The sequence below is a fragment of the Eurosta solidaginis genome, chromosome 3 (genome assembly GCF_040869045.1).
Source record: "Eurosta solidaginis isolate ZX-2024a chromosome 3, ASM4086904v1, whole genome shotgun sequence".
Lineage (NCBI taxonomy): Eukaryota > Metazoa > Arthropoda > Insecta > Diptera > Tephritidae > Eurosta > Eurosta solidaginis.
In genome coordinates, this window is record NC_090321.1 from 81243578 (window position 1) to 81315666 (window position 72089).

Here is a 72089-nt window from a genome sequence, read left to right on the forward strand (position 1 = left end):
TGAGCCATGTCCGTCCGTCCGTCCGTCCGTCTGTCCGTTAACACGATAACTTGAGTAAATTTTGAGGTATCTTGATGAAATTTGGTAAGTAGATTCCTGGGCACTCATCTCACATCGCTATTTAAAACGAACGATATCGGACTATAACCACGCCCATTTTTTCGATATCGAAAATTTCGAAAAACCGAAAAAATGCGATAATTCATTGCCAAAGGCGGATAAAGCGATGAAGCTTGGTAGATGGGTTGACGTTATAACGCAGAATAGAAAATTAGTAAGATTTTGGACAATGGGCGTGGCACCGCCCACTTTTACAAGAAGGTAATTTAAAAGTTTTGCAAGCTGTAATTTGGCAGTCGTTGAAGATATCAAGATGAAATTTGCCAGGAACGTTACTACTATTACTATATATGCGCAAAACAAAAATTAGCAAAATTGGATGAAGAACACGCCCACTTTTTAAAAAAAAATTTGTTTAAAATAGAAATTTTAACAAAAAATTTAATATCTTTACTCTATATAGGTAACTTATGTCAAAATTCAACTCCAGTAATGATATGATGCAACAAAATACAAAAATAAAAGAAAATTTCAAAATGGGCGTGGCTCCGCCCATTTTCATTTAGTTTGTCTAGAATACTTTTAATGCCATAAGTCGAACAAAAATTTACCAATCCTTCTTAAATTTGGTAGGGGCATAGATTCTATGACGGTAACTGTTTTCTGTGAAAATGGGCGAAATCGGTGGAAGCCACGCCCAGTTTTTATACACAGTCCAACGTCTGGCCTTCCGCTCGGCCGTTAACACAATAACTTGAGCAAAAACAGATGTATATTCACTAAACTTAGTCCACGTACTTATCTGAACTCACTTTATCTTGGTATAAAAAATGGCCGAAATCCGATCATAACCACGCCCACTTTATCGATATCGAAAATTACGAAAAATGAAAAAAATGCCATAATTCTATACCAAATACGAAAAAAGGCATGAAACATGGTAATTGGATTGGTTTATTGACGCAAAATATAATTTTGGAAAAAACTTTGTAAAACGGGTGTGACACCTACCATATTAAGTAGAAGAAAATGAAAAAGTTCTACAAGGCGAAATCAACATCCCTTGGAATCTTGGCAGGACTACTGTTAGTGGTATTGCATATATAAATAAATTAGCAGTACCCGACAGATGATTTTCTGGATCACCTGGTCCACATTTTGGTTGATATCGCGAAAGCGCCTTCACATATACACCTAAGGGCCACTCGCTTTTAAAACCTTCATTAATACCTTTAATTTGATATCCATATGGTACAAACACATTCTAGAGTCACCCCTTGCCCACCCTAATGGCGATATCTCGAAAAGGCGTCCACCTATAGACATAATGCCCACTCCCTCTTAAAATGCTCAGTAACACCTTTCCTTTGATACCCATATCGTACAAACATTCTAGAGTTACCCCTGGCCCACCCTAATGGCGATATCTCGAAAAGGTGTCCACCTATAGACCTAGTGCCCACTCCCTCTTAAAATGCTCAGTAACACCTTTCGTTTGATACCCATATCGTACAAACATTCTAGAGTCACCCCTGGCCCATAATGGCGATATCTCAAAAAGGCGTCCACCTATAGACCTAATGCCCACTCCCTCTTAAAATGCTCAGTAACACTTTTCGTTTGATACCCATATCGTACAAACATTCTAGAGTCACCCCTGGCCCACCCTAATGGCGATATCTCGAAAAGGCGTCCACCTATAGACCTAATGCCCACTCCCTCCTAACATGCTCAGTAACACCTTTCGTTTGATACCCATATCGTACAAACATTCTAGAGTCACCCCTGGCCCACCCTAATGGCGATATCTCGAAAAGGTGTCCACCTATAGACCTAATGCCCACTCCCTCTTAAAATGCTCAGTAACACCTTTCGTTTGATACCCATATCGTACAAACATTCTAGAGTCACCCCTGGCCCACCCTAATGGCGATATCTCGAAAAGGCGTCCACCTATAGACTTAATGCCCACTCCCTCTTAAAATGCTCAGTAACACCTTTCGTTTGATACCCATATCGTACAAACACATTCTAGAGTCACCCCTGGCTCACCCTAATGGCGATATCTGGAAAAGGCGTCCAGCTATAGAACTAAGGATTACCCCTTTTAAAATACTCATTACCACCTTTCATTTGATACCCATATCGTACAAACACATTCTAGAGTCACCCCTGTCCCACCCTAATTGCGATATCTCGAAAAGCCGTCCACCTATAGACCTAATGCCTACTCCCTCTTAAAATGCTCAGTAACACCTTTCATTTGATACCCATATCGTACAAACACATTCTAGAGTCACCCCTGCCCACCCTAATGGCGATATCTCGAAAAGGCGTCCACCTATAGACCTAATGCCCACTCCCTCTTAAAATGCTCAGTAACACCTTTCATTTGATACCCATATCATACAAACACATTCTAGAGTCACCCCTGGCCCACCCTAATGGCGATATTTCGAAAAGGCGTCCACCTATAGACCTAATGCCCACACCCTTTTAAAATGCTCAGAAACACCTTTCGTTTGATACCCATATCGTACAAACATTCTAGAGTCACCCCTGGCTCACCCTAATGGCGACATCTCGAAAAGGCGTCCACCTATAGACCTAATGCCCACTCCCTCTTAAAATGCTGAGTAACACCTTTCATTTGATTCCCATATCGTACAAACACATTCTAGAGTCACCCCTGGTCCACCTTTATGGCGGTATCTCGAAACGGCTTCCACCTATGGAACTAAGGATCACTCCCTTTGAAAATACTCATTAACACCTTTCATTTGATACCCATATCGTACAAACATATTCTAGAGTCACCCCTGGACACCCTTTATGGCGATTTCTCTAAAAGGCGTCCACCGATAGACCTAAGGCCCACTCCCTCTTAAAATGCTCATTACCACCTTTCATTTGATACCCATATCGTACAAACAAATTCTAGAGTCAGCCCTGGTCCACCTTTATGGCGATATCCCTAAATGGCGTCCATCCATAGAACTATGGCCTACTCTCTCTTAAAATACTCTTTAATACCTTCCATTTGATACACATGTCATACAACCACATTCCAGGGTTACCCTAGGTTCATTTTCCTAAATGGTGATTTTCCTTACTTTGTCTCCATAGCTCTCAACTGAGTATTTAATGTTCGGTTACACCCGAACTTAGCCTTCCTTACTTGCTTATACTCAGTTGAGCAGAGCTTACAGAGTATATTAACTTTGATTGGATAACGGTTGGTTGTACAGGTATAAAGGAATCGAGATAGATATAGACTTCCATATATCAAAATCATCAGTATCGAAAAAAAATTCGATTGAGCCATGTCCGTCCGTCCGTCCGTCTGTCCGTTAACACGATAACTTGAGTAAATTTTGAGGTATCTTGTTGAAATTTGGTATGTAGGTTCCTGGGCACGCATCTCAGATCGCTATTTAAAATGAACGATATCGGACAATAACCACGCCCACTTTTTCTATATCGAAAATTTCGAAAAATCGAAAAAGTGCGATAATTCATTATCAAATATGGATTAAGCGATGAAACTTGGTAGGTGAGTTGAACTTATGACGCAGATAGAAAAATGGTAAAATTTTTGACAATGGGCGTGGCACCGCCCACTTTTAAAAGAAGGTAATTTAGAAGTTTTGCAAGCTGTAATTTGGCAGTCGTTGAAGATATATTGATGAAATTTGGCAGGAGCGTTACTCTTAATACTATATGTCTGCTTAATAAAAATTAGCAAAATCGGAGAACGACCACGCCCACTTTTAAAATTTTTTTTTTTTAAATTCAAATTTTAAAAGAAAAGTTAATATCTTTACAGTATATATGTAAATTATGTCAACATTCAACTCCAGTAATGATATGGTGCAACAAAATACAAAAATAAAAGAAAATTTCAAAACGGGCGTGGTTCCGCCCTTTTTCATTTAATTTGTCTAGGATACATTTAATGCCATAAATCGAACAAAAATTTACCAATCCTTGTGAAATTGGGTAGAGGCTTAGATTCTAGGACGATAACTATTTCCTGTGAAAAAGGGCGAAATCGGTTGAAGCCACGCCCAGTTTTTATACACAGTCGACCGTCTGTCCTTCCGCTCGGCCGTTAACACGATAATTTGAGCAAAAATCGATATATCTTTACTAAACTCAGTTCACGTACTTATCTGAACTCACTTTGTATTAGTATAAAAATTGGCCGAAATCCGACTATGACCACGCCCACTTTTTCGATATCGAAAATTACGAAAAATGAAAAAAATGCCATAATTATATACCAAATACGAAAAAAGGGATGAAACATGGTAATTGTATTGGTCTGTTGACGCAAAATATAACTTTAGAAAAAAACTTGGTAAAATGGGTGTGACACCTACCATATTAAGTAGAAGAAAATGAAAAAGTTTTGCAGGGCGAAATCAAAAGCCCTTAGAATCTTGGAAGGAATACTGTTCGTGGTATTACATATATAAATAAATTAGCGGTACCCGACAGATGATGTTCTGGATCACCCTGGTCCACATTTTGGTCGATATCGCGAAAATGCCTTTACATATACAACTAAGGGACACTTCCTTTTAAAACCCTCATTAATACCTTTAATTTGATACCCATATCGTACAAACACATTCTAGAGTCACCCCTGGTCCACGTTTATGGCGATATCTCGAAAAGGCGTCCACCTATAGAACTAAGGCCCACTCCCTTTTAAAATACTCAATAACACCTTTCATTTGGTACCCACATCGTACAAACAAATTCTAGAGTCACCCCTGGTCCACGTTTATGGCGATATCTCGAAAAGGCATCCACCTATAGAACTAAGGCCCACTCCCTTTGAAAATACTCATTAACGCCTTTCATTTGATAACCATATAGTACAAACAAATTCTAGAGTCACCCCTGGTCCACGTTTATGGCGATATCTCAAAAAGGCGTCCACACATAGAACTAAGGCCCACTCCTTTTTAAAATACTCATTAACACCTTTCATTTGATACCCATATCGTACAAACAAATTCTAGAGTCGCCCCTGGTCCACCTTTATGGCGATATTTCGAAATGGCGTCCACCTATATAACTGAGGCCCACGTCGTTTTAAGATACTCATTAACACCTTTTATTTGATACCCATATTGTACAAACGCATTCTAGAGTCAACCCTGGTCTACTTTTATAACGATATTCCGAAAATGCGTCCACCTATAGAATTAAGGTCCACTCCCTTTTAAAATACTCATTAACACCTTTCTTTTGATACCCATATCGTACAAAATAAATTCTAGAGTCACCCCTGGTCCACCTTTATGGCGATATCTCGAAAAGGCGTCCACCTATAGAACTTAGGCCCACGCCCTTTTAAAATACTCATTAACACATTTCATTTGATACCCATATCGTACAAACAAATTCTAAAGTCAGGCCTGGTCCACCTTTATGGCGATATCCCTAAATGGCGTCCATCTATAGAACTATGGCCCACTTCCTCTTAAAATACTCTTTAATACCTTCCATTTGATACACATGTCATACAAACACATTCCAGGTTTACCCTAGGTTCTTTTTACAACATGGTGATTTTCCCTTACTTTGTCTCCACAGCTCTCAACTGAGTATGTAATGTTCGGTTACACCCGAACTTAGCCTTCCTTACTTGTTATTATTTTCTTTAATTTAAATTATAGTTTTGTATTTCATTTTTCAGAATTCAGAATTTTATATTATCTTTATTATTATTATTATTATTTTTTTTCTTTTAATAATTGGGTCGAATCTGTTTATTTTGAATTCAAATCTTAGTTGTAATTTTTAACTTTTTTGTTTTTTTGCTTTTTTGAATTTTAATTTAAATTCAAAAATCTTTTTCTATTCATTTTTATCATTTGTAATCTTTTTATTTAATTATTTGGTAGGATTTTTTTTTCATTTCTTATAAATCCAAGTTTTAATCTTTGCTTTGAATTTTAATTTAATTTCGAAAGTTTTGTTTGCTTTTGTTTGCGGTAACTTTGTTCTGATTATTGGGTTGAATTTTTTTATTAGAATTAATTGAGTTCGGAATTCCCCGATTTTGTTTGACTGGCTGTGTGTGTGTGACATAGAGTGAGTTTGTTGCGTGAGTCTGAGTTCATGAATGACGAGGAAAACAGGGAGGAAAGAGTACTAGGTGGTTTGGGACTGTTTGCTAGAGACATGCCGTTTACACGTGCTTTTACGCGTGCCCTTGAAAATCAGGTGGTTGGCTCACTGTTCAACCAAATAGATACAGGGATTGAACACATGGTAGATTTCCTTCCCACGTACTATTTCAACCGGTGTACAACCAGGATCTTTAGCTCGCTAGAAGAGGAGGCCGTGCGCGAAGTTAGTGTGTCCAGGGTTAGCCGGGTAATCGCGGATCAAGCCGAAGCCAGTCTGAGTTTCTCCCACAAGCTCGACGGAATCCTCGCTGAGATGTCCGCCAACGAACAGGGTGGATCACAGGGGGCGTTGATCCTTTGGAGCAGCAGGCACCGGGAGCCGCGGCAGCTAAGGTTGCGACGGCAGCGGGGAGCACAAAGACCACTAGGACTGACACCGAGTTACTGACACGTCTTATGGCAATGATAGAACAGCAAGGGGAGTTTATGGCCCAGTGGAATAATGAGCGATAAAAACTTGTGTAGTCAACCTCAGCGGCCGTGTCGCCGACATGGAAATCTCGGCAGCTCAAGGATTGGATCATCGCTCCAATCAAGCGTCCACTCCGAAGAACAGGGGGCCAGGTAGAAATGGAGCAGCAATGCAGGCCAACGGAGGAGAGCCATGAAACGACGGAGGACCCCAAAGCGCACAACAGCCACAACGTTGGAAGAAAATGGACTTAGAGAAGTGGCATATAAAGTTTGACGGGACGGACAAGGGGATTTCGACCGAGAGCTTCCTGTTAGGATAGAGAAGATGAGGGAACAACATCAAATCTCTCATCATCAACTGTTTACCGATTTCCACTGCCTCGTGTCAGGAGCGGCTTTGAAATGGTACTGGCAGGTGTTGGAGTATCATGCCGAAGATCCGAACTTCGGGTATCTTGATCTGAAGGCAGAACCGCAGAGACCGACTGCGAGGTGATTCGGCAAATCATGGAGCGTAAACAGTTGGCGAATGAGGGATTTGATGAATTTTGTGGGGACGTGCACAATTTGACGTTTAGGCTGAGGAAACGAATACCCGAAAAGGGACTGGTTGGGATAATTAAGGGGAATCTCAAACCATACCTGGCTAACCTGACCTTCTCTTCAAAAATGGACACGCTAGCGGAGCTGAAAGCTGAATGTAGGCGAGCTGAAAAGGTTATTAAAGAGAATAAGAGTAGGTACAAAGGGGGTGTAGGTGAGCTGGTCAACCCCGACGTTACGTTCCCAGAGGAAGGGGGTAGTGCCTAACCACTGGAAGCAATAAGGGGCGCTGTAAAGTAATCGGAGTCAGCACAGTGCCCAAGGCTTCGCGCAAGCTGCGCTGAAGGGGGTGGGTAGACTCCCCCTGACTCTGAACGGGCCTTCTTTCCTTTTTCCACTTCCTACTTTCCCTCTATTTATGTATTCTCCTCTAGGCATGAACCACTTTTTTGTTTAGATAACTGCGGGTAAGGCAGGTGTGCAAAATCCCACCCCATTCGACGAGCTAGCAGGGGCTTGCAACCACGCCACATACCACCTCCGACTCACCACCAAAAGTCAGTTATCATAATATTTGTTTTATTTTATTTATTTTTTTTTTTGTTTAAAATTAAATATTTCTCATACAACTATGTTAGGGTGATTTTTAAATTTTCTGGAATTTGATTTTTGAAATTTTCTGCTCCTTCAGAAGACCTATCGAAAAATATACAAATGTGTATACCTTAAAATTATAATTTGGCCGTAAAAGCGGCGCGAACATATCAACTTGCCTGTTTTTATGATAGATGCTATTTATGCTTGCTAAAACAACGCTGAGAAACTGTAGCACCTCACTTCATATTTTCACCGTCAACAAAAGCTAGGTCAGATGTATTTGATAAAGCTAAACGTTGGATTTCGTGATGGGTGGACCCACAGTAGATCTCCATAAAGACAGTATGTTATATTTTGCTTCCATTTTTTAGACCCGGTGCATAGAAGCATGGACTTCGTAAAGTGGACAGACCTGTGTCTTTCTAAGTACAGCATGAAAACATAGCGGTCCGAGTGGTCCATTGCATATTGCTCGCCTAAGGACCATAAAGACATTTAGCATCTTATTCTGATTCCAATACCTATTTGACTGCTCCGGAATTTCTCCATTGGCATATTTGTTCGAAATTGTATAGTTGATAACTCCTTCATCCTAAAAAAAACTGATATAGATTAGGCAAAAGCACCACAAAAAATAAAATTAAGAGCTTCTTACAGTAATGGCAGCTCAAAGGATGAATGCAGATGAGAAATTTGACCAAATATGTAGAAGAATTTGGCAATCGAGTAGAACAAACAGATTAGAAACTTCAAGAACAAACACCACGAGACAATCATAATACTATCAAGAATATTTTAAGTTTTTAATGTACATACTTGCAGTGGCTTCGCTCTCAGCTCTCAGTGGTATTATATTCGGTGTTCATATTCAGAATAATAATGTTTACTTAATCTGCAGAGGCAGGTAGGTTGAACTGGCCGGTCTATGAGGACCTCACATAGACTGATTGAGTCCGTAGTGTTACCAGAAGTTTGTTTTAACGACCAAACTGAAAAACTCTATCAAAAACCAGGACCTATGTTATAAAATAACTCCATCCTCTTGGCAAAGTGCAGGGTACGAGCACAGAACGTGGTCGATCGTTTCCTCCTCTATCTCGTACTTCCTACATCTGCTATCATTGACCAAGCCTAGTTTAAAGGCATGTGACACCAGAAGGCAGTGTCCAGTCAGACTACCCGTCATGAGTCTACAGTCCTCTCTTTTTAATGATAGGAGCAACTGTGTTAGTCTAAGGTTGTAAGACCTACACATAATCTTCAACACTTTACAGCCCCGCGCTTGAACCCACACCTTTCCCGCTTGGTCGATCATGTGCACCTCTCGACTTCGCTTAATCTCGCCCAATCTAATTGGGACATCTACGGAGCAAGCTTCAAGGGATGCGCCCTTTTTAGCTAGTTCGTCCGCTTTTTCATTCCCATCTATTCCCATATGCCCTGGGACCCAATATAGATGTATGCTTCTCCCTGTCCCGATTCTCTCCAGAGACTTCTTATACTCTAACACATATTTAGATGCTGTACTATGCGAGATGATTGCCTTAATTGCTGCTTGACTGTCAATATAAAAGTTAACACGGTTGCAGCTTAAGCTATTCTCTTCCAGTGTTTCTACTGCTTTAGTTACGGCTAATATTTCCGCTTGGAAAACGCTACAGTAATCCGGCAGCCTGCAGGATCTGCTTATTTCCGGATCAGCGCAGTATACCGCAGACCCTACTCCTTCCACTACTTTGGAAACCTCGGTGTACACTTGTATCGCCTCGTCCGCCATTTGCGCACCCTTGCGCCAACCGTCCACCTCTATTGTGGCCTTAAGATCTCCCTCGAAGCGCAGATAGGGAATCATGTAGTCTGTTCGTCTTGTGATTGATGCAGCTATACTACTATCGCCATATGGTCGGCGCTCGAGCTGCCCCGAAGCACCGAGCCTGGTTGCGGTCGTTAACGCTTTGTTCTTTGCTACCAGATCTACAGGTGAGATGTGCAAAATGGCATACAGTGCAGCCGTCGGGGTTGTTTTCAGGGCTCCCGTAATGCTAATCATCGATAGTCTGCATACTCCCTCTAATTTTTTGAGGTATGTTGTTTTTTGTTTTGCTTTCCACCAAACAAGAACTCCATAGTATAGAATAGGGCTTACATTCGCTGTAAAAACCCAATGATAAAGAGAGGGCGATAGGCCCCACGTACACCTCAGCATTCTTTTGCATGCATAGATTGCCGTTGAGGCCTTCTTGACGCTCTCCTCCACGTTGAGCTTCCATGACAGCTTACTGTCTAGGATGATTCCTAAATATTTTGTGCAAGGTTTCTCCTGTAAGGTCACTCCTCCTAACTTAGGCCTGGTCCAATTTGGGACCTTGTACCTCTTTGTAAACAAGACCATATCCGTCTTCTCCGCATTGACTTTCAAACCGACATTTGATGTCCAGGTGTGAATATCCCGAAGCGCCCGATCCATCAAAGAACTAATCGTTGGAAGGCACTTTCCACTTATGACAATTTCAACATCATCTGCGTAAGCCGTAAGTTTTACGGGTCCCTCATCGAATTGCCTGAGCAGTTGGTTGATGACCAGCGTCCACAGCAGAGGTGATAGCACCCCTCCCTGCGGCGTGTCCCTGTCCGCTGATTTCTTGGCCTCGTACAATCCACCTTGTGATGTAATCTTTCTGCAATTTAAAATGCAGCCGATCCATCTGATTAAGGCAGGATGTACTTTAATGTAATTAAGACCATCCATAATCGCCCATTTTGCAACATTATTCTGTAGAGGCATACGATAAAAATATGCTGAATTCACTAGAATAAGTTTTTCTGCAGGACCACAACTTCAAGACAGGAATGTACATGAAAACAACCTTTTTGCTCAATTACATTTTTACCCCAGAATTTTTCAAGTTTTAACAACGCCACTGACCATAACGCGAGAAGTAACTTTTCAAAACTCTCAACTTAGAGTAGATGGCGTGACTTGTTGGCAACCTGAGGTGAATGAATGACTTTTTTCCGTCATTTCTTGAATATTGTTGATGTTTTTATTATCACATTGAGGCAATCCTACCAATAAAACAAAGTCCTAAAATAAAACATATACAAACTTGCTTCCTTCTAAACGCACAATTACATTTATGACGCCAACACTAACGGTAATAATAGCATTAAACACCCACATACATAAATATGGCAAGTCGTTGTGGTCTCACAATATTTCCCTCAACTGAACCCCACACCACTATATCACCCTTAACTTGACCTCTGAACTTCATTATAGCCGTCGACTGGTTGGCTGCTCATTAATATTTTGTGATTGCTGTAGAATATTCAATGGTTAATATTACTGTTAATAATGAGGAATTACATACCGGCGCTCATCTGGTTTAGTGAGTGAGCTTTCTATCCTCACTGCAAGTCATGTACTTTACTCGTACTACATCAAAAAGGCACATCATCAGAATATGACAGCACGCCCAAGAGACGAACCATGTTTTGGCTTGATATATCGATAATCACCAGTTCTTAGCAAGCGATGACGAAAGTAATGCGAAATATTGTAAGTATGTGTAGTATGTAGTAATGAAAGTTAACAGCAAATATAACAGTATCATAATGGGCATTGTTGGGTTTTGTGCTTGTGGTGCTACAATTCTCACATAGGTATAAACGCAATACGGGTTGAAAAGATCGTGTCATGTGTCATCTTGAATTGCATTTCTGATAACGGGTTTTGCGTTCTCATTCGAACTGCCTGGACAACTTTTTGTTCTAGATGTAAAGGAAACTCGCGGGCAGAAAGGCGTCATGATATCACAAAAGCGAGAAGAATTTTTCTTTCTAGGAATATGTGCTACCGCTCAACAATCTGCTATCAGTGGCTATTGAAACACACTTTTTTAGGCTGAAACAGCGGAAGACAAGGTGTTCAGGGATTCGGAGTCAGCAGAGACTTCATAACTACCGATCAATTCAATATCTTAAGAATGTCCAACATTTACTCAAACAGCTAAGAGCCATTTGGTGGGCCGAGCTTAACTACGGTGCGGTTGTAAGAAATCTTGAATATCTAAGGGTGCTTTCGATCGATCTTTTCTTAACTTTATATTATGTTTCCACCAAACCACGAACTTCAAGTTTGACAGTTTCACAGGGCTTCTAATACTTGTCTCAAAAAATCGGGAGAGGTATCGAAAGGCGCGTTTTAACCGCGGTATCAATAATCTGAAAGGAAAAATTCAAAGTTTAATTTCTGTCAAAGGGTATTTAGTATGAAAGTGTTTAAAAACTAGGAGTTTGTGTCTGGTGGAAGCGAAGTACTATGAAAAACCATATAGTTCTAGGATATATTGCCATTGCCGGCAGCTCTAATGCGAATTTTCTTACCCCACGCCAAAGGTTCACACGGCTAGAAATTTGTGCCTGGATTTTGATTCATTCGTCGGTTTACATAATTTTTTATAATTTATTTAAGCGATATGTCAGCCTTTCAACCAGTTGCCGTCTTTTGTTGTACTTTACCGGTACAATAATTTTACAGCCTTAACAACTCCATTATGTACTAAATATTCACGTTTTTGGTATTTTAAAAACTTTTATAAATAATCGAATATAAGTAATCGAAATATATTGGGAAGAAAAAAAACCTTTTAAATAAAAAAAGTGGGCGTGGTTATAATACGAACTCACCAATTTGAGTGCCAAGAAACCCAAATAAATAACCATTTCAATCAGGAATCTAAAAAGTTACTCAAGTTGTAACTCACATACAAATGGGCGGCCATGGTCTACTGCACTTCTCTTTTACGCTGACAAATTTGGTTTACGGAATTTTATACTATTTATCGAGAACAGTAATATAATGTGGACGAAATTACTTAAATACTAGATTTGTAGAAAATTTATTATAAAAATCGAAAGTTTCTTCGGAACAATTTTTAAAAGCGAACGAAAAATTTCCAAATGATGAAAATCTTTAAACAAAACCATTGGCTTGAATTTTCAGACCAAAAGTTATAGAAATGTGATCTATCTATATTTGACTTTTTTGTTACGCATAAAATAATGATAGAGGTAAAACATACATGAGTAACTGAACTAAAACTGGCCAAAAATTTTGCCGGAAAATTAGAAGAACCCATATCTTGTCCAATACCGCAACATAAGAGAAGTGGTTTTGCTGCGTTTGTCGGAAAATTACATATTGTGACGAATTTTGGGGAATTACTTATTATTTTGCACCTTTTGCTATAGCTCGAATCGTTGAGCTGTCGAATAAATAACTCAAATATTCAGTATAGCAATATCTCTTTATTTACAACTTTGTTTTAGTAGTACTTCACAATTACAATACTCGCGTACTTCACTAATAGTGTGTTTAAATCCAACTTAACACTTATTCCTCAGCTTGCGTTGCTTTTGTACTAGCGGATACCACGATCACACAATTCTCGTGACGTCTAGACTTCTCGCGAACAGCTGCTTATGTAAGTCTCCTTTATGTATCTGATATTTACGTTTCTCTTCTAGTTATATTCGTGTGTGAGCAACAACTTCTTCTCTAAGCTGCCGACTACATATATGAATGTGAAATATTCTCTTTGCTGTAAGCTTAGCCGTTTACATGTATGTGTGGCTGCTTACTTTGCTGTTATTGTGCATTTATTTACCAGCAGCTTAATGATGTATAGAACTGCTAATATTCGCCATAATATTAAAAACGTCACACTCCTGTCAGTGTGCTTCGCGCAAAGGACGGATGCATCGAACGCGGTTTTCCGGGCTATGTCCGAACATCTGTCGATCCGGCTTCCATCTCACACATTAGCCCCCATCGCCACTATCTACGTAGTTAATGCCGCACGCTAGTACCTAGCACGCTAGCTAACCGAATACGAAAAATCTTTGCACTCAAGCGAAATACTCGAGTATGTTCCCGAAGTTTTACATGTATCGAAACAACACTATTAACTGTAAAAGTGGGGTCTTTGTGTTTTCAAGTATGTGCCAGAATATGCTAAATTATTTGAATAACACAAATGCTTAAATAGTGGTAAATGTTTTTGCAGCAGCAAGCTCGTAGATGGGCTTATGTCAGTAATTTATTGGACGCACTGAAAAGGGTTACGGTTATCCAGTTCGTATAAATTTGAATGGTTTGCTTATTTTTGCATATTTACATACGATAGGCATTTAAATTATTTATTAACTTTTGATATATGGCAATTCTAATATTTTTGCAAAACTGTGGCTCCAATAAGCAAGCATCGAACAAATAGAAATGGGAAGGGAATTAAATAATAATAATAATAATAAATCCCTATCATAAGCACTTAGCTAAATGACATCTACAGTTGATATGCAAATGATCTCAACTGCCCCAAGAGTGAATGCCGCCTTGTGTCACCGAAATTGTGAATTACCATTCTAAAAATCAATTTTGAACTTTAATTCTAAAACTTAAGCTTAAAGATGTAAACAAAATAATTAAAAAAAGAAATGTTGAAGTTAAACGGTTTTATTGAATCCAGTCAAGCTAAATAAAACATCGAAACACCGAAATGATCCCGACATATTTCTAAAATGGTCCCGCAAGTAGTCTTGATTTGATACGAAAACCACCCAGATATGGCCCAATTTTATGCCGAAAATAGTTTTGAAACGATCTCGAAATATGTACACTCGAAAAAAAATGTTTTATAACTGAAGAAAAAATTATTAAAAATGGAAATAAAAAGAAGATGAAAAGTACTTCCTTTATATAAATGGACCTGAAGAGGCGAAAAGTGCTTATAGGTGGAAAAGGTGAAAAACATAAAAAAATAAAAAAAGAAAAATAAATGTAAGGCGCGATAACCTCCGAAGAGATCTAAGGCCGATCTTCTCTTCCAATTTGCGTCGTGTTCTTCTTGATTTTGCCTAAAAATTGGCCGGACGGGACCTACATGTTTTATGCCGACTCCGAACGGCATCTGCAAGGCAGATGAGTCTTCACTGAGAGCCTTTCATGGCAGAAATACTCTCGGAGCGCTTGCCAAACACTGCCGAGGACCTCGCTTAGAAAAATTGTCTTCGAATTGAAAAACCTTATTTCTAAAATTACGATGTTGCTTTGCCCGGGGTGCGAACTCAGGGCATACGGTGTGGTAGGCGGAGCACGCTACCATTACGCCACGGTGGCCTCCAGAGGTGAAAAACATACTTTTATTAATTCAGAATGCATACAAATCTATTCCCATATGACCTGCCACCCAGTAGAGCGATTTGTAGAGTGTGCTTTTTCTCCGTCGAGATAGGACTTTACTTTGCAATTGCCTACTTAGTCCAAAGTAATTTTATTGGCAGGAGTTATTCCCCTTTTGATTCACAAGCTAATATTGCTTTTGCTGTTAAAGCTGGTGCAAGGCGCGAATGCGTTGAGTCTTTCTTAGATGAAAGCAAGTATTTCGTCATGTCCTCATTTACCGCAAGACCCACTTTTTTGGTTTTTAATCTAGTCCCGAGAAGACTGAACTCACAGCGCGTTTGTGCAGGCCAATAATATTGTAACGAATATTAGCAGCACTAAGGGATACCATCATCTCTAAGCCGATGCTAAGCAGTGACTTGTATGCACATCAATAATTCAATCATTATGTCTACACATATGTACGTACACGCATCGGAGAAACAACGCACAAACCCATGCAGATATCTTATCTTATAATTATACTAGCAGACCCGTCAGACGTTGTTCTGCCCTAAATTTGGTATATCTGCATACATTTTAATAAGCTTTTCCCGTCTAGCCCAGCCTCCCTCTTCACTTTTTCTTAATCCTTTTATTCTCTCCTCCCTCCGTCTTTTTCGGTTCATCTATCTCTATCTTCATCTCACTATATCTCTTTGTCATTCTACTTCCCTCTTTTCTCTTCTCTGAAATTTTTCCCATTTTTCTTCATCCCTTATTGCCAGTCCCAGAGGGTGGTATGTATTTTGTTCCAGACCCATTACGAGTCTCATTCCCAGTCCCAATCCGAGTCTCAGTCTCAGTCTCAGTCTCAGTCTCAGTCCCAGTCCTAGTTCTAATACCAGTCCCAGTCCGTCTATGGTCTACTTCCCGGAAAAAAGCATCGTAAATACTAATATATGTAAACTTATATACCAAATTTCAGGCAAATCGAATAGGACGTATGTAAATAGGTATGTGGGTATTATTAATTCATGTCTTTATTTCGCATACATATTTATCAGTTTTGCCAGGTTGATGCGACTAAATCGAATATCACAATGAAAATTACTTTAAAGCTCTCAGCAACAGTTTTCATGTGATATCCATATTACAGACATATTCTAGGGGTATCCGGGTCCAGGTTTTGGCCTTTATCTCGAGACCCTAGTCACCCAGGGGTATAAAGATTACTTTATACTAAAGCACTCATCAACAGCTTTCATTTGTTATCCATATTCTATAAACACATTCTAGGGGTACCCGCGTCCACGTTTTGGCCTATATCTCGAGACCCTAGTCACCCACGGGTACGAAAAATACCCCGTATCAAAGTACTCAGAAACAGCTTCCATTTGGTACCAAAATTGGACAAACATCTCCCAGGATTACCCAAGTCCACGTTTTGATCTCAAGACCCTAACCAGAACAGGATAAAGAGTATCCTATGTCTGTCTCCTGGTTCTAAGCTACCCCTCTACTAATTTTCAGCCAATTCTGTTCATCCCTTCTTGAGTTATAAATAGTGTAACCAACACCACTTTCTCTTATATATGTACATACATCATATTAGAAACTTCAAAAATAACAGCATTTCTCCAATATATAATGGATGTTATTATACATATAAACCTTCCTCTGCAGTCACTCTATCTACTAAAAAAAAGCGCATCAAAATCCGTTGCGTAGTTCTAAAGGTTTGAGCATTCAAAGGGACATAGGGACAGAAAAAGCGACTCTGTTTTATACTACGTAGTGATAGTGATACATGCAAAAATACCAAAAAATAAAACTTTTGTTTAAGAATTTTAAGGAAATGTTCAATATTTTTAACGAAAGAGAATTTTTCGAGAGATGTATGCATTCTTAACCATTTATTATTATTTGTGTATGTACCTACATATCTATGTCAAGCTGATATGAAAACACGTACATACCTATAACCCTACGGCCGAAGTTAAAAAACGCAGCGAATGCTATGTGTATATACGTATGTGTCACATCATGTCTCACTCAAAAGAAATTTGCTCGCACAGTTGACACACACCCACACGAATTTTTTGGTAAAAATGTTACTTTTGTTTAAACAATTTGGCTGATATAAGAAAGGAATCAAGTATTTTTTTTTCGATGCAGAACGAAGATAAATATTTCAAAGTTTTACTGAAAAGTAGAGTTTTTCAAATCCATCCTTCCGTTTATGAGTTATAGCTGTGTAAACAAAAATTTTATGATTTTTTACTACATTTTGGCAATTTGCCACGCCCCTATAATATATACCTTCAAATTATATTAACTGTACTATCTCACGTAGCTAAACTTTCAAATGCAAAAAATCGTTTTAAAATCGGATCATTCTGTGTGAAGTTATGTGCATACATAGCATTTAGCGTCTTTATTTTATACGATTTATAGATAGATTATAGATAGAAGATAGATAGATAGCAGTAACTAAGTAAATTCTGGAAGAGCCTAGATGTATGCAAACGAGAAATCACAGAGTATAAAAGGCCGCAACAGAAGAGGCGCGAGAATGAGTTTGATTTAAGACGCCATCTGGCGAGCAATAATAGTGTTATTGTGAAGAACTTTAATAAAGGCTATTTTGCATTATTGAATAGTGGAGTTATTTATTCAACTAGTTATTTAGTGATTCGAACTTAGCAGAAGGTTGCAAATAAGAGGATTTGCACTAAATTCGTTACAATATAAATATCATCAGCATACGCCAGTAATTTTATGCTATTATAATAGTTTATACCATCACGGTTGAGTTCTGCTGCCAGAACTATCTTCCCCAGTATTATGGTACAGGAACCGCACGAAAACGAGTCGCCTTGTCTGAGGATTCGTTTGATTTCGAAAGCCCCGGAGAGGTTCATCCCAATCCTTACGGAATTGGTAACGTCATTTGACGGAGCCTTACTAACTTTGTAGGAAACTTTAGTTTAGAAAAAGCAGCATACAAGAAGCTTTTTTGGTGAGTGATGAGTGCCAATTCTCCCTCATTGAGTCTTTTCTATGAACTAGCGCATCGTGAAAATAGAGCCGAAAGTAGATTTAGCAGGTCGGAAGCCGCACTGATAAGGTCCAGTCAGTTTGTTGACTATGGGCTTTTGTATTTGGGATATTACGCTAGATAGAAGCTTAAATGCGATATTAAGACGGCTGATTCCGCGATAATTGGTGTGGTTTGTGGTTTCACCTTTCTTGTGGGTTGGGCAAAAAACACTTAAGTTCCAATTTGGAGGCATACGCTCATCCGACTATATTTTGCATAGGAGTTGATCCCCGATCTTTACCAACTCTTCGCCCCGTGTTTCAACAGCACGGCAGGGATTACGTCATTACGTGACGTCTTGTAATTTCTAAGCCTGGATTAGGCCATTCTCACTTCGTCATAGTCGGGTACTGGAACGGGTTTCCATCATCGGCGATTGGGGTTGACGAGCACGAGTCTTCTTCCTCACTAGCTAACAATGAGGAGAACTGTTCCCTCCACAACTTAAGCACACTCTGTACGACAGTTACCAGGTCCCCATTATCGTTCCTGCAGGAGTCTGCCCAGGCCTTGAAATCTTTCGCTATCCGCCGATTTTTTTGGTAGAATTTTCGGGCGTTATTTCTATCAGTAAGCATCTGAAGCTCTTCGCACTCACATCGTTATGCGCCACGTTTTTTATTTTTAAATAGACTTCCCTATTCCATCTTCGCCTCACGATAACGCTTTAACCTACAGCGTGCTGCCGCGGCTGTATGCAGCGTGGTCCTGTAAGCAGCGTGACATTCCTCATTGTATTTTTGGGTTTGCCAGACGGCAAACTTTCCTTGTATCACTGCGCGCACTTTCTTTGCTGCACAGAGGGGTGCACGTGTCTTGGCTGGCACAAGTGTTACGAGCCTATATTTGGACCTCGTAGAGTGCGCATATCCAGGACACTGCAACTATCAGGAGACAGCCAAGTATCTTTGTTTATCATTTTATGCTGGAACCTGGTACTGGCATATTTCGAGCCTCGGGGAAGTCAATGAGCCTCAGCCCAGGTGTTACATCGTTGAGGCAAAACTTTCCGACTGTAGGACCAAAGTTCCTTTTCTCACCCATCCTGGCGCTAAAGTCGCCCATCAAGATTTTAATATCATGAGGGGGGCATTTATCGTCTCGACGCTCTTCCACAGCCGTGAACAAAAACCTTGGTGGCGGATCATTTTGATTTAAGGATGACTTTATCTCGATTACTTTGTGCAAATTTACATGCTGGGTATAAAAAAATTACAACACGAAGTTTACGCTGCACTATATTTTTAGTACATTTATATTAACAAAATTATTTCATAAATTTACATTCGGCTGCTTTCTGCAAACGTTAAAAACTTTTTTAAACTGTTCAAAGCTTTCTTGAGAAATCAGCGTGAAACCCTTATTCGAATCCTTGTGGCATTGGCATGGGCGGCATTGGTGGCATGCTGTCAGGGCCGGGCATTTGTGGTGAGCGTCGGTGCTGTAAAATGACATTTAAAATATTACTTGCAAATCTGTTCTTTCAGTAAATTAATACCCACCCTGGCTTCGCGTGATTTTTCATTAACTATTTTTGTTAGCGAGCGACGAGCCTGAAATAAGACATAAATAGATACAATAAACACTTTATTAAAAAAAATTGCAAACTACCCTTCCATTGTGCTCAATTTCTTTTGGAACTTCTTGAGGTACATCATCTTGTTGAGCAGAGCGTCGGTACTGAAAAAAAAATTTTTTTTTTATTAGTGTACTGATCATAAAAAATTTAGAAACTTTTCCGAACTAACTCTGCCATTGAGTTCTTTTGGCACCTCCTCAGGAGCTTCATCCTCTGCTGCGCGCCTTGCCTGTAACAGAAAAACTCGATTTAACAAATTTACCACATGCTCAAAAATGCAATAATTCAAAATAAAGATTTAAATGTGATTTCACGTTATCTAACTAGGAATATTATTTGATTTGGATGATTAATTAACATCGAAGGGACCTTAAAAATATTATTACTAGACGCTTTAGTTGATAATATAAATGTGAAGCACAAAGTATGGCCCTGGCTGAAAAATACCCCTAAAAATGTTAACACAAAGTTCGATGGATGACGCAGAGTTGCAATATATGGGCATGAATAATTATGACAGCATATTATTCTCCTTATTGTCATGCATGTCCTGCGCGAAATTTGGGATATAATTATTTGGTTTTGTTATGTGAAAATAATTGGTTATTCTCTATTTCTTAATCTCACTCTCCTTCTCCGTCTCTCTCCCTCCCCCACTACCCCTACCTATCCTTCCCTTCTCACTATCCATTTTACTCACCCTCTCCATCTCCATCTCTATCTACCTCTCCATCTTCCTACTTCTACCTCTACCTTTTCCTTTAGCTCTACCTCTACCCTCACCTCTCAAACCCATCAACTATACGTGGTGATAGAACTTTTAGAAAAAGTATCGATACCCGTGCTCATATAAAATACTCCGAACAAAGTATTGATGGCAGTACTCATACCCTGTAAAAGGTATCGAGTATACTCGATCCAAGTAACTACTTCGGAGCTTTTAACAAAAAGAAGAATCTTTTTTCAAATCCCAGTGCCGAAAGAAGAGGCTTTGAAGAGATTTACAAGGTATAATCGTAACAGCTCTTGCCTGGTCCGTCCTAATGTCATGTTGTTTAAATTTTTTCCCAAACAATTAATATAACTAAAAAATGTTTTTTTTTTAGAAAAAATTTTTTCTAAACGTATTCGCCACTTGACGGTGGTTTTGCGAGCACTCTGTATTTCTCCCATGAAAAGCATCCCAGTGAAAATTCGTCTGACCTGCAGATGCCGTTCAGAATAGGCATACAATATGTAGGTCTCGTCCCCATCCAGAAATTGGATGAGAACCATCAAAATTTCACAGTATAATGAAAAAGCTCTTTTGAATGACAAGTTAAATGTACTGAAATTTTATGGAGTGAGCAGCTTTTCATAATTTTGTTGGAGTGAGTGATTCTAGACAATAAAAACATACTTTTCTTTTACCATCTCATGCAGAAATCGTCTCCAATTCCACCATTATCATAAAGTCAGTTTAAGCTAAGTGCAGAACTTTTATCGCATCGTCGACGATCTCAGGTTATGCTCAAGATGTGGTGTTAATGGACTGTAATTTTTTGATCTTAAAAATGTAGACCAAAGGCACTTGGTAAATTATCGGGGAAAGGTATCGAGGTAAAGTATCGATACTTTATTCAGTAATTTGAAAAAAGCATCGAGTACGGAATACTCGAGTATTTTTGGAAAAGCATCGATACTACTCTCTTCTATCGCTAACAATATATGAAAACATTAGATATCCGCACCCTCATCAATACCTTTCATTTGATACCCATATCGCCAAAACTCGTATAGGGATACACTGGTCCCCGTTTAAGTATGTTTATATCATAGCAACGTTTTAGGATATCTCATTCAATTTATTTTATATAAATGCCCTTATCAACAGATTTAATTTGGTCCCATCAAGATCCAAACAACACAGCAGAATGAAATATAGCTTGGACGTATTTGCAGTCCTAGCAAATAAACAGCTCCAGTAGTTTTAGAGCACAGTCAAGACAATATTTGATTAGATTTATCAGATGGTAACCACCCTACCCAATCGGTATATGGAAACATCGATAGAACCTACGAAGCATATGCATCGCTACTCGAATATAATAATGTGGGAATGTCAGTTTCGTGACTGGAGAATAATACTCCTCTAGTAAATAGTGGACTACCCACTCCATGAAAGTTTTGGTGATTGTATGACAGCATTATCGTGGAGTCACTCTTGCTAAAATTTTTCTTCTCTGTGGCATCTTTTGGAACTACATAAGTTAGGATTTTGCTACATTAAATCCTTAAAAAAATATATTTTTTGTGGACACGAAGTCCGACTTTATTTGTTCACTTTCAAATTAGAACTAACTTTACAATTATTCTTAATTCTACTTTACGGCTAATTCTATATTTGTATGTTTGTCAGGTCACGTTGCACTTGCATGTGCTGGGAATATTTGCCGGGTTTGTTGTAGCAGCGTCATCATATTTTGGTAGAGCGTGTGGTGTCGTTTGCCCATGGGAAACAATCAGGTTAAATGTTCGCATTGTCACTTGATATTGCTGTGATGCAATAATTTTGTTATTGCAACGTTTGTTGTGTTAACTATCCCCCACTCAAGAATGAACGTCCTCGGTCATTAGAAGAAGGGAAGATCATTGAACTTGATGTAGGTCGGGATTTTATTCGTCTGGCTGGGTAAAACCCCTGTAGGAATTTCGGCTTGAGCTGCTTGGCTTTTTCCAATGTATTCAATACTAATTGATTTACGTGTACGGGTGATAATTAATATACCCACCAGCGCTATGATGGTTACGATTGTCAGTGTCCCAATAGAAAATGTTGTCTTTCTCAAAAAATCAATTCGCTTTGTGTTGTTGATGTGTAGCTCTTGCAGAACTTCTAATGATAAAATGTCCATATGACCTTTTTCAGCTGGGGTTAGCTGCAGGACTGAAGGTATGGCTTCAAATGGTTGGGATGCAATATTTCTGTATAACTGATTATTTATTTTTACTGTTGAATTATAAAATTGGATAAGGTGTGTCCCATTAAGTTCTTGTGGTGCCTCGTTAACTTCTATCTGACCATTGAAGTTGTTTAGCAGGATAATGCCTGGTTGTACTTCTTCTACCCCAGATATGTGCTGACCTGACATCGTAGAGCAACTCGAATTCAAACTATTTATTAATCTAGGTATACATTGATCTTCACTTAAGTCTACTAAATTATTTCTATTACATATTGATATTTCATTGTATATTTCGCATGGCTTACGAATGCCGTATGTAATGTTTTTACATTTCAAAATTTCATCGTATTGAATATTTATTGCAATATTATTTTGTTTTTTTACTGGCCTTAATATTATTTTCCTAAAAGTTTCATTACTTGTAAGTGGAATTTTTACCATATAGATAATTATCATTTCTTTACATAAAACATTTCTTTTTGAAAATTCTAACGCTTCTTCTGCGTTGTTAAATGGCATTTCTTCTGCCTTTAATTTTTCTAATGCTACTTTTACTTCCTGTTTGTTAAGTATTACAGTATTAAGGATATTTCCTTTAGCCCATTGTATGGCATATTTTATATTTATTAATTCATCTTTTATTAACCTTATTTTACTTTGCAAATCTACTACAATTTCATCGATTATACTATTATCCTTACTTATTGCATTTAAAATTGAATTTGTCATTATGGTAATATTGCTTAACCTTTTACTAAAAAGTTCATTTATTATCGTTTGTTTATTGTTATTTTCATTTAGGTTCATCAGGTTGTTGTTAATGATTTCTAGGTCATCGTGGTCCGGTGATCCAGCCAGATATTTCCACGCAGTGCCTAGAATATTAATAGCTCTTTCTTTACGTAGTTTCTTTATTGGTTTAAGGGATTCAAGGATTTCGAGGGTTTGGTTTGTTTCATGTTTAAGGATTGGATAAAGAAAACTGTCCTTAGGTAGTCGCTCTGTTAGGTGAGTGTGAATGTCCGTCAAAAGTGCTTCGTACTTATTAAGGTCAATTACGTGAATAAGTCTAAAGGTACCGTCCTGAATTTTGGCGAGTCCATTATTGATGGTCACTAAATAGGAGTGCGTGTAGTCCAAGATTTCTACGTCTCCGTTAATCGGTAGGAGGAGATGAAGTCTGTAAATGTAGGAATTATTAACTTTTAATATTACTTTTATGTACCGTCCTTCCTGATTCAGTTATAATTGTCGTGCTTTTATCTTCTTTTACTATTTCTTTTCTGTATTTTGGGGATATCTTGGATCCTAGTCGTTTGTCAATTTTTACGAATACAATATCTCCTGGCATGTATGTTTTTGTGGGTGTGCGTTTTTTGTTGTGTTGGGTAAGGTCCTTATTCTGTTTTTCCCTGAGTTTTTCTGTAATTTCTCTCCAAGCTTGTTCAAATTGGCTTGGGTCTGTATTAACGTTTCGTCCGAAAAATACTTCAATTGGTCTTCGTCCTGTTGTGGAATGTACTGTATAGTTGTACTCGTAAACTGCTCTGTCCAAAAGTTCGGGGAATGATGAGAAATTTCGTTCAGCTTTTAGGCAACGTATTAATTCTGTAAGGGTGGAATGAAAGCGTTCTATTTGTCCGTTAACCGAACTTTTATATGGAGGAGTTTTGTATATTCGGATGCCGAGGGTGTCCTCGAGCATAAAGTTAATGGATGCGGAATTGAGGCTTGTCTCATTGTCTATGACTATGAGTTCTGGGACGCCAAATTGGAATAAAAGTTCACGCAAGGGCTCTTTCACGTGTTCTATTGCTCTGGATTTTATAATTTTCGTCTGAACATATTTCGAGAATTTATCGATTGCCGTTAGTACTAGGTTCTTTTCTGTTGCGTATATATCGATGTGAATGATGTGTCCTGGGTACTGTGGTAATGGCGTCTTTTTCAATTCGGGGTTATTGGGATGGCGATCGTATTTATTCTCGCTGCATACCAAACAGTTCTTAATTGTATTTTTTATTTTCCTGGACATGGCTGGGAAAAAGTAGTTTTCTAAAATTTGGGTTTTGTTTTCACAATGGTTTCGGTGTGCTCTTCGATGAGTCTTTATGATCATTTCCTCTTGCTCCTGTTCACTTATGATGTCCTGTACTTGTTTTTGGGTGAACCTTATTTTGTAAGATCTAAAATGGATGGGGTAGATTTCTTGGATTTTCCCCATTACTGATTCTTCTGCTTTTATACAGTTTATAACGGATGGATTCAAATATCTTTTAAGGATATTAATGAGTCGGGTAGTATCGTAGTCTGGTTCCTCTACAATGTGTCTATGATAAGTCGGGAAAACTATTTTGAATTGATATGTTGATATCGGGCCTGATTTTAAGAGGATTTGGTTTTTGAATACGTTAATGGGTGTTTCCAAACTGGGTATTAGGTCGTGTGAGGAACTATCGCTGCTGTGACAAGTGGCAGTTGAAAGGCTATTGTTTTCTGTTCTAGGAGGCCTAGAGAGTGCATCGGCAACTACATTGGTTCTTCCTGGTTTATATTGTAGTTCATAGTTATACTCTTCCAGGATGCACTTCCATCTCTTCATCTTGCCATTGTAGTTTTTGTTGCTTAAAGCGAAAGTCAAGGGTTGGTGGTCCGTGAAGATTACCACTTTAGGTGAACCGTATAAATAATTTCTGAAACTATTGACTGCCCAAATTATCGCTAGCATCTCTTTTTCGTTTGCAGCGTATGCTTCTTCGGCTTTTGTTAACGAACGGGATATGTAGGCTATTGGTTTGCCTGATTGTTCGAGAACGGCGCCGATCGCGTAGTTGGAGGCGTCGGTGGTGAGATGAAAGTCCTGAGTAAAGTCAGGATATGCTAAAACTACTTCCTTTGACACAAGTGAATATTTTAATTTGTTGAAGGCGTCTAATGCTGTGCTGTCGAGAGTTATTTGTTTTTTACTGGATGCATTCTTCGAAATGCGTCCCTCCTCCCCTCTTAAAAGCGTGGTCAGGGGTTTCGCTAACTTAGCGTAATCCCTGATAAAGCGGCGGTAGTATCCGGATAGTCCAAGGAAAGATCTTAAATCTTTCAAAGTTTTTGGACATGGGAATTTTTGAATTGCTTCGACCTTTGAAGGGTTGGTTCTGATGCCGTCAGGTGAGATAATGAATCCTAAGAATTCTACTTCTTTTCGAAAGAATTCACATTTATCTAATTGTACCTTCATATTCGCTTCTTGTAGAGTGCGAAATATTTGTTCGATATTTCGGAGGTGGCTTTCTTCATTGTCGCCGAAAACTATAATGTCGTCGATATAGACATAACAGGTTTTACCTATGTAATTCCTTAGAATGTCATCTAAGGCCCTTTGAAATATGGATGGCGCGTTTTTCAGCCCAAAAGGGAGTCGTGTAAACTCATACTTGCCATTGTTGACAGAAAAGGCTGTTTTTTCGATGTCAGATTCCTTTAAAGGTATCTGATGGAATCCGCTTTTTAAGTCCAGTACGGAAAAGTATTTATTATTTCCTAGTTGCGCAATTATTTCGTTAATCTCGGGAATTGGATACCTATCGGCCACAGTTACCTTGTTCAATTTCCTGTAGTCGATTACGAGTCTGTACTTTTTTTTCCCAGAGGCATCTAGTTTTTTTGGGACTACCCATACAGGTGAGTTGTATGGGGAACGCGATGGCCTTATTATGCCATCATTAAGTAAGCTTTGAATTTCATTGGTGACAAATTCTCTCATTCCAACAGGGTATGGGTAATACCTAGTGTATACGGGCGTGTCGGAAGATGTCCTTATTTCGCCTACTACGGTAGTTGTGTAGGTTAGCTTTTCGTTTGGCTCAGTAAATAATTGATCATATTTTTTTACAAGTTGTTGCATATAAAATTTTTGAGAGGGTGTCATATGTTCGGTCCTAACTTCGATTTTGTTTACGGCAGGGGAAAGCAAAATTTTAAATTTGCATTATCTTTTCCGAAAAGATTTATTATTGTGTGGTGGGTGATCTTAATTTGACCCGCTATTGAATTTGCGAAAAAGGGTTTCTCGTTGGGGATGGGCTTCGAAACAAATTGAGGTTGTATATAGTTTTTACTTGAACCGGTGTCAATTAACATTTTAAGGATTTTCCCGTTCCTCGTTCTAAACTCAACGTAGGGTAACGAGGAACTCTTCATCCTAAAAAATTAACATCAATATAATCTGCTTGGTTATAGTCAGGGTGTTCTTGCAGTAAATCTTCGTGCTCTGCATTGGCTACGTATCGCTCGTATTCCTCTTCGGTTGGTGTCCAGTTTTGGTGATAGTGCTGGTCTTCCTGGTAACATTGTTCGTCTTGTGTGGATGTGTCTATGTGAAAATTCCGTTGCTGTTTAAATGGAATTTGTTGCGAAAGGTTTGACGTCCTTTTTTCGGCTGGTTTATTGAAGTTTGGCCTATTCATGTAGTTTAGTGCTCTCGACTGGGTGGAGCGATCGATGTCCATAGGCTCTGGACGAGGTTGCGGCTTCGGTGCCGTTGGTCTAGGTGGTTGGGTTTGGCGATAGTTTTGCCAAGGTTGTTGAGTTTGATGGTTTGGTTGGGTGACTTATTGGTAATATTGGGGCAACTGTTGGTGTCGAGGTTGCATGTGCGGTCCTGGGATATACGCGAGTTGCGGATAGAATGGTTGAGGTTTGTACTGCGGGTTCCTTGGTGGCAGTAAAGGTGTGAAAATGGGATTGGCTTTTCGAGTCGTGCTTGGTTGTGTAAAGGAGTAGCTGCTACGGGCAACTTGGTTTTCGAGTTTGAGACATAAGTGTAGGGCTTGTGGGAGATCCTCGGGCTCTTTCATCCCTAGGAGTCGTGGAAGATCGCCTTTTAAGCCTCTAATAAATGTGTCAAGGGCTTTATGCCTATAAGTCTGTGTAAGGAGCGAGAGTGACTCTTGGCTTATTTCCAGACTTGTTAATTTGTTTAGTATTAAGGACAGGTGAGTGTATACGTTTTGGTAGAATTCTTGAATCGTACAATTTCCTTGCACCAAGGATGTGAGTTGGCATTCGAGAGTGGTAATATCTCTCTTATCCGCATAGTGTAGTGATAAACATCTGGAAATTGCTTTCCAGTCAAGGGGCGTACTATATGATTCTAAGGCAATGTCTGCACTGCCGACAATTTTATTTCTAATAACGGATAGAATGCCAAAATATTTAGGGGTTCCTCTTAGTGAATCGTAAATTTTTAAGACCCTATCGACACTTTTCTTCCAGGAGCTGTATTCGCCTGGGTTTCCGTTGAAATCTCGGATACTGCGTACTATGTCCGGGACTTTGTCAAGATCTGAGAGTTGTCCTTGGAGCTCTGGTCTAATAGTTTCGTCAGTAGCGTTGGTTAAGTCGGCGTTGGGGTTGAGTAGGGCTTGGAATTGTTGTCGTCCTTCGTTCCTAAGTATTCTGGTGACAACTGAAGTAATTAGGGCTTCTAATTCGGTAGTGGAGTTGCTTTGGCTACTTGATGTTTGAGGTAAGGGTTGGGCGGGTTGGGGAGCTTGATTAGCTTGGGGGTTCAGCACACTTGGTCGGATCATTTTATGAGCGTTTATACTTCTTTTAATGGCTATTTGTTGCTATAGTTTATTTCCTAGCTTTTCCTAAATTTTATATTGTGGGTGGTGAACTGCAGATTTTTTTTTGTTTTTTTTTTTTTTTTTTGCACAACCTAGTATTGTAGTTTAGAATTTGATTGTTAAATCCTATCCTATGTCCTACCGTTAGGTTTCTTTCCCTATTTTGAATGTTCTTATACTATTAAATTTTCTCAAAATTTGTTTCTTTTCTAAATTCACTTTTCTTTAAAAATTATCTCACTTAAAAATTGTTTCCTATTAAATTTCCTTTAAATTAATTTTCTTTTCTTACTTTCACTTTTCTTTAAAAAGGTTTCCGCTTAATTCATAGATTTTCCTACAAAATTACTTGTTTTAACTATTTTTATGCTATTAAATTTTCTTTAAACAAATTTCCTTTTCTTATATTCACTTTTCTCTAAAAAATTTTCCACTTAGTTCGTGGATTTTCCTATAAACTTACTTGTTTTAAATATTTTTATATTATTGTATTTCTTTAAATAAATTTTCTTTTCTTATATTCACTTTTCTTTAAAAAATTTTCCACTTAGTTCGTGGATTTTCCTATAAAATTACTTGTTTTAAACATTTTTTAAATATTTTTATATTATTGAATTTCTTTAAATAAATTTTCTTTTCTTATATTCACTTTTCTTTAAAAAATTTTCCACTTAATTCGTGGCTTTTCTAATAAAATTACTTGTTTTAGATATTTTATACTATTCAATTTTCTTTAAATAAATTTTCTTTTCTTATTTTCACTTTTCTTTAAAAATTTTCACTTGATTCACAGGTTTTTCTTAAATTCTAATTTCCTTACGCTATAATCAGGAACATCCTCATCTCCTGGGCAGGCGGCTAATAGCTGTGTATTTCCTTTTTGCTTTCGCTACTGGGGGGCCTCTTTTCCTGCACTTGGTCCTTTATCGGGTTGGCGCGATCGTTCCGGGTTGGCGCTTGTTTTTTTATCGGCCGGTTAAGTACTTTAACTGATTTCCGATCAAACTCACGGTGGCTTGCAGCTGCTTGAGGTGTCTTTGCCACAACGATTTTATTGCGCGTTTTCACCCGATTATTACCGCTCGGGCGCCAGTTAGGATTTTGCTACATTAAATCCTTAAAAAAATATATTTTTTGTGGACACGAAGTCCGACTTTATTTGTTCACTTTCAAATTAGAACTAACTTTACAATTATTCTTAATTCTACTTTACGGCTAATTCTATATTTGTATGTTTGTCAGGTCACGTTGCACTTGCATGTGCTGGGAATATTTGCCGGGTTTGTTGTAGCAGCGTCATCATATTTTGGTAGAGCGTGTGGTGTCGTTTGCCCATGGGAAACAATCAGGTTAAATGTTCGCATTGTCACTTGATATTGCTGTGATGCAATAATTTTGTTATTGCAACGTTTGTTGTGTTAACTCATATATTGATAGCCAAGTGGTCAATTTCACACATCACTTCATCCAAAAGTTTACTAGGGTGCTAATTAGCAAAACAGGGAACTCACTCGAACTGTAGTGTACATCTTAATTATATTCTATGTGTAGCATATATTGTGTAGTGATCTATATTTCAATTGTTAATCAAACAAATAAGGAAGGTTAAGTTTGGGTGTTACCGAACATTACATACTCAGTTGAGAGCTGTGGTGACAACATAAGGGAAAATAACCATGTAGGAAAATGAACGGAGGGAAACCCTGGAATGTGTTTGTATGACATGTGTATCAAATGAAAGGTATTAGAGAGTATTTTATGAGGGAGTGGACCATAGTTATATAGGTGGACGCCATTTAGGGATATCGCCATAAAGGTGGATCAGGGTGTACTCTAGAATTTGTTTGTACGATATGGGTATCAAATGAAAGGTGTTTATGAGTATTTTAAAAGACAGTAATCATTAGGTGAACGCCGCTTCGAGATATCTCCATAAAGGTGGACCAGAGGTGACCCTAGAATTTGTTTGTACAATATGGGTGTCAAAAGAAAGGTGTTAATGAAATGTAGAATTCTATATGTGGACGCATTTTCGAGATATCGCCATAAACGTGGACCAGGGGTGACTCTAGAATGTGTTTGTCCGATATGGGTATCAAATTAAAGGTATTAATGAGGGTTTTAAAAAGGAATGGCCCTTAGTTGTATATGTGAAGGCGTTTTCGAGATATCGACCAAAATGTGGACCAGGGTGATCCAGAACTTCATCTGTCGGGTACCGCTAATTTATTTATATATGTAATACCACGAACAGTATTCCTTCCAAGATTCCAAGGGCTTTTGATTTCGCCCTGCAAAACTTTTTCATTTTCTTCTACTTAATATGGTAGGTGTCACACCCATTTTACCAAGTTTTTTTCTAAAGTTATATTTTGCGTCAACAGACCAATACAATTACCATGTTTCATCCCTTTTTTCGTATTTGGTATATAATTATGGCATTTTTTTCATTTTACGTAATTTTCGATATCGAAAAATTGGGCGTGGTCATAGTCGGATTTCGGCCGTTTTTTACACCAATACGAAGTGAGTTCAGATAAGTACGTGAACTGAGTTTAGTAAAGATATATCGATTTTTGCTCAAGTTATCGTGTTAAAGGCCGAACGGAAGGACAGACGGTCGATTGTGTATAAAAACTGGGCGCGGCTTCAACCGATTTCGCCCTTTTTCATAGAAAACAGTTACCGTCCTTGAATCTAAGCCTCTACCAAATTTCACAAGGATTGGTAAATTTTTGTTCGACTTATGGCATTAAAAGTATCCTAGACAAATTAAATGAAAAAGGGCGGAGCCACGCCCATTTTGAAATTTTCTTTTATTTTTGTATTTTGTTGCACCATATCATTACTGGAGTTGAATGTTGGCATAATTTACTTATATACTGTAAAGATATTAAGTTTTCTTTTAAAATTTGAATTAAAAATTTTTTTTTTTTAAAAAGTGGGCGTGGTCGTTCTCCGATTTTGCTAATTTTTAATAAGCAGACATATAGTAATAAGGGTAACGTTCCTGCCAAATTTCATCATGATATCTTCAACGACTGCCAAATAACAGCTTGCAAAACTTCTAAATTGCCTTCTTTTAAAAGTGGGCGGTGCTACGCCCATTGTCCAAAATTTTACCATTTTTCTATTCTGCGTCACAAGTTCAACTCACCTACCAAGTTTCATCGCTTAATCCGTATTTGGTAATGAATTATCGCACTTTTTCGATTTTTCGAAATTTCCGATATCGAAAAAGTGGGCGTGGTTATTGTCCGATATCGTTCATTTTAAATAGTGATGTGAGATGAGTGCCCAGGAGCCTACATACCAAATTTCATCAAGATACCTCATAATTTACTCAAGTTATCGTGTTAACGGACAGACGGACTGACGGACATGGCTAAATCGAATTTTTTTTCGATACTGATGATTTTGATATATGGAAGTCTATATCTATCTCGATTCCTTTATACCTGTACAACCAACCGTTATCCAATCAAAGTTAATATACTCTGTGAGCTCTGCTCAACTGAGTATAAAAATCAGAATGAACAAGTAAGTAAGGCTAAGTTCGGGAGTAACCGAACATTACATACTCAGCTGAGAGCTTTGGAGACAAAATAAGGGAAAATCACAATTTAGCAAAATTAACCTAGGGTAACCTTGGAATGTGTTTGTATGACATGTGTATCAAATGAAAGGTGTTAATGATTATTTAAAACGTAGTAGGCCTTATTTCAATAGGTGGACGCCTTTTTGAGATATTGCCATAAGGGTGGACCAGGGGTGACTCTAGAATGTGTTTGTACGATATGGGTATAACATTAAAGGTATTAATGAGGGTTTTAAAAGGGAGTGGCCCTTAGTTGTATATGTGAAGGCGTTTTCGAGATATCGACCAAAATGTGGACCAGGGTGACCCAGAACATCATCTGTCGGGTACCGCTAATTTATTTATATATGTAATACGAGGAACAGTATTCTGCCAAGATTCCAAGGGCGTTTGATTTCGCCCTGCAGAACTTTTTTCATTTTCTTCTACTTAATATGATAGGTGCCATACCCATTTGACAAAGTTTTTTCTAAAGTTATATTTTGCGTCAATAAACCAATCGAATTACCATGTTTCATCTCTTTTTTCATATTTTGTATAGAATTATGGCATTTTTTTCATTTTTCTTAATTTTCGATATCGAAAAAGTGGGCGTGGTCATAGTCAGATTTCGGCCATTTTTTATACCAAGATAAAGTGAATTCAGATAAGTACGTGAACTAAGTTTAGTAAAGATAACGAACGACTGTGTATACAAACTAGGCGTGGCTTCAACCGATTTCGCCCATTTTCAGGATTGGTAAATTTTTGTTCGATTTATGACGTTGAAAGTATTCTAGACGAATTAAATGAATAAGGGCGGAGCCAAGCCCATTTTGAAATTTTCTTTTATTTTGGTATTTTTTTGCACCATATCATTTCTGGAGTGAATGTTGGCAAAATTTACGTATATATTGTAAAGATTTTAAATTTTTTGTTAAAATTTACTTAAAAGAATTTTTTTTTTAATTGGGCGTGTTTGTCATCCGATTTTGCTAATAATAGGAGTAACGTGCGTGCCAAATTTCATCATGATATCTTCAACGACTGGCACATTACAGCTTGCAAAAGTTTTAAATTACCTTCTTTTAAAAGTGGGCGGTGTCACGCCCATTGTCAAAATATTTACTAGTTTTCTATTATGCGTCATAAGTACAACGCACCTACTAAGTTTCGTCGCTTTATCCGTCTTTGGTAATGAATTATCGCACTTTTTCGGTTTTTCGAAATTTTCGATATCGAAAAAGTGGGCGTGGTTGTAGTCCGATTTCGTTCATTTTAAATAGCGATCCGAAATGAGCTCCCAGGAACCTACATACCATTTCATCAAGATAAAAAAAAAATAAATGTAAGGCGCGATAACCTCCGAAGAGATATAAGGCCGAGCTTCTCTTCCAATTTGCGTCGTGCTCCTCTTGATTTCCCTACAAATTGGCCGGACGGGACCTACATGTTTTATGCCGACTCCGAACGGCATATGCAAGGCAGATGAGTTTTCACTGAGAGCTTTTCATGGCAGAAATACACTCGGAGCGCTTGCCAGACACTGCCGAGGGGCGACCCCGCTTAGAAAATTTTCTTCTAATTGAAAAACCTTACTTCTAAAATTTTGATGTTGCTTTGCCCGGGGTTTGAACCCAGGGCATACGGTGTGGTAGGCGGAGCACGCTACCATCACACCACGGTGGCCGCCACCGTCATCAAGATACCTCAAAATTCACTCAAGTTATCGTGTGTACAGGCGGACGGACGGACGGACGGACATGGCTAAATTAATTTCTTTTTTCACCCAGATCATTTTGATTTATAGAGGTCTATATCTATCTCGATTAGTTTATGCCGTTACGGATTACCGTTATGCGAACAAAGTTAATATACTCTGTGAGCTCTGCTCTGCTCAGCTGAGTATAAAAATATCGTTGATCTGAACAGACACTAAAATTATTTTTGCGGCATCCTACATATTAGAGATATACGCCGCCGATAAATGTCGCCGCCGCCGCCGATTTTGGTCGTTTTTCGCACGCCGACGCCGAATGTCAAAAATATCGACGCAGCGGCGGCGGCGGCGGCGCCCGGCGCGTTACTATATTTTCTCGTTTAAGACTGTTTAGGCCCTTTATTTTTCATGTCGAAAATTGGTCGGATATGGTCGAATGTGGTATCAGCGGATGCGCATCACTGCACCGCAGTTATAAGAAACAAATTGCGAAATTTAACTCTAACTGTTCAAAAGTTATTTAAAAAACAGGCGTTTTCGATGTCAGCTTAACACGGACTTGGCATCTCCCAATTTACAAAGTTATTAAAACAAAACACTAAAAGAAAAGTTATATATCTAATAAATTTATATGCTCACTTTGCATATTTTTTTCAAAAAACTAATAATGAACAATGAATTCAAATAAAATGACCCAAGGCGAATATGTTTTCAAATTGTCCTCAAGTTGTTAAAAAAACCAAAATACTCAAAAAGTGCCGATTTTTAAAAAAATTTTATATTGCGATTGGCTGAAAGAATAAGTAATCAGTGACGCAAAATCCTTTAGTAGGTTCTAGGGGAATAAACACCCCTTGAAATGATTCTTACCTCATACTTAAGTTGAGGATATATGTAGGTATGTACGTATGAGAAGGGTTTGAAAATCACTTGGGCTTACATTCAAACATCTGTTGTTTATTTGCGAAACTGTAAAAAGCGTCTGAAATGTTAATTTTAATTTTCACACTTCATCCTTCAACACCCAAGTCTCCCGGTTTGACATTTCCTAAAGTTGGCGGCCCTACCCAAAACTAGTCCCTTGGAGTGAATTACATTGATTATACCCTATCAACCACGTTAAAATATCACCTACTCGTTACTTTTACAAATGTGAATAAATAGGCACATATATTTACCAGGTGAGGCTTTGTTCTTCGCAAGAACACTCAAAGTGGTGAAGTAAAAGCTTTCCCAAGACAGTCGAACTAATGACCGTGTGTGCTACTACCCTAACGTAGTGGACAGTCGAACTAGTCTGAAACTGAAGCTACGCGGTCATCCATAATGAGCTCTTATATCATAAACAACAGTTAACATCTTTCAACTTAAAATCGGTCGACTTTCATTCTAAAATATCTTTGTGATTTAACGAAAACTATTGAAATCAGTGTTGTGAACACAAACGTCTGCAAACTTTGGTCTAAATTTTAAAAATTTTAATTATGTAGATGCGCCGAGGATTATACAGTTTTCACCCATGAGTTACGCAATGACATCCACTTAGACTGCTTATGATTTCGATGGCGGCATCCTTGGCCGAACAGTCACTCCCTAACGTTTCAAGGTGTTTCTCTAGTGTAGCTCGGCAGCATAGCGCGACAAAAACATCCGTTAGAAAGTCTTCGGAGCTACACCTAGAGCTTCTAGGAAAGTGACGTCGAGGAAGGTATGAGTTCGAAGTCGCAGCCTTTGGCTTCTGTGCTAGCATATGGTGTGAGGGTCAGGAGGCGTGGTAGCGTCTGGTGGTCGGGATTGCTGCTGTTCCCACATAGGGAACTGTAGTTCTTAAAAACAGCCGAAAAAATTGGGGGCGGCCTGTGCGTCAAGAGTCATGAGTATTAATGGACAATTAATAGCAACCGTAAGCCGCCAAGGGGCCACAAATAATTTAAAGAAATTGTGTTCGCGACGATTATTAGGAGATAACCCTAGGTGAAACTACGAGTTGAACAACATATACAGACAAAAGTGTGACGATTTTATGTATTTCTTTTCAGCAGACGCAGCAGTACCAATTCCAAAGACCGGGGTTAGGTTCGAAGCTTCTCCGGAGCAAGTGAACGAGGGACAATCCCTCCGAAAGGACCTACTCCTGAAAATTTTTGAACGATCTGCGAGATTTTGAGGCAAAAACCCCGGATCTTTCCGAAATGGCCAAAACGTCGATTTCCTTAAATACATACAAACAAAACCTTTCTCACAATTTTTTTTTTTAAATAGAATAATTAAGCTTTTTAAAGTAAGAGCACCGGCGTATGCCGGCGCGCCGACCACGCCGCCGCCGCCGATAAAGTGATCGGCGTAAACCTCTACTACATATGTTATAAGCAGATATACGTTAATGAAAAGCCCGATAAGTTGGTAAAGAACGGTACCGCGCTCGATGATGGTAGACGAGCTAGTCCTCATGGGAAAGTTTAATAATTGGCAGGAGTTGCATATGCGTGATGCAAAATTTTAAATTTCTTGTGCAATTTCTACGACATAACCAATTGTGAGCGTTCTAACCGAGAGTTATATTCTTATAACTTAATTGGTTAGCTCAGCCCGACCTGTTCTACACTAGGAAACCGGAACATTGTCCTCCCTTCATTCTTCATCTTTCTGTTCCTCCCCCTCTCGTCGTGCATCTGAACAATCTATCAGCATTTGTTTAAAAATCATTGAAATTTTACTTTTGTTGGCTGAAAGTTTATTCCATTTATGAGTGGGAAGAGTTTTTGGAAACAAATTCTTCCGAAATCGAACATTTATCAATAAAATAAGAATTCAGAAAAGAGTGTTCTTAAAAAAATTGTGATATAAGTAGTTCAAGGTTCAGCAGTTAGCAAATGTTATCAAAGTCATCGACAACTTTTTGTTTATGGAAAATTACCCGCTTTTGATGTTCAATTTCCTGCGGCACCTCCTTCGGTGGTTCATCTGCTGCATAACGTCTTACCTTAAAAAAAAAAAAGAAATAAATATGAAAATGTGATTAATAATTCTCAACTTAGATATTTTTTAATTGAAATAGGGGAAACATTCTCAAAATATGCACACGGAGAAATTGGACATGACTCACTTGAGCGGTCTTATCAGGGTCGTTAGAAACTGTTCCGCTGGGAGCAGGACAAGCCAGTCGTGAAGTGTATATATTGTGTCTCAGATACCCAGACTTTTATTTAATTTATGTATTATAAATATCCTTCAGCATTGCCGAAGGACGACCCGCTCAGAAAAATTGTCTTCTAATTAAAAAAAGTTGTTTCTAAAATTTTTATGTTGCTTTGCCCGGGGTGTGAACACAGGATCTTCGGTGTGTTAGGCGCAGCACGCTACCATCACACCACGAAGGCCACCAGATGTTGCGTTTGGAAATTTAAAGGAAATTCGGACATAGCAATTTAAGTTAATCTCGCCTTGCCTATTCACATAAAAAATTTCCCGAAACCCTGTTATTTGTTGTGTTATTTGTTAAATTGCAGTTTTTAACTGTGAAAATTGTTGGAGAAGTACCAACAAATGGGAAAAATAATTTCATTTGCAAAGTAAGAAAGCACCCTTATCTGAAGAAAATGTCAAATTCTTCTTGTTTTGCTTTGCTTGCAACAAAAATTTTAAGCTGGTTACTTTTTCATATGAGATGGCGCCAGTGTAGCTCGATTTGCCGTTCTCCATAAAAGTACGTGCATTCTACTAACCATGCATAAGATTGCGTTAAATGCATCTATATCAAAAAACTGCTTATGTGACGGGGCTTTAATTTGTTGCTATTCCTTTTATACACAATTATAAAGTACATAAACTTACGGTCAACAAAAATGCCGACGAAAATTATTTCCCTCTTACAGTATTTCTGCCGTCACTACATAACTAAAGCTACGCAAAGAACGTTTTTGGTTCTTGTGGTCAATATGGCAATGTGCATTGCAATATATCATCCTTTATGAGATTTTGTATAAGCTATATAAAATCGGAGACTATATACGGTCATTTTGAAAGCGGGTGATAACGAAAGGCAACTGAATGCGATGATAGGAATATCATCAAGATCACTCTTCTGAATACATTTAAAACTGCTGCAGAAATTGCCATTGAGCTAAAGGATAGTATATACATGAAAATTAGAATCGCAACGGTACAGCGGCTCTTGAGGAAATTTGTGGTAAGAAGCTGGTTTTATTCTAGCCAGGGACCATCTCATTGTTTTACCTCAAGTGACGGAGGTTCAACAATATTATAGTTTTCATGTTTATACTAACCTCAATTCCGCGGATGTTTCTCGAACGGTTTTAAATGTATTCAGAAGAGCTATCGTGACGATATCAACGCATTCAGTGGCCTTTCGTGGTTGTCCACTTTGATAATGAGTGAATATAGTCACGTATTCAATATATTTCGTCCTGAATCTCCTTAGGGATAATTCATTATAATGTTCTCTGCCGACGCTTTCCATATTTTGCGTGATTTGTTTTGTTAGACAAATATGTAAATTTTTTTTTCAAGGATAAAACTATTACTTATCTGAAATATAGTTGATTTTACGAAAATTGCTAGGGAATTTCTAACTTTCTCGCCTTAAGATACCATATAATGAGTTAAGGATTTATTGATATTAACCCCAATAACTAAAAGGTTCCGTTACGCAGCTGTAGTGACTGTAGAAACGCCGTAACTGGGAAACAATTTCCTTCGGTTTTCTTTTTTTTTGACCGTAAGGGTATATACTATATGTTTTTAAACTAAATTGCGTGGATAATTTAATGCTTGTTTAACGGAACTTTATCAGTAACCATCGCGGTGTGCAAATTTTGTAATTTTTCTCTAATATCAATAACAAAAAAAAAAATAAAAAATAAAAATTTGAAAAACAAACAAGTAAGGAAGGCTAAGTTCGGGTGCAACCGAACATTACATACTCAGTTGAGAGCTATGGAGACAAAATAAGGGAAATCACCATGTAGGAAAATGGACCTAGGGTAACCCTGGAATGTGGTTGTATGACATGTGTATCAAATGGAAGGTATTAAAGAGTATTTTAAGAGAGAGTAGGCCATAGTTCTATTGATGGACGCCATTTAGGGATATCGCCATAAAGGTGGACCAGGGCTGACTCTAGAATTTGTTTGTACGATATGGGTATCAAATGAAAGGTGTTACTGAGCATTTTAAGAGGGAGTGGGCCTTAGGTCTATCGGTGGACGCCTTTTCGAGATATCGCCATTAAGGTGGACTAGGGGTGACTCTAGAATGTGTTTGTACGATATGGGTATCAAATGAAAGGTGGTAATGAGTATTTTAAAAGGGAATGGGCTTTAGTTCTATAGGTGAACGCCTTTTCGAGAAATCGCCATAAAGGTGGACCAGGGGTGACTCTAGAATATGTTTGTACGATATGGGTATCGAATGAAAGCTGTTAATGAGTATTTTGAAAAAGAGTGATCATTAGTTCCATAGGTCGACGCCGTTTCGAGATATCGCCATATCAAACGAAAGGTGTTACTAAGCATTTTAAGAGGGAGTGGGCATGAGGTCTATAGGTGGACGCCTTTTCGAGATATCGTCATTAGGGTGGGCAGGGGTGACTCTAGAATGTGTTTGTACGATATGGGTATCAAACGAAAGGTGTTACTGAGCATTTTAAGAGGGAGTGGGCATTAGGTCTATAGGTGGACGCCTTTTCGAGAAATCGCCATTAGGGTGGGCCAGGGGTGACTCTAGAATGTTTGTACGATATGGGTATCAAACGAAAGGTGTTACTGAGCATTTTAAGAGGGAGTGGGCATTAGGTCTATAGGTGGACGCCTTTTCGAGATATCGCCATTAGGGTGGCCCAGAGGTGACTCTAAAATGTGTTTGTACGATATGGGTATCAAATGAAAGGTGGTAATGAGTATTTTAAAAGGGAGTAATCCTTAGTTCAATAGGTGGTCGCCTTTTCGAGATATCGCCATAAAGGTGGACCAAGGGTGACTCTAAAATGTTTGTACGATATGGGTATCAAACGAAAGGTGTTACTGAGCATTTCAAGAGAGAGTGGGCATTAGGTCTATAGGTGGACGCCTTTTCGAGATATCGCCATTAAGGTGGGCCAGGGGTGACTCTAGAATGTTTGTACGATATGGGTATGAAACGAAAGGTGTTACTGAGCATTTTAAGAGGGAGTGGACATTAGGTCTATAGGTGGACGCCTTTTCGAGATATCGCCATTAGGGTGGGCCAGGGGTGACTCTAGAATGTTTGTACGATATGGGTATCAAACGAAAGGTGTTACTGAGCATTTTAAGAGGGAGTGGACATTAGGTCTATAGGTGGACGCCTTTTCGAGATACCGCCATTAGGGTGGGCCAGGGGTGACTCTAGAATGTTTGTACGATATGGGTATCAAACGAAAGGTGTTACTGAGCATTTTAATAGGGAGTGGGCATTAGGTCTATAGGTGGACGCCTTTTCGAGATATCGCTATTAGGGTGGGCCAGGGGTGACTCTAGAATGTTTGTACGATATGGGTATCAAACGAAAGGTGTTACTGAGCATTTTAATAGGGGGTGGGCATTAGGTCTATAGGTGGACGCCTTTTTGAGATATCGCCATTAGGGTGGGCCAGGGGTGACTCTAGAATGTGTTTGTACGATATGGATATCAAATTAAAGGTATTAATGAGGGTTTTAAAAGCGAGTGGCCCTTAGATGTATATGTGAAGGCGTTCTCGGGATATCGACCAAAATGTGGACCAGGTGATCCAGAAAATCATCTGTCGGGTACTGCTAATTTATTTATATATGGAATACCACTAACAGTATTCCTGCCAAGATTCCAAGGGCTGTTGATTTCGCCTTGTAAAACTTTTTCATTTTCTTCTACTTAATATGGTAGGTGTCACACCCATTTTACAAAGTTTTTTCCAAAGTTATATTTTGCGTCAATAAACCAATCCAGTTACAATGTTTCATCCCTTTTTTCGTACTTGGTATAGAATTATGGCATTTTTTTATTTTTCGTAATTTTCGATATCGATAAAGTGGGCGTGGTTATGGTCGGATTTCGGCCATTTTTTATATCGAGATAAAGTGAGTTCAGATAAGTACGTGTGCTAAGTTTAGTAAAGATATATCGATTTTTGCTCAAGTTATTGTGTTAACGGCCGAGCGGAAGGACAGACGGTGGACTGTGTATAAAAACTGGGCGTGGCTTCAACCGATTTCGCCCTTTTTCACAGAAAACAGTTACCGTCCTAGGAGCCAAGCCTCTACCAAATTTCACAAGGATTGGTTAATTTTTGTTCGACTGAGTTACTGAGCATTTTAAGAGGGAGTGGACATTAGGTCTATAGGTGGACGCCTTTTCGAGATACCGCCATTAGGGTGGGCCAGGGGTGACTCTAGAATGTTTGTACGATATGGGTATCAAACGAAAGGTGTTACTGAGCATTTTAATAGGGAGTGGGCATTAGGTCTATAGGTGGACGCCTTTTCGAGATATCGCTTTAGGGTGGGCCAGGGGTGACTCTAGAATGTTTGTACGATATGGGTATCAAACGAAAGGTGTTACTGAGCATTTTAATAGGGGGTGGGCATTAGGTCTATAGGTGGACGCCTTTTTGAGATATCGCCATTAGGGTGGGCCAGGTGTGACTCTAGAATGTGTTTGTACGATATGGATATCAAATTAAAGGTATTAATGAGGGTTTTAAAAGCGAGTGGCCCTTAGATGTATATGTGAAGGCGTTCTCGGGATATCGACCAAAATGTGGACCAGGTGATCCAGAAAATCATCTGTCGGGTACTGCTAATTTATTTATATATGGAATACCACTAACAGTATTCCTGCCAAGATTCCAAGGGCTGTTGATTTCGCCTTGTAAAACTTTTTCATTTTCTTCTACTTAATATGGTAGGTGTCACACCCATTTTACAAAGTTTTTTCCAAAGTTATATTTTGCGTCAATAAACCAATCCAGTTACAATGTTTCATCCCTTTTTTCGTATTTGGTATAGAATTATGGCATTTTTTTATTTTTCGTAATTTTCGATATCGATAAAGTGGGCGTGGTTATGGTCGGATTTCGGCCATTTTTTATATCGAGATAAAGTGAGTTCAGATAAGTACGTGTGCTAAGTTTAGTAAAGATATATCGATTTTTGCTCAAGTTATTGTGTTAACGGCCGAGCGGAAGGACAGACGGTGGACTGTGTATAAAAACTGGGCGTGGCTTCAACCGATTTCGCCCTTTTTCACAGAAAACAGTTACCGTCCTAGGAGCCAAGCCTCTACCAAATTTCACAAGGATTGGTTAATTTTTGTTCGACTTATGGCATTAAAAGCATCCTAGACAAATTAAATGAAAAAGGGCGGAGCCACGCCCATTTTGAAATTTTCTTTTATTTTTGTAATTTGTTGCACCACATCATTACTGGAGTTGAATGTTGGCATAATTTACTTATATGCTGTAAAGATATTAACTCTTCTTTTAAAATTTGAATTTAAAAAAAATTTTTTTTAAAAAGTGGGCGTGGTCGGTCTCCGATTTTGCTAATTTTTATTAAGCAGACATAAAGTAATAAGGGTAATGTTCCTGCCAAATTTCATCATGATATCTTTAACGACTGCCAAATTACAGCTTGCAAAACTTCTAAATTACCTTCATTTAAAAGTGGGCGGTGCCACGCCCAATGGCCAAAATTTTACTAGTTTTCTATTCTGCGTCATAAGCTCAACTCATCTACCAAGTTTCATCGCTTAATGCGTATTTGGTAATGAATTATCGCACTTTTTTGATTTTTCGAAATTTTCGATATCGAAAAATTGGGCGTGGTTATTGTCCGATATCGTTCATTTTAAATAGCGATCTGAGATGAGTGCCCAGGAACATATATACCAAATTTCATGAAGATACCTCAAAATTTACTCAAGTTATCGTGTTAACGGACAGACGGACGGACGGACGGACGACTGTGTATAAAAACTGGGCGTGGCATCAACCGATTTAGCCCATTTTCACAGAAAACAGTGAACGTCGTAAAATCTACTCCCCTACCAAATTTCAAAAGGATTGGTTAATTTTCGTTCGACTTATGGCGTTAAAAGTATCCTAGACCAATTAAATGAAAAAGGGCGGAGCCACGCCCATTTTGAAATTTTCTTTTATTTTTGTATTTTGTTGCACCATATCATTACTGGAGTTGAATGTTGACAGAATTTACTTATATACTGTAAAGATATTAAATTTTTTGTAAAAATTTTACTTTAAAAAAAATTTTTTTTAAAAGTGGGCGTGGTCCTTCCCCGATTTTGCTAATTTTTATTAAGCGTACATATAGTAATAGTAGTAACGTTCCTGACAAATTTCATCATGATATCTTCAACGACTGCCAAATTACACCTTGCAAAAGTTTTAAATTACCTTCTTTTAAAAGTGGGCGGTGCCACGCCCATTGTCCAAAATTTTACTAATTTTCTATTCTGCGTCATAAATTCAACTCATCTACCAAGTTTCGTCGCTTTATCGGTCTTTTGTAATGAATTATCGCACTTTTTCGGTTTTTCGAAATTTTCGATATCGAAAAAGTGGGCGTGGTTATAGTCCGATATCGTTCATTTTAAATAGCGATCTGAGATGAGTGCTCAGGAACCTACATACCAAATTTCATCAAGATACCTCAAAATTTACTCAAGTTATCGTGTTAACGGACGGACGGACGGACGGACGGACGGACGGACGGACATGGCTCAATCAAATTTTTTTTCGATCCTGATTATTTTGATATATGGAAGTCTATATCTATCTCGATTCCTTTATATATGTACAACCAACCGTTATCCAATCAAACTTAATATACTCTGTGAGCTCTGCTCAACTGAGTATAAAAATACTTTGGTAATAGTCTAGTTGAGGGGTGGACTGCTAATACGCTACCTAAAATATCGAGAGAGGTGACAAACGACGCGTATTAATCTAGAGAACAATAATCCGATGGCGGCAAAGAAAAGTTTTATCTCTGTCCGGATATATTTGCATTCGAAGTTGGCGATTTCCATGTGGTTGTTGTTGTGTTTGTACCCCCAAAAAAAATTGTGCATGACCTTGGCGGTAGCCACGGTTATACCACACACCCGGACTTGGCATGGCGTAGCCCAGGGTTATTTTTTATAATCGCGGCCGAAGGCCGCCAACGCAGAAAGGTGTTCTGCGCAAAAATACTATGGATCCGACCCCCCGTTTCGGAGGTACCCGCGGGTCTTTTTTCGGTTTTTCGTTAATATCTTTTGAACGCGTTAAATTTTTATTTTCCGCTTTCGGAGTATTAATACTGATGTCAAGACGCGTCGTTTGACACCCCTCTCGATATTTTTGGTAGCGTATTAGCAGTCGACCCCTCAACTAGACTATTACCAGTACTTTTAATAAATAATTTTCAATCACATGTAAACTCACTCTTGAATTAAATTCTTTCGGTACCTCCTCCGGCACTTCATCCTGTTGAAAGCCACGAGCACCACCACGCATGGAATATCCTTCAACGCTCAAAAGAGCGATAAAGGAAATTAAAGCGATTGCAATGAAAAAATTTGCGAATGGCTGCATTGTTGTGCAATATTGCTGTTGGAGATAAAATGTAAGAAATAAATGAACTGCTTTTGTTTAAATTGATATAAGTGCACTTTTGAAAAAAAAAACACTTTAAGTGAAAACATGTTTGCAACACAACAATCTATTAATATTAAAAAAAAAAAATTGATTTTCCAAAATTAATTTATGCTCTTTTTTTGAAAACTCGTCACAAATATAAAAAAATAACACATTAAGCAAGTAGTGTAAAATAAGGAAATATTAAAAACTCATATTCTTACTATTTATATTACACGAATAATTTTGGCGTCACAAATGTTGATTGACAAAGACAAAAGTTTAGAGCTTTTACAATGTTGTTTATTGAATGCAATCATTCATGCGATTTGATGCACAATTTATAGCAAAATTTTATTTTTATTCCGAGAAATTTGAAATGTACGAAAATCAGTGGCATACTACGAATTACAAAATTTGATTTTATCACTAACCAATATTGGTGATTTCATCGTACGACGACACGAAAATCGCATGCAACGAATAGAAATCTTTGCCAAACATGTTAATGTAAAATGTGATGAAAGATCGTATGTCATTTGATGATGATAAAAAAAGATAATGAAAACATATTGTTCACATTATTCACATATATTTGCATATTATCGTACATCAGCTGTAAACATTTTTATAGATTTACTTGGTGACTCTTTTGCACTCTCCTGCTCATTTCATTGACGTCACTTTTATCATCTGCAATTGACGAAATTATCACAAAATATTGATGTGCTAAGAACTTTGGTAAAGTTATAGATGTAAACTGTCAAAGTTGTACGAATTATCTTAATACAAGCACGGCGGCCGCCGTGGTGTGATGGTAGCGCGCTCCGCCTACCACACCGAAGATCCTAAGTTTCCGACCCGGGCATAGCAACATCAAATTCTAGCATTTCAATTAGAAGAAAATTTTTATAAGCGGGGTCGCGGGGGTTTGGCAAGCACTTCGAGTGCATTTCTGCCATGAAAAGCTTCTCAGTGAAAACTCATCTGCCTTGCAGATGCCGTTCGGAGTCGGCACAAAAACAAGTAGGTCCCATCCCAACAATTTGTAGGGAAAACAAGTAAGGAAGGCTAAGTTCGGGTGTAACTGAACATTACATACTCAGCTGAGAGCTTTGGAGACAAAATAAGGGAAATCACCATATTGGAAAATGAACATAGGGTATCCCTGGAATGTGTTTGTATGGCATGGGTAGCAAATAGAAGGTATTAAAGCGTATTTTAAAATGGAGTGGGCCATAGATCTATAGGTGGACCAGGGGTGATTCTAGAATGTGTTTGTACGATATGGGTATCAAATTAAAGGTAATAACGACGGTTTTGAAAGGGAGTGGCCTTTAGTTGTATATGTGAAGGCGTCAATAAACCAATCCAATCACCATGTTTCATCCCTTTTTATACTCAGTTGAGCAGATTACACAGAGTATATTAACTTTGATTGGATAACGGTTGGTTGTACAGGTATAAAGGAATCGAGATAGATATAGACTTCCATATATCAAAATCATCAGGATCGAAAAAAAATTTGATTGAGCCAAGTCCGTCCGTCCGTCCGTCCGTCTGTCCGTTAACACGATAACTTGAGTAAATTTTGAGGTATCTTGATGAAATTTGGTACGTAGGTTCCTGAGCACTCATCTCAGATCGCTATTTAAAATAAACAATATCGGACTATAACCACGCCAACTTTTTCGATATCGAAAATTTCGAAAAACCGAAAAAGTGCGATAATTCATTACCAAAGACGGATAAAGCGATGAAACTTAGTAGGTGAGTTGAACTGATGACGCTGAATAGAAAATTGGTAAAATTTTGGACAATGGGCGTGGAACCGCCCACTTTTAAAAGAAGGCAATTTAAAACTTTTGCAAGCTGTAATTTGGCAGTCGTTGAAGATATCATGATAAAATTTGGCAGGAACGTTACTCCCATTACTATATGTATTATTAATAAAAATTTGCAAAATCGGAGAACGACCACGCCCAATTTTTAAAAAAAAATTTTGTTTAAGTCAAATTTTAACAAAAAATTTAATATCTTTAGAGTATATAAGTAAATTATGTCAACATTCAACTCTATTAATGATATGGTGCAACAAAATGCAAAAATAAAAGAAAATTTCAAAATGGGCGTGGCTCCGCCCTTTTTCATTTAATTTGTCTAGGATACTTTTAATGCCATAAGTCGAACAAAAATTTACCAATCCTTGTGAAATGTGGTAGGAACTTAGATTCTGGGACAATCACTTATTTCTGTCAAAAAGGGCGAAATCGGCTGAAGCCACGCCCAGTTTTTATACACAGTCGACCGTCTGTCCTTCCGCTAGGCCGTTAACACGATAACTTGAGCAAAAATCAATATATCTTTACTAAACTTAGTTCACGTACTTATTTGAACTCACTTTGTATTGGTATAAAAAATGGAAGAAATCCGACTATGACCACGCCCACTTTTTCGATATCGAAAATTACCAAAAACGAAAAAAATTCCATAATTCTATACCAAATACGAAAAAAGGGATGAAACATGGTATTTGGATTAGTTTATTGACGCAAAATAAAACTTTAGATAAAAACTTTGTAAAATGGATGTGACACCTACCATATTAAGTAAAATGAAATGAAAAAGTTCTGCAGGGCGAAATAAAAAACCCTTGAAATCTTGGCAGGAATACTGTTCGTGGTATTATATATATAAATAAATAAGCGGTATCCAACAGATGATATTCTGGGTCACCCTGGTCCACATTTTGGTCGATATCTGGAAAACGCCTTCACATATTCATCTACCACCACTCCCTTTTAAAAGCCTCATTAATACCTTTATTTGATACCCATATCGTACAAACCCATTCTAGAGTTAACCCTGGTCCACCTTTATGGCGATATATCGAAAAGGCGTCCACCTATAGAACTAAGCCCCACACCCTTTTAAAATACTCATTAACACCTTTCATTTGATACCGATATCGAACAAACATATTCTAGAGTCCCTCCTGGTCCACCTTTTTGGCGATATCTCAAAAGTCGACCACCTATAGAACTAAGGCACACTCCCTTTTAAAAAGACTCATTAACACCTTTCATTTGATACCCATATCGTACAAACAAAGTCTAGAGTCACCCCTGGTCCACCTTTATGGCGATATCTCGAAAAGGCGACCACCTATACAACTACAACCACTCCCTTTTAAAACCCTCATTAATACCTTTAATTTGATACCGATATCGTACAAACACATTCTAGAGTCACCCCTGGTCCACCTTTATGGCGATATCTCGAAAAGGCGTCCACCAAAAGAACTAAGCCCCACGCCCTTTTGAAATACTCATTAACACATTTCGTTTGACACCCATATTGTACAAACGCATTCTAGAGTCACCCCGGGTCCACCTTTATGGCGATATCTCGAAAAGGCGTCCACCTATAGAACTAAGGCCCACTCCCTTTTAAAATGCTCATTAACCCCTTTCATTTGATACCCATATCGTACAAACAAATTCTAGGGTCACCCCTGGTCCACCTTTATGGCGATATCTCGAAACGGCGTCCACCTATGGAACTAAGGATCACTCCCTTTTAAAATACTCATTAACACCTTTTATTTGATACCCATATCGTACAAACAAATTCTAGAGTCACCCCTGGTCCACCTTTGTGCCGATATCTCGAAAAGACGACCACCTATACAACTACCAACACTCCCTTTTAAAACCCTCATTAATACCTTTAATTTGATACCCACATCGTACAAACACATTCTAGATTCACCCCTGGTCCACCTTTATGGCGATATCTCGAAAAGGCGTCCACCTATAGAACTAAGGCCCACTCCCTTTTAAAATACTGATTAACACCTTTCGTTTGATACCCATATTGTACAAACGCATTCTAGAGTCACCCCTGGTCCACCTTTATGGCGATATCTCGAAAAGGCGTCCACCTATAGAACTAAGGCCCACTCCCTTTTAAAATACTGATTAACACCTTTCGTTTGATACCCATATCGTACAAACAAATTCTAGGGTCACCCCTGGTCCACCTTTATGGCGATATCTCGAAACGGCGTCCACCTATGGAACTAAGGATCACTCCCTTTTAAAATACTCATTAACACCTTTTATTTGATACCCATATCGTACAAACAAATTCTAGAGTCACCCCTGGTCCACCTTTGTGCCGATATCTCGAAAAGGCGACCACCTATACAACTACCAACACTCCCTTTTAAAACCCTCATTAATACCTTTAATTTGATACCCATATCGAACAAACACATTCTAGAGTCACCCCTGGCCCACCTTAATGGCGATATCTCGAAAAGGCGTTCACCTATAGAACTAAACCCCACGCCCTTTTGAAATACTCATTAACACCTTTCGTTTGATACCCCTAGAGTCACCCCTGGTCCACCTTTATGGCGATACCTCGAAACGGCGTCCACCTATAGAACTAAGGCCCACTCCCTTTTAAAATGCTCATTAAACCCTTTCATTTGATACCCATATGGTACAAACAAATTCTTGGGTCACCCTGATCCACCTTTATGGCGATATCTCGAAACGGCGTCCACCTATGGAACTAAGGATCACTCCCTTTTAAAATACACATTAACACCTTTTATTTGATACCCATATCGTACAAAGAAATTCTAGAGTCACCCCTGGTCCACCTTTATGCCGATATCTCGAAAAGGCGACCACCTATACAACTACCACCACTCCCTTTTAAAACCCTCATTAATACCTTTAATTTGATACCCATATCGTACAAACACATTCTAGAGTCACCCCTGGTCCACCTTTATGGCGGTATCTCGAAAAGGCGTCCACCTATAGAACTATGGCCCAGTCCCTCATAAAATTCTCTTTAATAACTTTCATTTTATACACATGTCATACAAACACATTCCAGGATTATCCTCGGTTCATTTTCCTACATGGTTATTTTCCCTTATGTTGTCACCATAGCTCTCAACTGAGTATGTAATGTTCGGTTACACCCGAACTTAACCTTCCTTACTTGTTTATACTCAGTTGAGCAGAGCTCACTCAGTATATTAACTTTGATTGGATAACGGTTGGTTGCACAGGTATAAAGGAATCGAGATAGATATAGACTTCCATATATCAAAATCATCAGTATCGAAAAAAGTTTCATTGAGCCATGTCCGTCCGTCCGTCCGTCTGTCTATCTGCCCGTTAACACGATAACTTGAGTAAATTTTGAGGTATCTTGATGAAATTTGGTATGTAGGTTCCTGGGCACTCATCTCAGATCGCTGTTTAAAATGAACGATATCGGACTATAACCACGCGCACTTTTTCGAAAAAAAATTTTTTTAAGTCAAATTTTTACCAAAAAATTGAATATCTTTACTGTATATAAGTAAATAATGTCAACATTCAACTCCAGTAATGATATGGTGAAGCAAAATACAAAAACAAAAGAAAATTTCAAAATGGGAGTGGCTCCACCCTTTTACATATAGTTTGTCTAGAATACTTTTAGTGCCATAAGTCGAACAAACATTCACCAATCCTTCTGAAATTTGGTAGGGGCATGGATTCTATGACGGTAACGGGTTTCTGTGAAAATGGGCGAAATCGGTTTGAAGAGACGCCCAGTTTTTATACACAGTCGACCGTCTGTCCTTCCGCTTGGCCGTTAACACGATAACTTGAGCAAAAACCGATATATCTTTACTAAACTTAGTCCACGCACGTATCTGAACTGACTTTATCTTGGTATAAAAAATGGCCGAAATCCGACTATAACCACGCCCACTTTTTCGATATCGAAAATTATGAAAAATGAAAAAAAATGCCATAATTCTATACCAATATTTGATACGAGAGCAAAATTATATCGAAACTGCTTCCGAGGTACTAATGTAGCGACATTGTTGTTATTGTAGCAGTGCTTCGCCCCATCCAAAAGATGCGACAAAATTGTCATCCGTATCCTCTAACGGAAGTCCAAGGAAACTAGGAGTTTCCACAGGGTTGACCAGAGTGAGAGGAGTGTTAGAGGCATTGGTCCCACATCGCAAATACATCATACATTATGTATGTCGTGGTAGATTCTGGATACTTAAGAGACATGCTTCTCCCTATAGAGCGTGCGTTCCTCTTCTGCGAATTCAGGGTATTACCTTTCAGAACGGGGTTCGCCGGGCAATTCTTGGCATAGAGGTCCGACTCCGTTTTGCGGATATCACTGAGGCCCTGTTTGTGTTCTTTTTTTATACGGCTGTGTTCTCCGTTGCCGTAATTCCTCATAATGCATGCTGGGATGACTTCACAGGGCCCCTGGCGTGTGCGGCCTTTTCAATCAGAAGTCTGTTGGGATGCCCAGGTTTCTGGGTATTCAACAGAAACTGCTGGTTCAGAATTTCGTTTATCTCCCATATGGGAAGTACTCTCGCCTCTTTGTGTATGCGGTGTTCTGGGGACATAAGAAGACAGCCCGTAGGGATTCTGAGAGCAGTGTTTTGGTAGGCCGGCCTGTATTTTCTTCCAGTGAATAATCTTTAGGCTTTGCGAACGTATCGGGAACGCGTAGCATGCAAGCAGCCGACCATTTGCTTTGTGAGTGGTAATAAGCGTCTATTAATTTTTACCCGAAGTGCTACCGGCAAGAGATTTGAGGTTCTTATAACGGCTCTGGCTTTGAGGTACAATTGCGGTTGCATGTTCGCCAAAACGTAGTTCCTGATCGAACGTCATACTCGGTATTTTTGGGTGTAAGATAGTCGGTGCGTAATGGCATCGACTAAGCTTTTATTTAAGCTAGACCACGGCTCATGCAAAAAAGAAAGCTGAACTCAATTCCATGCAGTGGTTTGTTAGCAATTTCGATGCGTCACTGTGCGGCTAGTAAATAAATGTGCAACATCAGCAGTGTAAGCAACCATGTAAACATCAAAGTAAGCAGCCACATATACATGCAAACAGGGAATCTAAAAGCGAAACACTATTTGAAATATAGTCATCACCTAAGAGCAGAAGTTATTACTCACACATACACACTAATTACAAGAAAACAGTAAATAACATATATATATAAAGGAGAAATAAATTGGCAGTTTTCCGAGAAGCTTGTTCGTGAATAGCCTAGACCCTAGGAGAGATATGCGAACGATGCAACCGAAAGTGTTAAAGCAGCGCAAGCTGAGGAATAAAAAACTAGTTTGATTTAAACACTCTATTAGTAAAGTACGCGATAATTGTAATTGTGAAGTACTACTACTAAAGTAGAGTTGTAAATAAAGAAGATATTACTAGACTGAATATTTGAGTTATTTATTCCACAGTTCAGAGATTCGTACGTTAACAGAAGGAGAAGAATCAGGAATTTCGCAAAATTCGTTACAATGCAGACAGACAAACAGACAATAATATCAAAAACTGCTGATTTGGGAAGGACTCCTCTTATCAATCTGATTTGTATAAAGATCCAACGCTTTGGTCAATGTCTCGATAATGAGGGCTAACACAGTACCACCGACCGACGCGTCTTTTGCTCGTGCCCTGTGCTCGCAAGGCTAAAATTTCAGCTATTAGGAGTGGCACAGCTATCAGATCCAGAAGCAGCAAGTAGCATAGGTCCTAGAAAGCTTCTGGTATCTGCTAAGAGGACGGTTTCTAATAGGGTTTTTAAGTTTGGTCGTTGGGCAACTTGTGGTAACACTTTGGACTCATTCAATCTATGTGAGGTCCTCACGGATCAGCCAGTTAAACCTAAACTGTTCTTGTTTATTCCCTTCTATACATGGTTGATCGCACATCGTTCAACTGCAAAACCACCCCTGGTACAAATTTGGTATTTTTTAGCCTTGAGCTCAGTACATCTAGCTCCTTGTAAAAAAATAGAAAAATTCATATTTTAATATCAATTTTGCAAAATAACGGTTTAAAATTGCATGCAAGCACTTTCAGTTTTATTGAGCGCCTAGCGGGGCATTTTTCAATGCATATTGTGGCGAATATTAGCATCACTGAATAATCACAGCACCAAAAATATTAAAGCAAGCCACACTTATGTACATGTATACATCAATCATAATTTACACACATACATACAAGGCAACGAAGGGATATCTCACACACACCCAGGTGGTCATCAGCCGAAGTAGTTACTCACACACACACGCGCATATGGTTATGAGAGAGGCGTGGACTACAGATATATGTACATGCAATGCATATAGCTGGTAACCAAGCATACAATTGTTCTCGAACACATTTTCGCGAATCACTAGACCTTAGGAGAAATGGGTGAACGAGAAAACCGAGAGTATAAAAGCAGGGCAAGCTGAGGTATCAGTAATCAGTTTTGATCTAAACACGCTATCGGCTGTAAAGTATAATTGTGAAGTACTACTCCCAAAGTAAACTAAATAAAGACCAGTTTGCAATACTGAATATTGGAGTGATTTGTTCAACAGTTTAGCGATTCGAACGTTAGCAGAAGGTGCATAAATAGCAGAAATCCCCGGAATTCGTTGCAATGTAAACTATATGCTCCAAAACTATGGACTCGTCTAGCCTATTTGGCAACATATTTAGAAAACAATATTACTTTAATTTATCGCGGAAAAGAGTTCGGAAGAAAACGAGGGTGCATAATAAGCTTTTCTACTCTCTAAGTTTAAATGACGCCAGATATTCGCTTTTGCAAAAGCATCGATGAATATGAGTAGCATACTTTAAAATGTACCGACGAAGTGGTTCGCAGCCACGAAAGAATTACCGTAACATGCTCTAAAGAGGCCAATATAGTCTCTAATACTAACGACAGGGTGAAGGACTTCCATCGTATTTTGCAAAGTTGTCGGTCGTTGGTAACTTCTCCATATATTGAAGCGAAAAAACTGAAGCTTTCAGTACTAGGTTAGGTTTGGTTAGAGTGGCCACCGGTGCGAGCACCAGTGCCTTTAGGCCCAAAAAGTTCCCATTGTGATACCACGTGGTTCTCTCCCTTACTCAAACCAACAGCTCGATACAGCAAACGTTAGGAGTTTCTTAGGTTCCAACATAGCCAGATCACAAAGATCGTGAAAGAAGGGATATCACAGAAATTTCTTCCTCTTGTGTTAAAGCGCGGGACAATCGCACAGAAAATATTTAACTGTTTCTATCTCCTCTCCGTCTATGCAACTCCTGCAGTAATCATTATAGGGAGCCCCCAGCCGTTGCGCGTGCTTCCCGATTGCTATATGGCCGGTTATAAGTCCAACCACCAGAGATATGTCCCCTACCAAGAGGAAGACTTTTTGTGCGTCTCGCGTCCCATTCAGGCCACACGAGCTTGGAGTGGTAGCAGGACTCGCACCTACTTCCCTAAGGAAAACCACTTTCAAAATGAGCTTACAGGTAACGGGCGGCATGCTGAATCCCTTCCAGGACGACGAAAGCGGAACGGATGTGCCCCCTCTTGCAAGTTCGTCGGCCATCTCATTTACCGGTATATTCGAGTGTCCAGGCACCCATACCAGACTGAGGGAAGTTTGTTCAGCGATCTCGTTAAGAGATTTGCGGCACTTCTCTTCTGTCCTGGACTTATATGTGACCGATCCAAGTGCTTTTAGTGCAGCCTGGCTGTCAGAGTAAATACAAATTTGGTTATAGCCTTGAAAAGCCTTCCCCAGGTGATCAGCGGCCTCATTTATAGCAGCCACCTCCGCCTGAAAGACGGTGCAATGATCGGGTAGGCTAAATGATAAATTCCACCCTAGTTTAGATGCAAAGACACCGCTACCCACCTTATAATCCAGTTTGGAGCCGTCAGTATATATCTGCAGCCTATCGCTCAGGTCCGGCGGCTCCTTCAACCAATAATCCCTATCCGGGATAATAACCTCGTACTTTGTATTGATAAATACAGTCGGAGGGCAATAGTCCGACGAAGGCGAATCCAGATACTTAAGGATAGCTGCATGGCCATCCACAATGTCTCTCCATCCCGATAACTCTCGCAGCCGCAGAGCAGAAAAGGCCGCACATTGCTTGGCCATTAAATCTATTGGCAACACATTATAAATAGTGTCCAGCGCCTCGTCCAACAGACCACTGCCCGTATAAAAGAATTGGTCTAACCACAGCGGTGTAGAGCAACAGGGTAATATCCGGTGATAATCCCCATCTTCGCGCAACAGCTCCCCTATACCTGTACAACCTACCGTTATCCAATCAAAGTTAATATACTCTGTGAGCTCTGCTCAATTGAGTATAAAAACATACCGAACGATGATACCCGAAAACCGACGCAATCCGAAAAGCAATGAAAATTTATCCCCCCCGGAAAATAGGTTGGCATTCAAGCAGTGGGATCGTTTTTGCCAATTGAATTTTCCTTTTGGGAAAATAATCGCATTTAGCCAGAAGGGTTGGTTTAAGAATTTGATAATAGTTTTTTGTATACTAAGTACACTTTGGAATATTCCATTGTGAGTTTATCGCATTATACTTTAATATCATTAATTTATAATTATAGTTTGAATTTTCGCGTGTTTATAAATGTATATAATTGCTTTTATTATTAAACTACTAAAAATTAGCACGTAATTAATAATGACAATTAAATCGATTCTAATTGACTCTTTGGTGGTAGGTACTGTTTCCATGACATATATATGTACATATGTATATTTTATTCCCATACTTATAGTATGTACATATGTACATGTATCTTTGGGCATTGTCTATGTTGTTGTTGTAGTTAAATTGACGTAATGCGTATTTTAATTGTCTCTTTAGCGGTTGTCCAAATGAATTTGCATGACTGTTTGTTTTTGTATGCAGGTACCAATGGTTTAGTATTTGTTATTTTTTTCTTTTTTCCCTGCGGTTTTTTTATAATTAAAAATTTATTTAAAAAAAAAAAAAGTTTATTCACAAAGGAAAAAGCATTTGAATTAAAATATAAAATTTATTCAATTATATTTGTGCATTTAAAATTATTTAGCTGCGTAGTATTTAAATAATTCATTTGTAAAATTATATGCTTTTTAAAATGTGCATTTAGTTTTATTGTCATGTATTTTCATTTAATTTTACAATGTCACTTACGTACAAACATAATTATATAAACATAAATCAATTGCAAATTGAATTAAAAGATGTTTAGTTTAAAATTAATTCTATGATCATTTTATTCATGTTTTATTTTAAAATTTTTTATTAATAACGTTTCTGAATAATAATAAAAAGTTGTATAAATCGTGGCGATATATCTTATAAAGGGTTTAGGCCCAGCATAATTTTAAATTTGTGGAATGTTATAATTAGGAGACCCCATTTCGAAAAACTGTTTTAATCTTCCAGTAATTTAACATGCAGAAGATCCATCTGGTTATCTCTGGATGTAATTCAATGTTGTTAAGGCTGTTCATGATCCCCCGTTTAGAAGCATTGTTGAAAGCCACCACAACGTCTAAGAAAACTCACAAGACATACCTCTTATTGTTCAGGGATTTGTATGTTCTATGCAGTGCCGTGTCTACTGATTGGTGTACGCATGTGGTGTCGTAGAGAGCAGTTTTTCATAACCCTATATACACGCTTTTTCAGTCTCTCAAAAGTTTTGAGCAAAAATGGTGTTAAGCTAATGAGTATTTGGGAAACATATGATCATCTGTGCCTTTGGTAGGAAAGCTACTCGAGCAGTTCTCCAAGGGTGCGGTAAATGATTCAGTCGTATGCACCGATTACTATTTGAAGACATTCCACGACCACTATACTCGAAATTTGTAGCATGGCTGATAATATACCATTTGGGCCCGGCGATTTAAACTTAGAGAAAGTATTCGCTAATTCCCCGTTATTTTCTTTATTAGTCTCTGAACTATGTTTCTCCTTGCTAGGACTTTTCTTATCCACGCTGTTTGGCTGGAGCACTAGATATCCATACAGAAATTTTTCCATGGGACTCTCTTCGCCCTGGAAATTTCACGCTTGAAAATCCTTAAAAGATCCCTATACTGTTCTAGGCTTGTCTCGTTTTCCGCGATCTTTGCCCGCTTAAACATTTCTTTCAACAGTCTTCAAGGAATACTCAGCGCATTGCTCCACCAGGGAGGCTTTGCTTTTCCTGTGAATCTTCCAAAAGCTCTGCTAAACGCAGTTGTTTTTGCTGTTGTAGCAATGCTTCGCCCCACCTAACAGCCGCGACCGGTCACAAATTGTCATCAATATCCTCTAACGGGAGTCCAAGGAAACTTGCCGTTTCAACAGGGGTGGACCATAAGGAAAGGGGTGTTAGAGGCGTTGGTTCCACATTACAATTAAAGAGATGGTTGGTGTCATGTGGGGACACATTGCAAGCGGGGCATACATTTTGTATGTCGGGGTTGATTCTGGATAGGTAAGAGTTTAACCTGTTACAGTATCCAGAACGAAGTTATGCAAGAGTGACACGCGTTTCCCTGGGGAGTATGCGTTCTTCTTCTGCGAGTTTTGGATACTTTTCTTTAACTTTCTTTTCTGTTTACGGAGTTCACCAAGGACCTGCTTGTGTTTTTTCGCTTCATACGGCTGGGTTCTCAGGTGCCGTATTTCCTCAAAATGCTTACGGAGATGACTCCTTAAGCCCCTAGGCGGTGCTGGTTCATCAATCAGCTGTCTGTTGGGATGCCCAGGTTTCTGGGTATTCAACAGGAACTGTTTGGTCAGCAATCTCATTTCTCTCCCTGATGGTGTTCTGAGGACATAAGAAGACAGCCCGTGGAAATTCTGTGAGCAGTATTTTGGCAGGCCTGTAGCTTCTTCCGGTGGGTAATTTTTAGGCTTGGCGACCATATGGGTGACGCGTAGCACGTAATCGGCTGGCTAATTGCTTTGTATGTAGTCATGAGCGTTTTTATCTTTTCTCCATGTACTGCCAGCGAGGGATTTGAGGATTTTGTTCCGGCTCTGAATTCTCGGAACAATTGCAGCTGCGTGCTCACCAAAATGTAGATCCTGATCAAACGTCACACCCAAGATTTTGTGGGGTAGGACAGTCGGTAGCGTAGTGCCATCGACGTGGACTGCTAAACGCAGTCATACGCGTCTATGTAAGGAAATCATTGGACTCCTCAAGTTTCTCCAAATTGCAGACCCTTTGGGAGGTCCCAGATGTTTATAAATGTTTCTGGAACTCGCCCAGTTCATTGACCTAGGGTTTTCAAAGTTCCCCCTTCTCTACTCTCCCTTAAGGGTGATGATGAGGCTGCTATACGCATGGTGGGGCAAGGATGGTGTAAGAAGAGCCACCCAATCACACCTTGATATTTCACATTCAGAGTTCAATATAATATCAGGAATATTAATGGATGTTAGAACAACATATGTAAGGACACTTCCCGTGCTGGCTGTCTGCAAATTTGTTTGTAGAATGAAACAAAGATACTCGATTTTCTCATTTGTATTTCCTTCTCCCAAGCATTGTGGTGCGCATTTGCATCCGCGTATATGAGCAACCGCTCTTTTCACCTTTTCTCTTGTACTAGCCACTGGCACTCCATCGGAGGCACCTCCGCAGTAGGGGCTACATGACCCATAAACCTTTCCTTTCCTTAAGGGTCATGGCTCCTGGATTAACACCACATCCAACAGGGTTAGGAGGATTTCACTCGACGGCACTTTAATGTGTTGGAAGTTTGGGTGATTTGTCACAATAGAGCGCCTTTGTCGTGACGTTCACGTCCTCCTGTAACCTTTTTGGTTTAAAATTTTCGAGGTCCTCTTTAGTCTCTCTCGCTTCTTGCATATTAAAATTTTTATCACCGGGACCTCTTTTCCCGAGGCGTAGATGCTGTGCTGCGTGTTTCTCTGTGCGACTCGCGACTCCATATGCCTGTTAATCCTTCTCTAACACCCTCGTGGTGACGTGCGCATTCCCCAACTGCCTCTTTGCTTTAAGGCTTTCGAGATCCTTTCGACTTTGTCCCCTTCTAGCGTGCTAGGATTGTTATCCTTGGGACTTCTTTTCCGGAGTTGATTATCATTCGGTGATGAAAAAGAATTACAAAAACTTGTATAATTTTAAGCATATCACAACGGTAATACGTATGATTGTCTTGTAATAAATATAAATATAATTTAGCATTTAATATTCCTATACTTGTAAACCAATCTTGCTTTTCAATTTCCAACTTTACGTTAGACTTTCTAAACTTTTTTGAACAATTTACATTCATTATATCTGAAAATGTAAATACTGTATTTTGATTGGATTTCTAAGAACGAAGCTTAGTTTTTTTTTTTTACCAAGTACAACCAATTATTCCAACAATCAAAATGTTTGCCACTAAAAAGTAACCAAAAGACAAAAGTCACAACTTCCATTTAAGCAAAACGGAAAGAAGGGCGTAGAACATCATTCAAAATATTATTTCCCTTCTTATTTACTTAAAAGGCTTTCATTAGCATAGAACATTTAAACAAATTTTATAGTTCAAAAATTTTCAAACAGCCAACATCCAGAGAGAGCTGAAATGGAAAATTATGTGGAAGAATAATAAAAATCTGCTTGTCCAACGAACCGTGGCATATGAATAAGAAGAACAACTAAATAAGTTTTGTGTTCATAGAAAATTGTAAAAGATAAGTTTCTTAGCGTGTTTTAGTTTTATTATAGAGAAAATTCATATTTATACATACTTACACACAAACATATATCAATAATTATGTATGTATTTATGCATATTGCCATGAAAGAATTTCCAAATTACACACAATATGCAAATTAGAAAAGAAGATCTACGAGATTTCTTAACAAGCTCTAGACTAATCAAAAACGACCTCAACAATGAAGAAGGCTAAGATTTGCCAGAAATGCATGTATATGTGTATACCCTTTGACTTTGTATAAAAAAAATTAGTAAACGATGTAAAATACTACATTTGATATATCACTAGCTTGATAATGTTTAAATATCCACATTCACATATTTATAGATAAGGTTGGTTGCCATATACATATATCTACAAAATCTTAGGTTAAGTTGAACTGGATGGTCCGTGAAGACCTCATATAGACTAAATGAGTCCGTATTGCTACTAGAAGTTTGTCCAACGGCAAAACTGAAAAACCCTATCAAAAACAAAGACCTGTGTTATAAAATAACTACCTCCTTATGGCAAATGCTAGGCGCTTTCTAAGACCTGTGCCACTTGCTGCTTCTAGATTTGGCAGCTGTCACACTCCTAATAGCTGGAGTCGTATCCTAGTAATCGCAGAGCACGAGCACAAAACGTGCTCGATCTTTTCCTTTTCCAACAGGCACTTCCTACATTTGCTATCACCGACTAGGCCTACTTTGAATGCATGAGAAGCCTAGGGGTAGTGTTCATTCAGAATATCCATCTTAGATTTCCACTCATTTCGTTTTGATGATAAGAGTAACTTTGTTAGTCTAAGGTTGTAGGGCACAGAGGGCACGCTAATCGCCACGATATGATGAGTTATACAATACATACATAGCCCAAAGAACGGCGCTTAAAAATGCTATAAAAAAGAGCAAGAGAGTGTGCTTCAAGGAACTGATGGATAGTGTCGATCTCAATCCTTGGGGATTGGTTTACATAACGGTGATGGCGAAAATTAAAGGGAGGAAATCAGAGCAGCCTACATGCCCGATATTAATGAGAATAATCGTAGAAACTCTTTTTCCGACCCAAGATTACTGGACCTATCAAAGTGAGGACCTCGAAAGTATGTAAATCCTAGAAATAACAGAGCAGGGGGTACTGGATGCAACACAAAGAGTTGCTGACAGTAAGTCTACAGGCCCTTAAATCAGCAATTATGTCTGAAACATCGGTATTTATAGATCTCTTCAATGCCTGTATCCAAGAAGGCGTCTTCTCCCGCTCATGGAAACGTCAAGGACTGGTTGTTTTGCGGAAAAGTGGTAAAATGCACGACCAGCCATCTTCATACAGGCCACATTGTATGTTGGGTTCAATGGGGAAGATGCTCGAACGTATTATTAGTGAGCGTCTGCAGCAGACCCTGGAATGCCCAGGTGGCTTGCCATATAGTCAGTTTAGATTTCGAAAATCGAGATCCACGATATATGCAATACAAATAGTTGTCAATAATGCCCGTCGAGCCATAACCGGAGGCCAAAATAAAAGGAAGCTCTGTGCACTGATAAATTTGGATATTGGAGATGCTTTTAACACCGCAAACTGGATGCAGATAATGACAGCGCTAAGAAACTTTGGCACTCCTGTTTACCTGGTCAGAATAATTGGTAGCTATTTAAGCGACGGAGCACTCCTTTTTGATCCGGATGAGGGACCAAGAAAGCACAACATCACGGGCGGGGTCCTTCAGGGACCTGTTCTAGGTCCAACGCTATGTAATGTGATGTATGACGGTGTGCTACAAATCGACCTTCTCGGAGGCACGAAAATTGTCTGCTATGCAGATGATATTGTCGTAGTAGCAGTGGCCAAGAAACTTGATCTACTCCAAGCATTATGATGTAATGACGCCGTGGGAAGAATAAAGGAATGGCTGATGGCTAGCAATAAGAGAGAAGTGATGTTAGTGAGCTCAAAGCGGACTGTGAATGAGTTAGTCCTTAACATAGGAGATTATCAAATAAATTCAAAGCCTCTCTTGAAATATTTAGAAGTAAACATTTACTCAAAACTAACTTTTAAGGAGCACTTCAGGGCCGTGGGGAAAAAGTTTATACAGTTAGTGGAGCCCTAACGCAAATAATGCCCAACATCGGCGGCCCAGGCGAAGCTACACGTCAACTATTATCCAACGTAACCAGCTCGATAATATTATATGCCAGTATGGCTGGGATCTAAATTGGTCCACCAAAAAGATACACTAGCAGCCTACCGTACTACTGCTATACGAATAGCATGTGCTTATCGGACGGTGTCCGACGACGCGATACATGTTTTATATAGGAAAATTCCAATAGATATACTCTCATGTGAAATGGCCGATCTGTATGGCATTGGAATCAGCCGACCATCTGAAGATGTTAGGAAAAGCGCAATGTCACGAAAAATAGTTAGGTGGCAAGAATGGTGGGAAGATTCGAGAAAAGTGCGCTGGACCTTCATGCTAGTTCGGAATATAGCGGAATGGTAAGAGCGAAAACACAGCGAACTAAATTACCACCTTACACAGACATTGAGCGGGCACGGCGGCTTCAAGGAATATCTACATAAGCGTGGAATAGAGGAAGATCCTTTCTGTCCACACTGTGCTTTCGAATTGGAAAGCGCAGAACATGTAATGTTTCACTGTCTTCGTTTTCACGGCGAAAGACTCTCTGTACACAGAGTATTTGAGAGGAGCCTTCCATTAGGAATTTAGTTCCCCGAATGTGCGGACAAATAGATTGTTGGACTGCTTTGAGCAAGATGGAATTTATAATTATGACAGAGAAATGTTCATTCGAAGCAGTGGCGACTAAATCGCCTTCCCTTTTGGTTAATTGATCCGCTTTCCATCTATTATGATATGTATAATGCTCCCTCTCCCAATCCTTTCCAGGGATTGCTTATATGTTAGCACACTTTAAATGTTGTGTTATGGAGATTATAGGGTGAATTGCTGCTGTGGTGTCAATGTAAAAATTTATACAGCTGCAGTTTAAGTTATTTTTCTCCAGTGATTGAAAAGCAATACAATGATCTGTCACGTTGTAGGATTTGTTTGTTTCCAGATCTGCGGATTATACCACAAAGCCTACTCCTTCCATTATTTTGGAACCATCGGTATACACGTATATCGCCTCGTTAACGATTTGAGCGTCAGTGCAGCTGTCGGGGTTGCTTTTCGGGCACGAGAAAGAGGTGTGCCTCCATCAAATTTTTTGAGGTACGTTCTTTTTTGAGTGGACATCCACCAAACTAGGATTCCGTAGTACAGGATATACTCTATCTCTCTAAATATTTATAAGAGAGAGGGAGGGCGACAGACCGACAGACCCCACGTACACCTACATTGAGCCTACATGAAAACTTACTGTCTGAAATGAATGCAAGATATTTAACACAAGGTTTCTCTTGCAGGGTCACAACTCCTAGCTTATGCCTAGACGAATTCCGGATTTTACACATACCCCAAATATCATATATATCCTCTCCGCAATGGCGCTCAACACGATTTTATGTGCCCAGGTTTGTATAACTCGAAACTCCCGATCGATCAAGGAGTTAATTGTTGGAAGACACTTTCCGCTTATGACAACCGAAACGTCATCTGCTGTAAGTTTGACGTCATCGCCGTAAGTTTGACGAACCGCTTGAGCAGTTGGTTGATGCTCATCGTCCACAGCAGATGTGTCAGTACTCCGCAATTCGGTGTGTCTCTATTCGTCGATTTTTTGGTCCCCTACAGTTCGAAAAAAAAGAAATGAAAAAAAAATAACAGAAAAGAAAATAAAATAAAAGTAAATAAAAGAAAAATAGAAAAAAAAGCAAAGAAAGGAAAAGCAAAGAAAAGAAAAGAAAAGAAAAAAGAATAGAAAAGAAAAGAAACGAAAAGAAAAGACAAGAAAATAAAAGAAAAAGAAAAGAAAAGAAAAGAAAAGGAAAGAAAAGAAAAAATGAAAGGAAAGAAAAAGAAATGAAAGGAAAGGAAATGAAAGGAAAGGAAAGGAAAGGAAAGGAAAGAAAAAGAAAATAAATGAATGGAGAGGAAAGCAAAGGAAGAGAGAGGAAAGGAAGTAAAGGAAAGGAAAGCAAAGCAAAGGAAAGGAAAGGAAAGGAAAGGAAAGGAAAGGAAAGGAAGAGAAAGGAAAGGAAAGGAAAGGAAAGGGAAGGAAAGGAAAGGAAAGGGAAGGAAGTGAAAAGAAAGGAAAGGAAAGGAAAGGAAAGGAAAGGAACGGAAAGGAAAGGAAAGAAGGCAAAGCAAAGCAAGGGTATATTTTCGTCTGATGTGACTGTATTCCAACCACTGGGCGAACTCCACCTATTAGAAAAGTTTCTATGTTTTTAATAAAACAAATAAGTTCCTTATTTTATTATCTCTCGGATCATACCGGTAAAGTATATGACATAAAAGGTAAAGAATCTTGTATATATATAATTTTCCTTGTGCTTTCAGCATGTTTAACAACTTAACTGCCGGCACAGTTACGCACCACCAAAGCTGTTTATAAGTAAATGCCTACTTCACTGTTTGTTATTTGTTTTAATGCCGGTAACCCCGAAGGCGTTTGAAGTTCTTCTAAAGTAAATTTGCCACATACTATTTCCTGCGCAATAAATTTTACACATTTCAGCAAGAGACATAAGGAATTTATGCAACTAATATTGGACGTAGGCACATATGCACATATTATTTATATTATAAATTTCTTTATATATATATACGAATGAGTATGTACAAATGCATATGTTGCAGCAAAGAACTTAAGTGGTTGCCATAGAATTAAGCTGACAATTTGGCTTCCATGTAACGCATTTATGAGCTGCTGCATCTTTATCCACCTCTTGAATGATCTGTGCAAAACTTTGGCAAACTTATTCGTATACTTTGTAAATTTGTTTAAATATGTTTGTCTATCTGTTTGCGCTTGCATTCGTCCGTCCGTCCGTCCATACATTACGCTGCCTGCCACAGAGTGTGGTAATATCCGAGAATTGTCTTTTCGTGCTGATGTAATTATTGTTTCAAGAAATTTTCTCACAAGTTGTCATGACTTTGTCGGGGAAAATTGCCAAAGTAAGCAAACGAATGAAAATTTGGAGTTGAATAAATAGAAAGAACAAAAAAAAAAAAAGGGAAAAACAAAATTTTCCTGGCGATGCCAAAACAAAGTGCGGTTGCGAAGTAGGAACACACACAACCAACTGTAGCAAGACGGATTTCGTTTCAAGTGGGCTATGATGGTTAGTAACTGGCAGTGGAAGCCATGGCTGCAACAAATCGAAAAGCGGCAACAAAACTTTTTCCATAACTTTACATGTATTTTGCGTGCGTTTCGTTTACACATTTCTAAGGCCGCTGGCATCATGTGATCATTGTGCCGTTGTGCTTCTACAAGTTCGTGCAAATACCTTTCAATGTATGTGAGCGCCTTTTGCTACCCTGCAGTGAACAAATCGTTGCAAAAAAGAGAACTACTTTTCTTTAAGGCAAAAACGGTGCATAACGCACCAATAACGCACCATGAGCACACGGCTCCTCGCTTTCTTAATTCGCGCTCTCTTTCCTTACTAAGCCTCACCTGGGCACCTGACAACACAGCCGTATGAAGCTAAAAAACACACGCAGGTCCTCAGTGAAATTCTCAAACAGGCATCGGACCGCTATGCCAGGAATTGCTGGTGAATCCTGTACTCAAAGAACAAAATCCAAAACTAGCAGAGGAGGAACGCACTCGCCCTAGGGAAACGGGCGTCACTCTAGCTCAACTTCGATCTGGATACTGTAACAGGTTAAACTCTTACCTGTCCAGAATCAACTCAGATATACAAAACATATATCCTGCTTGTAATGTGTCCCCACATGGCACCAACTATCTCTTTAACTGTATTGTGGAACCAACGCCTCTAACACCCCTCTCATTATGGTCCAAGTTTCCTTGGACTCCCGTTAGAGGACATTGATGGCAATTTGTGATCGATCGCATCTATTGGAGGGGGGAAGCACTGCTAAGCCTCGAAACAAGAGCCGAAATACGTTAAACTACCAACAAAAACTTGACACCGAACCTTTTATAAAATCAGATAAACAAACAAACACAAAGAAAATAAGGCGTAAGTACAAGGTACTTGTGAAGTTAAAATTAACCACAACTCGCCCAAGGATTGAAACTAAACTGCTATATTAGCAATAAATAATTACGTCCTTTTTGAGAAAAGTTTCATCGAGCTATTATTGGTAACAACCGATAACTATAAGTATTGTTTTACAATCTTCTTACTACGATAGCGAATTATCGTCGAGCTGTCGGCTTTGTACAGGTTTGTTATTGCCGATTCATCGGCCTCTTAATGGCTTCATATCGCTTTCTTATCGACGGGTTACACCTGTATCATCGATTTTATATTAAAGTTTATTTGGTGTTTGTTTTGGAAACTTTTCGATTTCAAATCGATAACTCTTTGATAATAAATCAATAACTCCGATGACGAGCTCGACAAATAGTTGATAGCTTTTTTATAATATATCGCAAATTTTTCGATAAATAACCAGTAATTTTTCGATACTATATCGATAAGTTTTTCATTACAAGTCGATAACCTCCCGATAAAAGTCGATAACACACAAAATTGGCAACACTCCGATAACAAATCCATAGCTTTTTATAACATATCAATACTTTATGAGCATTCTTTAATTTTCGATGACAACCGATAAAAAATCTATAACCCTGTAAGAAACTATGATGTCAATAGACAATTAATAATAATCAATAACATATTAATAAGTCGTTTCTACCTCATCGAAAACACACCAAACACACAAACTGAAAACTTCTCAATAATAAACCGTTATCAAACCTTCTCCATCATATCAATTTTACCACGTGCATTGTTCCCACATTGCGCTATAATGTAGTGACTAAACTCACCCTCACATTTTGTATAAACCCATACACCATACCAATTCTACACTCACCATAGGTTCTAGAACGCTTCTAGTATTTGGTAGCATTATTGCAACATTCAGTCTATGTGAGGTCCTCACGGACCGGCCAATTTAACCTAACCGAACCTAACTACGGGATCAACATGCTTCTTGTACGGAATGACTTGGCTCTATCCACATCGTGTCTTTGTAGTCTTCGAAGTTGTTGTTGTTGTTGTTGTAGCGATAAGGACACTCCCCGAAGGCCTTGGGGTCCTTTGCCGAATGCAGATCCGGTACGTTCCGGTACCGAGCCCGACCATCTCGGGAACGATTTGTTATGACCACATGCGAGATTCTAGGCGGTCCCGCCCTCCCCACCTCCTACATGCATGAGGAGTTCGGGATCTCCAGAGCCTCGGCTGTTAACGGAACATGATTTGCAACGGATAGATGAGGTTGACAATTGGGTTTGGAGAAGCTATATATTGCGCTGGCAACCTGAAAGGGTTGCGCTCCACAACCCCTTGAATCAATTTCGTATTTTAGTCGCCTCCTAGGACAGGCATACCTACCGGGGGTATATTCTAATCCCCTAAACCGCTTGGGTCTTCGAAGTAATTTCTCACAGCACAAAAATAAGCCTTTATAAATTAGAGCTCCCTGCGAAAGTTGTAGGGCTGTGCCGAGTGCCATTAGACAACATCCGCCAAAACTATTAGGGAGAACTTTTTGGCACCATTTAAAACCAAACAATATGTCATAATTCGCCAAGTGAGACGACGCGATTGTTAGCCTCTGCTCCGTAATTTTTGAGGGGTTAATGCCAAGTTTTAGTGTCCGTCGTGGTGTGATGGTAGCGTGCTCCGCCTAGCACCCAGAAGATCCTGCGTTCACGCCACGGGCAAAGTCACGTCAAAAATTCTAGAAAGAAGTTCTTTCAATAGAAGAAAATTCTTCTAAGCGGGGTCGCCCCTCGGTAGTGTTTCGCAAGCCCTCGGAGTGTATTTCTGCCATGAAAAGCTCTCAGTTAAGACTAATCTGCCTTGTAGATGCCGTTCGGAGTCGGCATAAAACAATTTGTAGGAAAAATCAAGAGGATCCCGACGCAAATTGGAAGAGAATCTCGGCCTAAAATCTCTTCGGAGGTTATCGCGCCTTACATTTATTTTATTTTCATTTTATTTTATTTTAATGCCAAGTTTTGGCATCTCCTCCTAGCTACTAAGCTGCCTTAGTAATCCAGCGGACCATGTCGAGAAAGAGACATGGTGCAACCACTACCACGTCATACGCGTAGTACGATTCCACTTTATAGACTACTTCGAACAGCGCAGTCTTTGTTAAGCGACTCCCGAGATTCAGATGAAGAAATATAACATCCGAAGTTGAGAATTCATAAAATAAAAAAGCTTAACTGTAAATTCAATCTTATTTCAGGATACTAGTAGATTCATTAACCGAAGAGGAATACGTACTTCGGGACCATATATTGGTTCGATTTGGCCAATACAATAATATATGTATATAAAAACATAAATTCCTAATTTCATTTATTCATTAAAGGAAGTATAGCTGCAATTCTAGCGAGTTCTTGGACAACTCAAAGAGCGGTCTAAAGCAGACATTCGCTTTCATGTACAAACGTTTTTGAAATTTGTTTGAAATATTCCAAGTTAAAATACATTGGGAAATAGTGTTTTCGTGTTTTTTATAAACATTTACAATTTGCTTTCAGAATTAAATTATTTATAAACTTTTGCGTCCAACGCTTACAAAAACGTTTTCTGAAAGAAGTTAAAAAAATTTAATACTGAAAATGCTTTTATATAGTTTTACAAAGCGTGCTCATCAGCTCATCCATCGGCTTTCTCCTTAAAGATGGGCCGGGGTTTTCTTCGATAAAATGGTTTTCATTATCGAAAAATTTTCAGTTAAATCGACAGATGACTGAATTTTAAAATTAAGTCACGTAATATAGCGCTGATTTGCTGTCCGGGTAGCTATTCAAATAAGGCGGCGAGTTGGTAAGGCGAATGAATCAATTTCTATGCAAGATATTCAGGAAAGCTGCAGGCCTGACTATTGGAATCTAAGTGTTCTTTGCCTAGTTCACAAGAAGAGAAATCCCGCAAACTGCGCCAAGCGTATTTTTCGAAACAAATAAGCTCTCCGTAAATCGGCTGATTCGATCTTATCACTGCGGCTTCAGACCTGGTATATCTACCACCAACTAGAGTTTCCCTTTTGCTCCAAATATTAGCAAAAACAACTCGCCTTTGAGAACACGAAAACGAGCTGCCTATATCACGCTATGCCTGAACTTGATCTCCCCGCAAAGCTTATAAGTACGTGTAAAATGACGTTGAACAACACCTTCATCTCAGTCCGAAAGTTTTAGACGGGGAGATCCCCTATCGTGTGCTTTCTTTAATTTGATGCTGGGGAAAATTACACTAGCTAGTTTAGGAACAATATTCTACAAGAGCGTGCAATTACTAGCGTGGGCTCACGACACTGATATTATCGGCCTGAACATCCGCGCCGTGAGTTAGCTTGCCCCAAACTGGATAAAGCAGCGGAAAACATGGGTTTGATGGTGGATGAGTACACCACCAAATTTTCGCCTTGGAACCACGCTACTGTTGTTGGTTTATTTTAGAATCGGAATTACCCAAACAAGGGCATCAGTTTTGAAATCATGCGAAGAATCACTCTTCACGATAAATGCTCCTTTGAACTAGGTGACCTCTCAGCAAATGAGTGTCATGCTCTAAACGTCACTTATCGCACCCGTTCTGCTATATAGCGCCGAAGTAGGGACCATGTAAACATGAAATAAGTCGGCTTTGTGTGTGTTTGACAGAAAATTTTTTCGAAAGACTTACGGACCTCTACGCGGGGACGACGGCGAGTAACGAAGAAAATTGAATGATGAGTTGTACGAGCTTTACTGAAAAGTATTTTTAATGGAACCCACTTAAAGAAGCAGAGAAAGGGGGCGGCCCCCACTCCGCTGGAAGGACCAGGGGGACAACTATTTAAATTCCCTTGGAATACGCAGCTTGCGCCTGTAAGCATAGGGAACACGTGACTTGCGTTCCTTGTGGGACGAGTATAACCGTTTAAACGGTTAAACACAAATTTTTTAAGTGACATAAACTATGAACATTTTTCGTTCGTTTGTTTCATTGGCCATTGAGTGTGCTTGTAATTCTCAACTGGTAAGTGAAATATTCTAAAGATATAGTTTAAATTTTTTGTCCCAAAACGGGGTTTTCAAAGCTCAACCCGCAGCCAATAAAATACAATAAAATAATGTACAGTCCACTAAAAATATCAAAATAATATAACTATAAAAAACCGATTCGCCCGCATGTTTAAGCTTTGGTGATTCGACGGGCGAATAGTTATTTGTTATTATATTATTTGTTATTTAAGTGGACTGTATATTATTTTATTTAGATAGAGGTCGTTATGCGCGTGTTACTCCTTGTATGTGTTCATTGGGGGTGAGCACTGGGGGCTCTAAGATATAGGCTGCGGGTTGAGACACCCTGTTTTTAGAATATTTCACTAACCAGTTGAGAATTACAAGCACACTCAATGGCTAATATTAAATAACAAATAAAAAAATAACAAAAAAACTATTCGGCCGTCGAATCACCAATGCTTAGAAACCAATAAATTAAATTAGTCATACTTATTTAAATTAGCTTATTTCATGAAAACTACGAAAAGCTTCTATTTTCCATCATGAAAAATTATAGTGAAAATCAGAAAACACTTGTTAATTTTTACTGCTGGGTTATTACGGCTTTACCTAAACGCAGCAGTCACGCGATGTTCATTTTTCGTAAATATCACTGGTATGAATGTTGAACTTTTTTTTGTTGTAAACAACATTTTGAATATTTTTCGTTTCGTTCCGATTCGTTTGTGTCAAACCGCACAAAATTTCTTTGAGAAATTGAAACTTTTCCACATACAATTTTCCCATTATAATTTGTTTTTTTTTGTTTTTGTTTTTTTGCTATCAGTGATCATACTTAATACGCATACGCCATGTGTGAGAGAGAGTTGCGTTAGTGGAGCGATGGAAAAGAAGTATTGGTATGCATTGCATCGGTACGCCAGAATTCATACAGGCATTGCATTTATTTTTCAATGCATTTATTTTCCCGCAATACAGCCAATTTCAATTCTTTTATTTATTTTTTTTGTATTTGAAATTTTCAGTGTTGTCGGGTGAAAACGTGGGAATTGTGTGTTTGTGTTTGCATGTAAATAGCATTTCCGGTTGTTGGCTGTGAAATTGGATGAGCGTTTCCGATGTCATTTTTTAAAGCGCAGCGCACTCTTGCGCTTCTCTTCACCGCTGAGACTCTTGAAAGAATTCGTTGTTGCTGTTTTATTTATTTTTATTTTCAATACCCAAAGCTTGAGTTCGTGGTTGGCGATGATGGAATTATTATGACGCTAACCGGAGTTGTAATCATGCAATGTCATTGTTTTCTGATGCTTTAAAGATGTTTGTGCATTATTATTAGCTGCATTTATCTTGACATGGGTTTTGGGTCCGATTTCTTGTTAGAGCTTTTTGGTTGGAATTAGAGGTTTGCATTTTGTTGTTGTTTTTCAATTTTTTTTCGCGTTATCGTATACGAACATCTTCAGCCGACTTTGCCATGTCCGAAAATTGATTTACCTCCTACATTTAAAAAGCGATCATTTCTTCGTCTTTTCACTCTCTATCCCATTCTCATATACTTTATAATTACGTCTCCTTCTTATCCTTATCCATCTTTTATTCCATTTATCCCACTCCCCTTTCCAAACCCATTATGACTCCCACCCCACTCACACACCCACTCGTACTCCTATTACCACCCGACATGAAGTTTTCCGCAAATGGAGTACGTCTTGCAAAATTTTCATTAAGGAATCCAAAAGCTCTAACCTGGATCTGTATTTAAGGAAATTGGAGGAGTTGCAGTCTGCATATGTCTGTCTGAATACGGTATTAGATTTTTTAAACTGGTTCTGAGTTTTGAGATATTTTAACCTAAAACACCAATTTATGCTATATGCACTACACGACGTCGCAAAAGATTAAGTTGGGTTGCATCGGCCGGATACTGAAGACCACATATAGACTAAATGCGTCCATAGTGTTACCAGAATTTATTTGACGACCAAACGGAAAAATCCCAATTAGGCACCTGGACTTATAGCATTACCAACTAAGCGGAAAGGATCTTTCATTATCCCTCTTCATAAAAACGGAAGTAGATATTTAGTAGTAAACTATCGAGGTATAGATAACCTGTTTGCCATCCCAAAATTATTTGAAGCTATCGTTACCTTTCAGCGTATATTTTCTACATCTTTTTTAATTGAAAGCTCTCAACATCCATCTCAATCTGCCATCACCAATTAACTGGAGTTCAGAACTCACGTTTCTTAAGGCTTCAGAAAAAGTCTTCACACTTATGTAATTTACACTGTTTTCAGTAAAGCATTGAACAAGGTATGCCATTCTCTACTTGTTTACCAGCTTGGTCAGCTTGCATTTGAACGCGGGTTTACCTGTTGGACATCTTCTATCTCGGTGATTGTATTCAAAAAGTAATCTGCAAAAACTCACATTCCGTCACCATAGACGTTTCGTCTGGTCTTCCGCAAGACAGCCATCTTGGTCCAATTCAGTTCTTGCTCTTCATAAAAGATATTGCTAATAGAGTAGAATTTTCATGAGTCTTAGTGTATGCTGACGAATATATGACTTTTTTGGTCCTCTTTGTCGATTTAGAAACGTTGTTAACTTCAAATGGATTTAAACAATTTTGTTACTTGTTACAAGATAGATTATATGCCGCTCAATCCTAAAAAAAGTAAATTTATGTATTTTTCTCGAAGAAATTTGCGACCAGCGTAATATGCAATTAACAACTATAGTCTAGATATCGTAAATAATATTGTTGACTGGGACTTATAATGAATTACAAACTTAGTTTCAACCTTCATATTAATTCTAAGGATGTTTTTGCTTTTGTTAAACAGTGGTCAAAAGAGTTTAACGACCCTTACTTACTAAACCTCTTTTCACAACATTAGTTAGAACAATATTAGAATTCGGCTCGATTACCTTCGCGATTAAGCCCATGCAGACAGACTCGAATCTATACAAAAACAATTTTTAATATTTGCCTTAAGAAATTTTCAACTTTCGACCCTTTATTATTCTACCACCTTATACTAAACGAGTAAAGCTCATCAATCTTACAACTCTTGCAAGTTGAAGGAAAGTGCTTAGAGTTTTTTATTATGGCATAACCACTAAACTGATTGATGTCAAG

At 38.7% G+C, this 72089-nt stretch overlaps 1 protein-coding gene across 1 annotated transcript; it reads right to left on the reverse strand.

Moving 5' to 3' along the window:
• Positions 1–19316: 19316 nt before the first annotated feature.
• On the reverse strand, positions 19317–44492 carry LOC137246489 (uncharacterized). The gene is made up of 7 exons (XM_067777589.1): positions 44412–44492; positions 43996–44160; positions 36454–36519; positions 19837–19896; positions 19700–19768; positions 19591–19641; positions 19317–19529 (listed from the first exon to the last, which is right to left on the reverse strand). The coding sequence occupies exons 2-7, from the start codon at positions 44143–44145 to the stop codon at positions 19449–19451; spliced, it is 477 nt and encodes a 158-aa protein (XP_067633690.1). The 5' UTR covers positions 44146–44160; positions 44412–44492; the 3' UTR covers positions 19317–19448.
• Positions 44493–72089: the final 27597 nt, after the last annotated feature.

Excerpts from the sequence above, each read along its gene's own strand:
- LOC137246489 (XM_067777589.1), bottom strand. The coding sequence starts at position 44,145 with ATGCAGCCATTCGCAAATTTTTTCATTGCAATCGCTTTAATTTCCTTT. Across the intron at positions 19,769-19,836 it reads CAAAAGAACTCAATGGCAGA|TACCGACGCTCTGCTCAACA; the intron begins GTTAGTTCGGAA and ends TTTTTTTTTCAG. Across the intron at positions 19,530-19,590 it reads AAAAATCACGCGAAGCCAGG|CACCGACGCTCACCACAAAT; the intron begins GTGGGTATTAAT and ends GTCATTTTACAG.